The 72,089-nt window shown below is 33.3% G+C and overlaps 4 protein-coding genes across 7 annotated transcripts; all 4 read right to left on the reverse strand.

The window, feature by feature from the left end:
• Positions 1–13,382: 13,382 nt before the first annotated feature.
• LOC132035285 (uncharacterized) lies at positions 13,383–15,937 on the reverse strand. The gene is made up of 5 exons (XM_059425560.1): positions 15,280–15,937; positions 14,806–14,946; positions 14,055–14,174; positions 13,820–13,915; positions 13,383–13,712 (listed from the first exon to the last, which is right to left on the reverse strand). Exons 1-5 carry the CDS (start codon positions 15,496–15,498, stop codon positions 13,590–13,592), a joined length of 699 nt encoding a protein of 232 aa, XP_059281543.1. The 5' UTR covers positions 15,499–15,937; the 3' UTR covers positions 13,383–13,589.
• An 8,200-nt stretch (positions 15,938–24,137) lies between these two features.
• LOC132033185 (bZIP transcription factor 11-like) lies at positions 24,138–25,795 on the reverse strand. Its single transcript, XM_059423076.1, has one exon. The coding sequence runs from the start codon at positions 24,954–24,956 to the stop codon at positions 24,456–24,458; it is 501 nt and encodes a 166-aa protein (XP_059279059.1). The 5' UTR covers positions 24,957–25,795; the 3' UTR covers positions 24,138–24,455.
• Positions 25,796–47,803: 22,008 nt separating this feature from the next.
• LOC132034773 (secreted RxLR effector protein 161-like) lies at positions 47,804–48,250 on the reverse strand. Its single transcript, XM_059425134.1, has one exon. The coding sequence runs from the start codon at positions 48,248–48,250 to the stop codon at positions 47,804–47,806; it is 447 nt and encodes a 148-aa protein (XP_059281117.1).
• Positions 48,251–57,336: 9,086 nt separating this feature from the next.
• LOC132033186 (mitogen-activated protein kinase homolog NTF3) lies at positions 57,337–63,414 on the reverse strand. 4 transcript variants are annotated; one of them, XM_059423077.1, is made up of 5 exons: positions 63,133–63,414; positions 62,916–63,030; positions 61,959–62,181; positions 61,169–61,595; positions 57,337–58,276 (listed from the first exon to the last, which is right to left on the reverse strand). In XM_059423077.1, exons 4-5 carry the CDS (start codon positions 61,589–61,591, stop codon positions 57,581–57,583), a joined length of 1,119 nt encoding a protein of 372 aa, XP_059279060.1. In that variant the 5' UTR covers positions 61,592–61,595; positions 61,959–62,181; positions 62,916–63,030; positions 63,133–63,414; the 3' UTR covers positions 57,337–57,580. The 4 variants fall into 4 exon arrangements, with proteins under 4 accessions (XP_059279060.1, XP_059279063.1, XP_059279061.1 ...); XM_059423080.1 differs by lacking the exon at positions 61,959–62,181; XM_059423078.1 differs by having other exon boundaries at positions 62,916–63,414.
• Between the last annotated feature and the right edge of the window lie 8,675 nt (positions 63,415–72,089).

The raw sequence follows: 72,089 nt of genomic DNA on the forward strand, positions 1-72,089 counted from the left end.
GAAGAATCCACTGCCATACCCATCAGGCCCTGGGCTTATAGTTTTGTCAATCTTAAACATGGTTGTCTTAACATCTCCATGAGTAAAAGACAATAACAACTTCAGCTGCCGGTCTATGTCAACAATAACAACTTTAGCTGCTGGTCTATGTCAAGCACTGGACCATTCACCAGGGCAAACTCTTTTGCTTTCACTCTCGAACTAGCTTTCATAGCAAGTAGTTCCTTGTAATAATTGAAAAAAGAATAGCTCTCTTTTGGATCAGTCCAATTACCTTGCCCATCCTTGATCTGTGTTGTTGCTTGCCTCAATCTTCTATGCTTAATCACTGAGAAAAAGTATTTAGCATTGTCATCGCCCAGTCTCAACCAATCACCTTACTTTGTTGTTGGAGATACATTTCAGCTAGGTAGGAAGACTATTTGAAACTTAAGTAGCTCTCCTTTTCATAATTCTGAAATTCCCGATTCAATGGTTACGTCAGCAACTACGGTTGGGCCAACTATAGAGTTGCCTTATCCTCATCTGTCTCCTTAACTATGTTTTTGAAGTGTTGAGACCTAAAGATCAACTTGGTTCTTCATGTATACTTTATGCTTAAAAAAATTAATTCTTAGTTAACCAAACAAGAGACTTCAACCCTTAATTTTCATCAGTATATGGCACTATTCAACAAATTCTGCTTTTAGTATTCGTAATGAATGCATCAGATATTTTTAAGGCCCATAAAAAAATTATTCAGTTATGGAAAAATAAATTAGGAAAATAAATTTATTACATGAGAATTGATTAAGTGCCAACTACTTTTTTTTTATCCATGAGAAAAGATTTTAATTAAGTGAATCCAAATATTTTGTACCAACTATTCTTTCTATTAAACCCATAAAAAGAGTAGGTTTTGATTTTTCTTTTAAAAAAAAAACGTAAAGTAAGGTGCATCAAAAATGTTATATTAGGGGATGAGATAAATACTTCAAAAACACATAAACTCTCGTATACTAATTATAATTAGTACAATTTCAAATAAAGTATGTTTCCAAAGACTTTTACCATTGATGGATTTTTTTTTTTTTTTTTTTTTTTTTTTTTTTGGGGGTTTTCTTGGAACTCACTTACACTTGGTCATTTTTAACAAAAGCAGGCATATTAACAAATTAAGGACTAAAACTTGGGATCCTGCCACATAGGACGATAAAACTTGGGATCCTCCATTAGGGTTTTGTGGTTAGGGTTTCGAGACTAGGGTTTTCAAATAGTAGTTTTGCGTGGTTAGAGCAACAAATATGAGTGACTGGAATTATGTGATTACGCTCACAAGCCAACAGTCGTTACACATTAATGTTCTGGCAATTTCACGTCTTCTTCAGCGGTCAAACTTATCGTTCTGTATGCATTTGAATTGCTTTTCCCCCTATTTGCCATTTTGGTTACTTGTGTTATACTAGTGAACTAACCCTAACTGGGTCGGTTAGTTAACAAAGGAGAAGTAACTTTGCATTTTTCAAATATAACGATTTCATTTCTTAGTATTTGGGTCCTCTGAATCCAGTTATTCTTTTCTTTAGTTATTCATTTTTCTCTGAAAATTGGTCTCTAAATGTTAACCCTTTGGATATTTATTAGGAAATGTACGCAACTCGAGTTTCATTCCTTCAGTTCAGAAGGATGTTTAACGATGAACAACTTTTTTTTTTTTTTTGCATGGCATGCCTCCACTAATATCTTAACGTCATACTCGTGGTTGGTTTGTGTATTTCTTTGCAGCTTATGTTAGATACTCCTATATATGGGAGAATTACAACACTTGAGCTGTTCCGTCCTAAAGTGAATTGATTTGATTGAGTATCCTTTACTTTTAGCCGTATTTGAGTTCTTCATGTTCCCTATTTGATTGAGTATCCTTTACTTTTAGCCATATTTGAGTTCTTCATATTCCCTGGTTATCCTGACAGGGTGAAAAACAAGATTCTCTCTTCATCGCAATCGATCGACATGAATATTTTGTCCTTCAGTGGGACGCTGATGCATGTGAACTTATTACAAGGTCAGCCCATATCTTTTGTAGTCGCTCAACTTAATTTCCTTCCCAAACTTTTTCTTTGATTGATAATCTCTTCTCTAACTCAAAACTTCTCTTTTATATGTAGGGCAAAGGGATATATCTCAGATCAAACAGGACATCCCACTGATAAGGGTTAGGTATTCTTTTTTCCCAAATGCACTTAAATATTGTATTGTAATTTAGAGGAACAAACTCATTAATCTGAAGCCTACCACGCTTTGCAAGCCTGACTTTTCTAAATTAGATAGAATGAGTTTGAAATAAAAAAGAAAAATGAATACTTAGTCAACTTTATTGTAGTTGTTAAAGGTCGGGCTGGGCCAGTCAATCCCATTTTTTAACCCCTCCGATCTTGGGGTCGGATCGGTCACGAGTCATAGTTGGACTGCTTAATGACTAGGGTTTTGGGGGTTATTTTTTGCTCAGATCCGATCAAAATTAATGGGCCAAACATAATTTGCTACTCTCCAGAAGTACTTTGGGAAAAAAAAATATTTGATTATATTTGAAGCACTTGGAACAAAAAAGAATTTTTATCGCTAGGCAAAAACCTTATGATTAACTAAGGATGCAGTACTTATTGCTGCGGAACATAATCAATATCCAAAATATTCATTATGAACAAATTTGAGGATTCTAAAAAAAAAAATAGGAAGAAAACGTCTAAATTATATATCTATTTAAAGAATTTCGTGATCTTTTGTAGGTGTGATAGTATTTACTATGTCATAACTAGATCTATTATTTAAAATATTTTACTATCTTTGATATGCATAGTAAACAATAATACAATGTTAGATAAATAAAACATAAAATAAAGAACAAACGTGTAATGTATATTATTTGTACTAATTAGATATGTATGGAAATTCAAAGAGTAGATTATTTTGCATAAGCTCAAAATTTAAACACACAACAACAATACGTTTATAGTAAAGATCACTGATACACTCAAATTACACCTATTAAATGGCGTAAAGCGGACGATGTCAAATATAGTAAGTCAACTAGGTGGGGTCGAATCCCACAGAGATTATGGCGTGAAAAGGTTACTAACGTAGTGAATGACTTGACTTTCAGTCTTTGTTTGTATTCCGGTAAGGTTGTAAAAGAGTTTGTATTTTCTACTACCTATGCTGATTTGATTGTGATTAATTGGAATAAGAGAAACCAAGGTTATGTCCCCTTTAGATGAAGTGTAATGCTACGGGTGTGTATATGATATATTTCTAATGGATTATTGTACGAATGCACTTTACCTCTAATTTACTTCCTAATATTTCCCAATAGTTAGAAAATATTTCTCTTTATGATTTTCCTAGATATAAAATTGTTGATATGAAGAATGGTTAATATGTGCCAAGTATATTTCTTTTATTCCTAAGTGAATTTATCAAACGACGGTTAACGCCCCGAGTTCTTGTTACTTATTCCTAACAAACCCTACTCACCTTCTCAAGTAAAGTAAAGTTTATGGCTTAATTTAATGTTTGCAACCACCAACTAACATTGAAGAACAAAGAATGAATAAACCATAACAACCCATTGTACGCATATCAATGACAAATACCCATTCACATAACACCCATCATTGGGTTCACAACCTTAGTATTAAATTTAGCTACTCACGATATTGAATGCAAAACAAAATAATAAAGAAGTCATTAAAGCTTATTATCGAATAAAGAAGGAAAAGATGAATTCTTATCCTCAAAACCTTCAACAATCAATGAGTATTCAATGCTAAGGAAAATAAAGTCTTAAAACTGATGATAGATTACCCACAAAATCCTAAACAACTATTTATAATGGTCCAAAACACGAAAATTACATCTGACAAAATTTCCCCCGACGGACAAAGTATGTCCCGTACTTCAAAGTACAGGCCGTACAAATATTGTATGAGATGCTTCCTTCACTGGTAGGTCAAAATGTATGGGATAAGGTACGTCCCGCACAATAAAGTATGGGTCGTATAATCTGGTCTTCAGTCTCCCTTCAGTGATTTCTTTATCCAAGTACGGGTTAAAGTACCGTATCTCAATTCCTCAACTTCAGACATCATTGTTTCTTGCCAATCCAGATACGCCTTCAGGTACGTCCGGTACTTCAAAGTACGGTCCGTACTTCCTTAAAATCAGGGAAATCTGGTGAATTTTCCTTGTTCATTGCCTTTTAGTCATCAAACACCTCAAACACAACAAAGCACATAAAACTAACACAAACTTGCTTAAAAACAAGAAAAAATTATATTAAAAATACATCAAATGTGCTGTAATTCCACTGAAAATCGCAGGGTATTCTCTGATTGTGTCTTTCTTCGTACATCTTGCAATCTACGTTCCTCGACACTGTTTGTGTCTGGAGAGTGGCCAGGGGAGTTTGTATTCCATTCACTTTCTTTTTCAGATCCCTCAGCACTGGAGCTCTGTGCGGCAGAAGATTCCTCCTCTTCAGACTGGGAAGAATCATGTGACTAAGGTGTTCGGCGTTGTGTAGCAGTTCTGGTTCTTCTCAAGGGCCGAACCTCCTCATCTTCCACCTCTTGGTCGGAAGGGATATCTCGCAAACCTCTAGTTAGTACAGTTCCTCTGCCTCGACCCCTGCCCATCTCTGCTCTTTGGGACCCACCACATAACCGGATGGTATTCTTTGGTAGCATACCTGTTGAGGGACAATGTTGAAGAGCATAATATGAAAGTGTCTTTCAAAGCTTGCACAACATCGTACACACATATTTCATCTTTTTCATCCTTTGATCATGGGGTGTGGGACTCGGGTTACTTAGACTTCACCCGTTTTATTAATTTCTTCTCATTGGCATTTCATCGAACAGTTAGCGGGCATAATAATGTCGGACTTCACAATTAAAGTCGTCCATTGGAATGCCCTCCGACTCAATGGAGGTTTCGATATACTCGCCCTCACGAATCCTTTATACAGCACAACCTACCAATCCCTCCCCCCAACCAAATTAGAATTTGAAAATCGCAAACTATGCCAGCCCCAAAATTTAAAATCATTGGCCTATACCACTCATACACAAACCTACCATCATGTGTAAAACAAGAGTAAGTAGAGTATCAACATACCTGTGGTTTAAGACTTTACTCAAAAGGAAATTGGAACAATAGAGATGCTTGGCTGTGTGTTTTTTTTTCTTTTCTTTTGTACTCTTTACTTTTTTGTGCTAGGGTTTAGGGAATAAATATATGAGATGAATGGGGATTATGGAGAGTTATGGGAGTTGCGGGGAATATTGATAGTTATGGTCGGTTATGGAGTGAATTTAGGGAGGTTACGTTTTTGAGTTGAAATGGGAGAGGGAAAGTCAGGTGAGGGTTATAAACCTTCCTTGATTTTCCGTTAAAAGTACGACCTGTCCTTTAAAGTACGGGCGTACTTCTTGTGAACGTACCTAGGTTCATTAATGATGTGGCATGGAAATTATACGGGTCGTACAATTATGTACGTCCCTTACATTTATCTCGTACCTGGATATAGCAGAACAGTGACCTACTTTTTTTTTCCCTTGAGGTACAGAGTAAAAGCATGGCCTGTACAATTAAGTACGAGCCATACTTCCACCCCGTACTTGTATGGCAAAATCCAGTGAGCAAGTCTTTTCTTTCTCCCAAGATACGACATACAAGTACGGGCCGTACATTACTTTTACAGTCGAAAGTTGCACTTCCCTGCACATTGTAAGCCTACACACAAGCAAACATTAACCAACACAAAAACTACTAAAACAACAAAAAGAAACAAAAGAAGAACACAAAAATTTAAAACCTTGGGTTATGTTTATGTGATATTTTTCACTATTCGAAGTCAAACTTTTTAATTTTGACCGTACATGTGGACATAGAATCTTTTAGTTTTTCAAAATAAAAGTGGCCTTAATAAAAGAACCTCACAAAGATTACCTTACAAATATGTGAAAACCAGGTAAAAACATAAGTTACAACAATTAATAATTCAAAATATTTAAAAGATATATGAAAAATTACAGCCAAAGGATAATTCATTTGACTCTCGAAATCTAAACACCATCACATAAATTGTGACGGAGGGAATAATAAGAATAACGTGACAACCATGATGAAAAATGATAATAAAATATTAAAGTAATTATAGTTAGAATACGAATAATGAAGTAAAACAAACCCTTGTCAATAGAGCAGATTCGTATTATTGAGAAAGACAGAAAAAATAATTTTGGAAAAGGGAGGGACAAAATTGTACTTCCTCGGTCCCAATTTATGTGGCACAGTTGGAATTTCGAAATTTAAACTTCTAAATTTTGACCGTAAATTCGGACAAAGAAACTATAAGTACTTAAATAAAATTTATATATCTAAAAACTACGTAAAAAGTACTATAAATCACAATAATTAACAACTTTATATATTTAAAAGGCATATATAGAAATTTCGGTCAAAGAAAAACTTGGTTGACTCTTGAAATTCAACTATGCCACATACATTGGAACCGGGGGAGTATGTCGATACCCGATTTTGACGCTGTCATTTAACTTGTATCAGCTTTTGAATTATTCTTTTGTACGTGTACCCACTTTGGGAAAACTTCAAATACACAGTATCTGGAGTTAGTGTCGACAAAGTTTAAATTCAGGTATTATGTTTGAAATCTTATATTGCTGAAGTTCAGGTATATATATATATATGGTTGACGTTCAGTCATTTTTTGCCTCATGTCAACCATTTTTGCTTGAACGTTAGTCATATATGGCTGAAATTTCATCATCTTTTGCCTCACGTCAATCATTTTTGCTTGAACATTAGTCGTATATGGATGAGTTTAGTCATTTTGCATGAATTTCAGCTATGTAAGACTGATCTTTTGCTTGAATTTCTATCATATGTGCATGAACTTCAGATGGAAACGGACTGAACTTCAAAGAATATACTGAGATGGATATATGTGCCAAAAAAAAAAAAAAAACGAATACAGGTAAAGGTGTCAAATTAGGCCACCACGTGAAATGTTTATGTCTTTGAAGCAACTGTTAAATGTAGCAAATTGGCTCATAGAGGGGCAAAGGCACTAATCGGAGCCCATAACGCCGTCACTCCATCATCTCCATACTTGTCTCGCCAAATACACCAGTTATTGGGGGCCAACCCATCATGATTTTCCCTAAAACGCCTCACACCCTTAAGGAGTCGTTTGATTGGGGAACAAGTTATCCCGTATTTTGGGGGGGGGGGGGGGGGGTTGGGAGTGGGGGAGCGGGAATGTGGGAATAGTTGGGGTTTGGTGCGTGGGGGTGCGTTGAGTGGTGGTGGGGTGGTTGGTGGAATGCCACATGTGGACTTATTTTCTCTACTTTTATTAGGGAAGTCATTCCCCATTTTTGAGGAATTTATTTTCCAAATTTTTTGACCAAACGAACATGAGAAAATCGAAAAATATTTTTCAGAAAATGTTTTCCTCTATCCCAAGCACATCCGTAGTCCTAGTTCTAGTTGAACTCCAAAGCTAGTACTCTCTCTTTACTAATTTAAATTTTAAAGGCAGAATACTAAACACCACAACTATTAGTAATATTAATTACCCCTGAATTTCACTATGTGATAGTATTTACGGAAAAGGGCCAAATATACCCCTGTACTATGAGCAAAGGGCCAAATATACCCCTCGTTATGCTGCGGGCCAAATATACCCCTGTCGTTATCCTTTGAGGCCAAATATACCCCTCATCCGTTAAAGTTGTCCAAGTTGGACATCCGATCCTACGTGGCATCCATCTCAACACCCCTAATCCATTTTACCCTTTTCTCTATTTGTTCTTGCATACCCACCGAAAACTCGACCGGGGTGATCCTCAAAATAAAGGACAATACAACAAAGTGAACTACAGTGAAATTTACTAAAATCAAGAAAATGTAACCATACTAGCACACTGAATATAAGTTGCAGACTCCGGAGCAACAGTGAACCAAAAACTAAGAGGAACAACGACCAATTCATGAAGTGTGACCTAGAACTCCAACAAAAAAGATGTCCCAAATTGAAAGCTAAGGATCCAAATTATAAAGAAAGAAAGAAAAAAATATAAATAATATTAAATAATACCAAGAAACTTGCGTTGATCAGCAAAATCTTGATATTCTTGAGAGTGAGGAATTGTTGGAGTAACAATCATGAGCACTATGAAGCAGACGACTACAACTCAAATTATCGAAGTCAGTGCATAGCAATAACAATTACTACGGAGTACTTCATTTGAAATAGATAAATCTTCATTTGTGAACATAAACTAGATTGGATTGACATAATTTTGTGGAATCCTTGTAAGTTTGTTTCCAATTTTCTCGTGGGTAGTGACGATGAGGGGAAAATCAAGCATGGGAAGTAGTAAATTGGAGGAAGGAGTAATAATCCCAGTGGGCGTGGTCGTGGTGGCGGTAATGGTGTCAATGGTGACGGAGGAGAAGGAAATTTTTGTGGTGGATAACAAATAGAGGGAAGAAGTAAAATGGGTTAGGGGTGTTGAGGTGACATGCCACATGACATCCACCTCATCAAATGTGTGGCAGCCACGTAGGATCGGATGTCCACCTTGGACAACTTTAACGGATGAGGGGTATATTTGGCCCCAAAGTATAACGGCAGGGGTATATTTGGCCCCAAAGTATAACGAGGGGTATATTTAGCCTTTTTCTCATAGTACAGGGGTATATTTGGCCCTTTTCCGTAGTATTTATCCCCTGGAAATATACCCCAAAGTATAACGAGGGGTATATTTAGCCTTTTTCTCATAGTACAGGGGTATATTTGGCCCTTTTCCGTAGTATTTATCCCCTGGACGCGAAAGTAGCTACAGCCTACGAGTAGCCAAGTTTCATAACCTTAGACTTGAAACAAAACAGTAAAAGATGACTGCGCTGGCGGCCTAACTTGTTTGGTGGGAAAAATACGTTTCCATGCTGCAGCTAACCAGGGGAATTTACAGAAGCCCACTACGCCGAGGCGGCAATAGGCTAAGGCCCCAAACATGAAAAAGAGAGTAAGACAACAGGATATAAGAGGACTTGTCCTTTGGATGCCTCACACGCTCTTGTATAAATAGAACTGTAAAGCCAGCAGCTATTAAAATGAGAATTAATGATATACATATAAGGATCTCCGCACAGGGATCCCAATCCTCTTCTGGTTTGCAAACACAACATGATTCAACGTCTTCTAATTCCCTATGCTCCGCCATATATATTATGGAATCTCAACTATTGAGATTATATGTACGTACTAACTCCGTTCATATATATATATATATATATATACAAAGGAAAATTATCCTAGTTCTAGTTCAACTCGGAAGCAGAAAAGAAAAGGGACTCCTTGTCCTACTTGGACTCCAACTGCAAATTACCAGAACAGATATGAATGAGATTTCAGATATTAAATAAAAATAAAAAATAAAAACAAGAAATAGTCGGCTAGTAGTATTATTAATAACATAATAATAATTCAAGAGTTTCATTAAATGTGTATGAAAGTTGGGCAGGTAAAAGACGGTTGAAGTCTAAATATTAGCTTAGGCGTACGGCTTACTCGCTCCCCATTTTTATTTGGCAGGTTTGATTTGGCACAACCCTTAAAATATAATTAATAAAATGATAGGTTTACTATATTACCCTTTGAATATAATAAATTCAATGTTTTGAAAAATGATTATAGTTAATATTAAGGGTAAATTAGAAACTAAGTAACAAATCATGTCTTGGTTTTCCAAACTGGACAAATCGAAGTGAACATCTATTTTTAGTAAAATGGACAAGTAAAAATGGACGGAGGAAGTAGTAATTACTTTCGATTTTGGAGAAACTATTATTACTCCCTCCGTCTCAACTCTCAATTATCGTTGTGATTTTTAAAAATAGTTATTTCAAATTATTGTCATTTTAGAAATTCAAGACAAAATTAATTATTTTTTCTTATTTTGTTCCGAGTAGTAATTGTTTTTTAAGACTACAAACACCTTAATAGAGTAAATATTTTATGAAGAGAGATTAATGAGGGTAAAATATTCAATTAATGTTTTTTTCAAAGGTCCGTAAAAGAGAAACACGAATGGCAAATAAAGGGTGTCAAGTGGGCCGGGCCGGGCCATTTAAACGTGGGCCACAAGGGGCCGGGTCGGGGCCGAGCCGGGCCGTAAGTTAAGTGGGCCGGGCTTGGAGAGGGAAAGGGTGTCCGGCCCAGCCCACCTCGGATAGGAGCTACACCTCGGGCTAACCGGGCCCGATAGTGGGCCGGGCCGGGTTTTCGTTAGTGGGCCGGACCGGATTTTAATTATTTTAAAAAAAAATTCTAATACTAAAATTTATTAAGTTTAATACTTTAAAATCTAGTTGTTGTCAACTTTATTTTAACCATCAAGTTCCTTAAATTATACTTTGGCCCTATTTTCATTCTATAAATACCATTCATTCTTCTCCATATTATCTCACAATTCCCTACTCTCCTCTTTCTCTAAATTTCTTACTCATCTAAATGGGAACTAAATAGGAACAATGCACATGAGTTTTGATACTAAACCAAAGTTCTTAATTTAATTATTTCATCTGATCCTAAGTCCTAATGTCATGTGCAGATTGTCACCTCTCCATCATCGGCGGAGACATTTCAATACGCTAAAAAATATTTAATTATTATTATATATAAAATATTTGAAACTAATAAGATTTTATTAATATATTATTATATATATAACTAATAGTTTATATTATTATATCTCGTATAACCTATTGAAATATTTTTGAACTTGTGTAAGCCAACAACAAGATAGTAACTTAAAAGGGCTATTTGATTTATTTCACGTATCAGCAATTTCAGAGGCTTGTCGTTTCACTGATTTTGTCAGCCTATTATAATGTCTTGTTGCTTTTGGGCACCGATCAATGTTTGTCCCTCCTTGCGTAAATTTATCTTGGAGTTCTTGCTTGTGTAGGATTAGTTTTACACAATTACATTTATAGTTCTATTTTATTTACGATTATTATTCTTGTAAAAAAAATTATAACACAAATTTGAAAAGAAATTCAAAGGCTCAGTGAGCCTTTAGTTTTCATTTAGTAGCAATTAAATATTAACGGATCCGACTCCTCTCTATTTTCATTGTCTCCATTTTCCCCAAGTTCTTACTTGAATAAGAGACACATTACATGAGTTAAAATTAATGGTTAAGTTTTAATTAACTAAAGTAAGATTCTAACTATGGTTTGAATAATTAATAAATATTTCATATATTTGCTTTCAAAATTTTAAGAATCCCACAATTATAACTACAGCTATTTTATTGGGATACAATATTTTTAAAATACTTATTATTAGTAATAAATGTAGTACTTATCTTTTTCTTTTTTTTTTTAATTTGAAGTGGGCGACCACGGTGCCGTGGGCCTCAACCATTTCCGGTTGGTGGTGGGGTCGGTGGTACATTGGTCCAATTGCTTAAAATTTTAATAAAACACTGCTGAATGTCCTTCTACACCATTTAGTGGGCTTGGGCTGGGCCGGTGGTGGGCCGGGTTCGGGCTGGCCCGGCCCACTTGACACCCTTTGCCAATATGAGACGGAGGGAGTAGTAACCTATTTATTGAATTCGAATTTGAAGATAATCCTCTCAGTTATTCAATGTGTTTGCTGGAATATTTCCTTGTACTTTCTAGTCTCAGCTTATGGGCAAACGAATTTTATTTACTTTTATAGTAACACTAACAACATATCTGTAAAATTAGGCATTTGCCTTTTGTTGTGTTGCTTAATTTGACGAAATTGTAATGTGGGTTGTCGAAAATTGGTTCTAATTTCGAATATCCACGAGAATATTCTTGTTTGGGCTAACGTTGTTTGCAGGTTCGGCTCGATCATAAGGCCAGTAAAACATTTTTTTTAAAATGTTATACTGGGATTATAATGGGTATGTTATTGTTCTTGTATGCATTAAATTCTAATACCCCACTTTTACTATTCTTATTAGTAAATATTCTAATTCTGTACTGTTTTAATATGTTTTTTCTTGCACTGAGGGTCTATGGGAAACAACCTCTCTACCTCCCAAGATAGGGTAAGGTCTGCGTACACACTATCCTCCCCAAACCCAACTTGTGGAATTACACTGGGTATGTTGTTGTAAATATTCTAATTCCAAAAAGAGATTTTTCTTTTCTTTTCAGAAGGATGAATTAAATCCCAAAAAGGAGCCTTTGATAGCTATATTATCAATTGAAAAGGATGTGTTAGAACAAACGGATTATAAAACAGCAGTTCATGACTTCACACAAAAAAAAAAAAGAGCTAGAAAAGTAGACTTTAAATAAAAATATACAAGACGACCTTTCATTTCTTTAAAAAAGATTTAGGACTTCTCTGTGAAGTTTGGCTTTAGGCCCCCGATCTTGTTAAGCTGCCCCTGGTTGTTTGCCACACAATTGGAAAAAAGAACCAAACAAGTTTTATAGGACGAACGATAAAGCCATAAAGGGAAAGTATCTAAATGTGCCTATGTAATATCATAAATTACCCAAGTGATAAGTTAAATTAAGATACACATTTATCAACTAACTGCGATTAAGTAACAAAGTTAATCCATATGATACGACACATGCCAGCGATGGTTTAGTGAGGGCACAAGTGTGCCGATCGAGAAATTTAACGAACGCCTTCTCAATCAGCAAACTATATGGGTTTTAATCAGCAAGGCGAGGTATTTATTATCTTGATTATACTTGTTGGGTTTGTGTAGTGTGAATGAGAAATTCAGTGACTTTCCCGAAGAGGCACTAAGAGCAAAGGATGTGACTTTTCTGTAAAGTCACCACACCTTTTCATAACACCCATTCGTTGGCTATATAAGTTGAAATTCTGCTTCAGATTTTTAATTCATTGAAGCATAAAAAAACTACTGAAAAATAACAGATTTTTATATCTCCTCTCACTCTTGCATTCTGCATTTTTTTTCAAAAGCAAAACGTAAGTGTTCAATGTGATTTGCTGCCGCCATTTGAGTTCGCTGAAGTTCTGCAATTTGCATTGCATTCTATCCTGGGAGAAATTAATCCATTAACCTTGGCAACTGTGAGGGGATTAGATTCCTTAAGGACACACAAGAAACTTGTGGGCTCGGAAATTTTTGTTTCATTTACCTTTTGTTCTTAACATTGTTTCTGGTTCCTTTTGTTGTTTAAACAGAAACTAGTTCTGCTAAAATATTGGTTTGAACACTTAGAGATAACAATACTGTATTCCAGAAAATGACTTTTTCATTCACTTGATTATTATCTCTCATGATTTTTGCTTACATTATTGACCGCAAGGTCAATACCCTTGTATACAAGCTGCAAATCTTCCTCGTCTTTATTTTATCTACACATTCTTAGGAATGTAATGGACCTTTTAATTAATTTCTCCTCAATACTATGAATGTTTGATACAGAAAAATTTGATTTGATACATAATACTTAAGAATTATGAGCCAACTACATATTTGAAGGAGCACTTATAGCTTTATATTTGAAGGAGCACTTATAGCTTTAGTTCTCCTAGAGAATTTGTACATGATCATCCTAGCAATCTTATAGAACCAGAAAGTACTAACAAGTTGCAGTCCGAAAGACATGGCCTGTAAAATCATGTATAAACATTAAGTCACCAATTTGTTGTTTTCAAATAAGATTTTTCAAAGTAAAACAATTGTGTATTGGCACATAATTAAATATTTGAAGTTACCTTAATGAGGATAGGATTATCAGTAGAAAGAGTGACATAGGTTACGTATGGGCCTCCTATCATCCTAGCACTGCTGAAAATTATAGCAAATAAAACCTGCAAAAGAGATCAACCCTAAATTAACAACTTAAAACTCTGTGTCCACTAAACTGATACATCAGATAAAATGTAACCGAAGAAATATAGTAAAAAACTTTAAATTTGAAAGAAATAAATTAGAATATGAGAAACTAACATCAGCTGCAAGATTAATGTCAGTATTTATGTATCCAAGCTCTTTAAGAATCTCCCTGAAGTGTAGGAATGGACTGGAAATCTCTGTCAACCACAATGCTGCTATCAGTATTGAACCACACTGCATATCACAAACATTTCTTAGGTACATGTAAGGATTTAATTTATATATACTGTCAGTCTAAAATTTACTTTTTACACTATCAATTTATTTAACATGTTATGATATGGTAATTGGATATTTTCATATTGTTAATTCCACTTTTTATAAATAAGTTTACCTGTAACTAACTATCCTAACATGTTAATGTATGTGACCCTATTTCTTTTTCAGTTTGCTCTAAAGAGAATGATTCTCTAAATTTAACTTAAACTTCTTATTCTATTCTCGATGATAAGCTTTTGGGGCAGCACAAATATTATTTATATGACAAGTTTAAGAACATAAGTTTCAACAGTCTTATAACCAGACATACATTATGACATATTTAAGTAGAATAGCATTCACTGACCACTTTTCAGTCCTGTAATTGAAAAATAGTCATTGTCATGAAATTTCAAATTCCACTGATGAAACTCCATGACAATATTGTAAAGTTTCAACTGTAGAATTGAAAATGATAAGCTAAAAAGTGATTGTTTTTTATACGATAAATTTTAAAAGTCTTCATTTTTTATTTTATGTATAGTTAAACAGGGTCACATAAACTTATAGCGCATAGCGCATACATAAACAAGATGATTTTACTTACCCGTTCATAGGCAAGCCCAGCTCCAAGTCCAACACCACTCACCAAATGATGAATCGAGTTATCAATCTTCACTTGCTTGTCAAAAAGACAACATACAATATCATATATAAGATATGCCATTGTTATTGCCATTGCCCTCATCTGTAATTAATTTTTTCAAGCATCACCTTTAGAACAGAACTTGACCTGTTGACCATATTCTTGACATAAAAAACAAAAAATAAACAATAATAAAAAGTAGTCTCTCGGTCTCAATTAGAGTGAATGTGTTTGATTCAGCACAGAGTTTAAGAGGAAAATGAAGAGTTTTGAAACTTGTTATCTAAAATAAGTCATATAAATCTTTGTGGCTATAAATAATCTCATTAAGGTTAAAATGAGAAGTTTGAATTTACTTGTTACTGTATATAGAAAGATGTCATTCTTTTTTAAACTTACTAAAGAGTATCACATAGATTAGGACAGAGATAGTACCTGTTCGTGAGAAGATCTTGAAGCCAAAGGACAAAGTGGGCAACGCCAATCTTGAACAGAAATAGAAGCTAAAGTTACTGCTAAAATTGCATGAACTGTTGACACCAAACGGTTACAAAAATCAAAAGAACGATTTGGAAACAACTTTCTTGTTAATAGAAACAATGTTGTCCATGATACAACTCCAAATACAATTAAATCTATGATTGTATCATCCATCTAGCAGCAATTCCCAGAACAAAGCAAGCAGTTCTCTTAGAATAAAAATAGATAATACAAGAAATATAAATGGATGAGATTCTGGATGAGAAAAGTACAAGAAAAAGTCAGCCAGTAATATTAATAACAAAATTCAAGAGTTTCACATATCAAAGTTGGGCAGGTAGTAGACGGTTGAAGTCATTGCATTAATTTTCTTTAAAAATTAGCTTAGCGTACGTTGTTTGCGACAAAATATGTAGATTCCAAAAATCTGCTTCGCTGTTTGACTTTCCTTATTAAACAAGCATAATCCATGTTCCTGGCACATATCTCCATGTATATATGTGGAATGCATTAATCTACATTGGGGTCCAAAACAAATTATAGTCGATTTAGAGGAGGGTTAATTAGTTAGGGTTTCACATTCATAAACACTTTGAACGATTGATTGAGTACAAATTTGTGTCAATATTTTAAGAGTACCCAAAGAGCTAGAATGAAAAACAGAGTTTACTCAAGTTAAGCTTCATGGTTATAAAACATTAGGTGGTTATTTTTATTCTATTAAAATTAATAAGCCAAACTTGAAAGTCCCAAAATAAAAAGTAATATGAAGTACTGATCCCTCATCTAATTTATACTAATTTTCCATTTTGGGGAAATTATTGGTAACCTACTATTATATTTATTGAATTTCGATTTGAAGATAACCTTTTTAATTATTCAACGAATTTTTCCTTGTACTGTCTTGTCTCAGCACTCAGCTTATGGCCAATGGGCAAAACGACTTCAATTTTGTTTACTCTTGACAATTAGGGCATTTATCTTCTGTAATGTTGCTTTAGCCTATGCAATTAACTAATCTCTCCGTCCCATTTTAACTGACGCTTTAACACCTTTTTCAAATTAAATAAATTATAAAAAAAATTATAACTTGTTAGAAGTTTGACAGGTTGGGCTATGACCATTGTATAGTTAATCTTGAATCACCTCATTTCAGTCCAAGTTAACATTGAGCGGCCTATTGACCAACTTATGACTTTTAAATTTTAAGATCTTTTAATGTTTACCAAATTTATAATCATTAAAAAGTACTTATAAGATGATTTAACATAAAGAGCTTGATGGATTGAAAGCTTTGAATGAAAATATCATACTATTCCAAGTCTCGCTCTCGATCTCCATATAAAAAGTATCAAGTACAACAAGACTTACTCGAGTAGAAAAGAAAGTTGTGGCTACTAACCTCACAAAGCACACAACTAAGGCCCCGTTTGTCCATAAATATCTAAAAAAAAAAAAAAAAAAAAATTGAAATTTTGGAGTTGGAATTGAAGTTGGAGTTGTGTTTGGCCATAGTTTTTGAAATTGTAGTTTTTGGTGAAATGTAACTGTAAAAAAGTGAAAAAAGTGAAATTTTTTTGAAAAACAAGTTTTTTGAGTTTTTGGAATTCTCATGGCCAAACGTTGATTCCGGGAAAAATTGAAAAAAAACTTCGGAATAAAGTGAATAATTCTTATGGCCAAACGGGGGCTAAAGATCTGATTAAAAAGTGAAATTGGAAATTAAAGTGAAAAGGGGAGCAATGTGTGCTTTGGGTTTGGTTTTAGCAAATAAGAAGATATTTTGAGGTCACTGCCTAAATCACATTCCATTAGCTGCACAGTAATTACAAGAAAGGCATAAAGGGTTTTGCGTATCGGGTCATGATTTGAACATTTCACCATCACACACAGAGTACCAAATTGTACTCATGAAGATTGGACTCTTTTAATTTACATATATCACATAATTATATCATTCGAATATGCCCTTCTACGTGTCATGCTGCAATTTGTCCTCAATAATAATGATATGACAGTATTAACAGGGGTGGATGGAGCATTATAATTTGGGGTTCAAATGCGGTATACAAATTTATATGTAAAAAATTACTAAATTTACAATAAATAGTAGATATGAACCCATAACTTTAAAAATATAATGGTTCAATGCTAAAAAATTTAAAGGATGAACCCCCAAGAGTTTAAATCCTAGATCCGCCTCTGATAGTATATAAAATTGAAGCATCATTTGTGTCCACAAAGATATGATTAGACTGAGAAGTATATTTATGATAATTTTTACATTTGTATTTCATTGTTAATTTTATTCTTAGAAAAAGTAAGAGAACAGTACGGAGAAGAAAAAACTTTGAAGCGTTAATAAATTTTTTTGTGCTTAAAAAGATATTGTCAGTATATTCTTTAGGAGATATATATAAGTTTCTGTAAGATTCCTCGATCAAAAATCGTTACTGCAGAATGTAGTAAACACTTCCAGGACAAAGCGAAATATATGGAGAAGACAAAAAACTATTTGAAAAAAAGTTTGCATTTTCCGAACAGGTGTTCCAGTTTTAATTTCAAAACTTAAAATTTTAAATAATTAAGGACAATGCTTCACTTGACAAATTTCAACAAATTGTATCCCAAATCTCTTCTGAAATGTTTCTGTCCCATCCTCATCAGTAGTAATTTTTTTAGGGAAAATTTAAAACTAGTGAGGTCATTAATGATGTTTTGCGTTTAGTCCATCCCTCTCTATTGTCCATTTCGGACCACTTTTCTTTTTAAAAAAAAAATAATTAATATTATAGCTGCATGTCATTATCATGCTTTACAGCCGATAAATATGCTTGAACATCAGTTAAATTAAAGAGAAAGAAAAACAAGAAGCATTGCTAGCTAAATAAATGTTTGTTGATTTTATATATGATATTTTTGTTTGATCAAAGTATCCCTCTTGTTCTTTTATGAACATTTAATATTTGATTAATAATCTCCACAGCTATTATAAGCTTTTGTAAAGTCAGTCATATCAATTTAGTTAGGGTTTCACTGATGATGTTGCCTGAGACCAAGAAAATGACAACGAAAGTTTTTCTAATCAACTTCCTTTTCCGCCTGACCACACTCTTCATCATTGCATTTGCATAATATATATACACAAAAAAGAAAACAATTGTTTAATATCAACATTTTTTTATGCATCCAATAATTTCCTTAAAATAGAAATTAAAGGTCGATTGCTGCTTTCATCGCATTGAGCAGGTATGAGCCTTTGCCTCTCGTTATAGCCTTATAGTTTTATTAATCAATATCCACATAATATAATAAAACTCACAATAATATATTGTGATTTGGCTTTTTAGTTTTCCCCTTTTTATAGTGTGATAAAATTTCCACAATTATAGAGGATAATTTCTCTTCTTTTTATAGCTTTCATCGAACATTTTTTTTTCTTTCTTAAAAGTGCTTAGGTCATAGTCAATTTAGCCTAAACATGTATGGGCCAAAGTGCCATAATTAGGAAGTGCCATTAGCGAACCCTGTAATAATTTAAAGTCTGTTCCCAACTTTAATTTTGATCAAATTGTTGCTGTCAATGAGGTAGTTCCAACTTACTCCTACATTTATTGGAGCTGATGCAATCATAATTTAATTAATAACTCTTCAATTTGCATTTCAATTTTTTTTTTTCTGAACCAAAAAAATTTGTGTTTCACTTGATCCAATCGGATTGACAAAACTCCATTTTGTTTCAACTTTATAACCACGTCCTAGCTTCTAAATAAGAAATAATCTAACAAAGAAAGACTTCAAAAAATCAAATTTTAAAGATTTAATGCTACTTTAACAAAGTTCATCCACTTAAATCCGTAACAAGTACCACATTCTTCACCAAACTTACTTATACCCATAATTTCTAAAAACTATCAAGAATACCAACCATACATACTTGTTAATCCTAAATTATGCAGAACATGATATTTTAATAACACATTCACTAGCTACTACAATTCAAATTACAATACAAAGATCAATCCATGCAAGAAAAAAGAAAAAAACCAACGGTAATAGCTAACTATTTTTTATTATAATCTTCCCACATTGTACGAACAATCTTCACTTTATAGACGAGACTGTTTTAATTGTGGAAACATAGTAAATACGACTTTAGTGGAGGAACATGGTAGATAAAATTAGTTAGGTCATAAATAGATAGGTTTTTCTAGAGAAATATAAAATTTTGGGTAGTTTTTAAAAGTTTTGAAAAGGCCAAAACATGGATCTTGGCTCAAAAATAGGTTTGAGCCCGAATTTGGGAATTTGAAGATTTATTTTCAAAATCTATCAAAATTTTATGACCAAACAAAAATATGCTCCCAAAATTTATGGCCAAACGGGAGCTTAAACAAATCTTCTGTTTTTCAAAATAATAATGTGTCAAAACACTAACTACAGTCAAACCTGTATATAACAGTATCTCCGGATATTTTTTTGATACTATAGTAATGTTGTCATAAAGACATGAAAGATTGGTTCCAAAAATATATACTTGATCGTTATAGAGAAATGTAATAGAGAATGACTGTTATAAAGAAGTATAACTGTCACAAAATTAGTCACATTGAAGCACAAGAAGATTGACCCAGGCTAATAACTTAAAAACATATTTTAAAAACAATTATCCTCTTGAAACAATACAATTTTCTAATTTTAAAAGACAACTACTGGATTAGGAAGTAAATCGGAATTTAAAGTGGAAAAACGGAATATCCTTGAGTTTGGTTTTGGCAGTTAAAAGATTTTCTTTTAGATCGTTGCCCCAACACATGCATCCCAGCAACTTCAGAAAATTAAGCATGGAAGGCACCAACCATTTTCATTATATATTTTCAGATCATAGGTTAAGCATTTCACTATCACATATTACCTAACTCTTGACTATTGTCTTTTCATGTACATCACATAATAATATCTTGTTGAATATTCCCATTTACATGGCATAATGCAATTTGTTATCAATATAGAATTGAGTTATTTGTGTCTTAGGAGATAGATTAAACTAAGAAGAATTTAAGATGACAATATGTTACACTGTGTGTTCAAGTTATTTCATCACGACACTGAAGAAGAAAAGATTAATTGAAATCAACGGTGATAAAGTCCTCTACTTTTTACACAAATTAAAACATCACAAGTAAATAAGAAGTGGCGGAACCAAAAATTTGAGTAAGAAAATTTAAACAAATAAAAACATCACACCTAAAATATAAACTTATGTCAAGGAAATTCAACGATCTCACAACAATTGTACGTTCTGACACTTCTCTTGAAAATCTATAGTTTTATTTTGTTACCATGTCTTCCAACTAGACAACTTTTCTTGAACATAATTTGAAATTTAAAAAAGACGATTAAGTTCAGCTTAATTAAATGTTGCATTCAAGTATGATCGCTCTTGTTATTGGACAAGAATCTCCATAGCTTTTTGCTGGTTTATAAAGTCATTCAGAACAAGTTAGGGATCCACCCATAATATCTTAACTAATTTGATGTGAGCCCTCTTTTTATTAATAGTGTCCACATGCTTCATCATTTTAGCATATTAACAAAGAAACATTATTTAAAATCAACATTTTCTTTCTTTACATGCATGCAATCATTTCCCTAAAATAGAAAGAATAGTTGCTGCTTTCATCAGAACGAGCTATAAGCTTTTTCCTCTTGTTACAAGTTTTAGGAAAACTTGCATTTTTTCCCCTTAATAATTTATAAATTCTAATTTTGGTTCTTGTGATATATAATTCAACACATTTAACCTTCAATTAACTAAAATATGTAACTTTGCTCCCCATATATAAGAAATATATTATATTTTGACTATTTTTACAATTATATTACCCTAAAAATGGAGTAACAATTCAAGTTTTACATAATACCTGAGTAACTAAATGGTGGAACAATTAATAACTATGGTGTATTTGTTAAATTACAAGCAAAAAGATCAAAAGTGGACATTTCATTAATTGAAGGTTAAATGTGCTTATTCGAATCTTACAAGTGCTGGAACTAGAAATTATCAACAACTATGGGACCAAAGTGCTATTAAGCCTTTCCTTAACTTCTGATTGATAGTACGTAACCTAAATTAAGAGTAATTCTTTACGCAATGTTATGCAGGTTAAGTGCATCTTTAAGGCATTAATCATCCTTATTACTTTTCCATCAGTGAAACGCAATATATCTGTTGAAAAGGGATTGATTAGCTTTTGCTTTACTTTGGGCACTTAATGATGGTAATTAGAAGCTGGCAGCAGCAAAATTTCTCAAATGATCAAGAAAGGACATTACATTTAATATCATAACTTGTACATTAAGCTTGCGCCCTCTATGACTACTCAATTAAGATTAAAAAGAAGTAAATTAATTCGAAGGCAAAAGTAATTAATTAGAAATATAACTAATTATTTAACTTTAGAGCACAAACATTGTACTCAATGACTGGAAACAACTAAGGAATCGTTATAACTCAGCTAGGAAAATGTTTTATCTTTTTTAACATATATTGATTATAACATATATTGATTACTCAATAAGTTGTTTTACAATCCAGGTGAAAACAATAGAAAACCGATAAGGGCTGTAGTTGAATGGTAAGTGTTCCTTCATTTCTAACCATAACAGATTCGAGCTTTAGGAATGGAGTCGTCTTTGTTAGGAAATACTTTTACACCTCCCCCAACCCCAACCCCAACCCCAACCCCAACCCCACAATTAGGCTATCAAACACCGTCTGTAAAATCATAAAACAAAATTTTCGTACTGGTGAATACCCAGCTAGGTAGTTAGCTGCGTTATTTATTCTCACACATTCCTGCTAATTAAGTAACTTTGAATTAATTGGTTTGGTAAATATGACAAGTCGATATTTGATTTGAGAAGATAGTCCTCTGGTGATTTCAGAAGGCAATCGATACTGAGGAGCCATTTGGACATGATTTCATCTCATGAGATGAAATCATGAGATGAAATCACGAGATGAAATAATGTTTGGACATGTAATTTGCATTTCTTAAGTTACAGTTTTTTTTATAAACATAAAAACCGCACAAGTTGTGAAAACTATAAAAAAAAAAAAATCAATTCTCATACAATCTTACCAAATGAGTAAATCATAGTTCATAATAAAATTAATACGCTACTAGAAGGCCTTTCTAAAAAATACAACATCAAGTGATCAAACTTTAGTTCAATAAAAAGGAAAATTTAGCATAAATAGTAATGTAACTACTCTTTAATATAATCCTCCTACATGGTAAACATGATTGGTAAATATATCTACTAACTTATGATCTTTTTTTACAAAATATAAACGTATGGGTCAAATTTTACATTTATATTTTTTGAAATCACGATTTCAAATCCCAAATATATGATTTGGGATTTCATCTTGGAGATGAAATCGAGAGATGAAAATCGCTGATTTCATCTCATGATTTCATCTCAATAAAATCCATGTCCAAACGCCTACTGAGTACAAGAAGTACTTTCTGACTCTTAGTGAAGGACAAGGGACTACTTGTTGCAAGATTTTGAATTTACCATACCATGTGGTACCAGTATCTTTCATTGATTATACCACGCGGTTTTGGTACATGATGCCTGTTCAGAGTACTAAATGAACTTAATTTATTGAATAAGAAAGTACTACTAAAACCTTCAAATTAATAATCTATTAACTTGTATCTTTGGCATTCTAGATCCAAATATTATTTGCACGTTCAGTGTTTATACCAAAGTTACCACAATCAAATGATAAATTAAGGTTAAATACGTACTCCATCAACTAACCATTCTTAAGTGATGAAAGGGTGTATTCAAAAGGGTTATAAATGGTTAGAATTGGAAAGCGATTCGAAGCTACTAGTACAATGGATTAAGAATATTTCAAATCCTCCATGGAGTATCAACGATTCCATTACGAAGATCAAGTGATCTTCTAAAACGAGATCGAACATTGTTATAGAGAGGATCCAAATATCAAGCGGGGACTTGCCTGCAGCACCATAACTTGGATTACTGAATTTCAGGACTTACCAAAAGAGGTAAGGGGTGAACTGAAAATGGACAGATTTCAGATGCCGACAATGAGGAGAAATCTCATCAAGGGTCCTAATATGATCATAGATAGAAATTATGCCTTTGATGTTCCTTGATGTATATTTTGTACTCTTCATTTCATATTTTTGAAAGCTTAAAAGAAATCCTATCGTGCTTAGTATGGAACCTGTCCATACAAGATAGGTACAAAGGTGTAACACCTATGTTTTGATGCTTCTGTGCAGTCAATAAAAAAAGCCTCTCGGTGGAGAGGAGATTGATGAAAAAAAAAAGTGATGAAAGTATAAACACATATCAAGTTTCATAACCAACCTCTCTTATTAGAGAGAGAAAAGACAATTTCGATATGATCTTTCTAAAAGAATCTATTACTAATACTGGAATGCACCATTCTAGTATTGAGTAGCGTGATCAAGTCAAAGTCCTTCTTTCTTATTTTTGAATTTTGATTAGATTAATGTGTGCTCATATATATATATGGAAATAAATATCAGGTGCATGTAAGTTTTGTCGATGGAAAAGGGGCTTTAACCATATTTGTTTGGATCTCAAAGTATTGAGGAATTTGGTAAATTCCTAGCAACATAATACAGACTCTGATGAAATATATCGTGATCATCAGAACCATTTGGGAGGGCCAAGAGAGAATGGAGAAAAGATAGAGATCCACATCTAAAATAAAACACAAAAACAAGGAATAGCTATAGTACATTGAAACAACTTGCATTTATTAAAAATAGAAACACAATGCATTCACAACCATTCATTCCAATATATCAATACATGACCCCTTTTTTACACATGCCCAAAGATCAGTCAGCTCATCCTCTTTGACTGCTCACATTTTACATTAATCTTATTCTAATAGTCCTAATAACTCATAACATTACTCAACTCTTACTAATAATAATAAAACAAAATAATAAACAAAGATACCACTGATAAAATAACCCTTCCACTCATCATCATCACAACAACCACCATTAATTGAACATTACACCACCATGAAAAAGTTAAAAACAAAATCAATACTGATAGAGCATATCAGCATTAGCCATAATTGGCTGGTTGACATACATCATGTTCCATGAATTGTTCATCAAAGTCTCAGAACAAATCTGAAAATCATCGAACACTCCATTAATATTATTATTAACGTTGTTGTTGGTGTTGTTGGAATTGATGTAACTGAGGATTTCATTAAGAGATTGCAACCTTTGACTTAACTCCATCATTTGAGCCCTTAAAACAGAATTATCTGCCTCAACATTAGCGTACTGTGCTGTTGTCATGTTGATGCTGTTAAGGATGTTGTTGTTTTCCTTCTTGAGTTGTGTCACTTGGGCTAATAAATCATCAAGATGTTTCTGTTTTCTCATTCTTGATCTCCTTGCTGATTCTCGATTCGATTGCATTCTCTTTCTTTTCCTTTCATCAACCACCATTAAAACCTGCAAATCTTCTTCAGAACCCGAGTTCTGAATCTGTGTTGAACCTGATGAATTTCCACTAGAAGTAGCCATCATAAAATAAGTAGTAGTAGTATTGTATATGTACAGCTATTAAAATTTTAGGCCCTGGAAAAAAAAGTACTAATTATATGGTATACTAGATTAAGTAATTTAACTATGGATCAAGATATATTTTATGGGGAAGTGATGAACTCTGAGAACATATAAAACCAGTATAGGAAACAAACTGAGAAAGATTGAACAAGATGGGTTCTACGTCTAAGTGATGAACTGATAATAAAACCGGAACGAAGGATTTCACTAAGAACTGGAGACATGAATCTTGAACATGAATAAATTTCTATGCAGCATTAATTTTTTGCACAACAAAGTAACAGAGAGTCCTTAACAAATTGGTATAAAAAGTTTGGATCTTTAATGGTTTTCACCCTCAAAGATTAAAAACATAGATGATAAAAGCTTAGATCTTTAATGGGTTTCAGCCAAATAGACTAAAATCCTAGAAATTGGAGAAAAGATTGGATCTTTAATGGAATTCAGCCACAAAAGAAGGAAAAAACTTGGATCTTTAATGGGTTTTAACCACAAGGATTAAAAACCAAAAAAATCAAAGCCTAAAAGGAGCAGATTTGGAAAAAAAGATGGGATTTTTAATGAGTTTTAGCCACAAAGACTAAAAACCAAGAAATCAAAGCCTAACAAAGAGCAGAAACTGGTGGAGAAAACAAGAAAAAGAGCCAAAGAAGAAAATATCAGAAAACTCAAAAGAGTAAGCAAAGGAGAAGAAGAAGAAGAGGAAGGAATGATACTTGAGATTGTGGGTTAATTTAAAGGCCCAAAAAGGTAGGCAAGAGAGAAAAAAAAAATCATCAAGAAAATAATAAACAAGTGGGCGGTGCAGGGGATAGGTGGGCGTGGGTGGGTGGGGAAAAAAGTGAAGGGCAAAGGAATCTTCAAAGGAGAGTTGATGGTTTTTTTTTTTTTTGGAATTTGAAGGGTGGAGATTAAAGATCATAACACAAATGTACAATTCCAGCTGTGTCTGTTGTCTATTTATGAAATCAATGAGTGTTAAAAGTACTGACGAATTTTACGAATCTGACGTATTTTTAATTTTATTAGCCTTGTTTTCACCACCTACATACCTTGTCTCCTTGTGATTTTTACTGTTATGGGATATTTTTTAGGAAACGGGGCAGAATTCTCCGTTACAAATTTGGATCAAAACTACCCCTCCCGTCGTTAAGGTTTTTAAATACTCCTGTCTTAATGAAAATTTTTAATATAATCCGATTCAACTAAATAAAAAACCCACATGGGTTACCCGCTCCTGTGCCTAGTGGCTACAGATGTAGGACTCGAGAACAAGTTGGTCGCACATGAATTTTTTAAATAGTTGGGTCAGGTTTGAAAATGAAATCGAATTATATTTGGGATTTTCGTTAAGATAGGAGTATATTTGAAAACTTTAATGACGGAAGGGATATTTTTCACCCAAATTTGTAACAGAAAATATTTTTAGCCCTTTTTTCAAAATAAAGAGGCATTTTTTACCCTTTTCCCTTCTTTTTCTTTTTACTTTAACTGACTTGATGGGTTAGTTGAATGTCGCTAAGGTAACCGTAAATTTTCTTTTCTTGGTGGAATTTGCCATAGAAATTAACGAGGAAAAGGAAGATATAATAAAGGAAAAGTTTTCTGATTATTTAAGAATGGAATTTCTGTACACACACATGAATTTACTTTAGAACATATGGACTTCAATAAGTTACGATTGTCGTATAAGAAGCATATTATTAAATATAAAACGGAAAATTTGGCCATAAAGTGTTTTCGAAGTCATATGAAAATGTGAGTTTTTTCCAAAAAAAAAAATTAAACTAAAATGGAAAAACTTATATATAAAATGGAACTTAAAGAGTAATATTTAATTTGGAAGATATTACTGAAAGAAAATTGGAAGGTATTTACACAAATAAAAATTCCTTGACGGTGGTACCATTACAATTCTTTCTTCATTATAGGGGAAGTATATGAACTAAATTTTTCTCTTAATAATGGTTGACGCGTTTAAAGAATCAACATATATAACATATAGAGAATTCAGAATGAAATTTAAGAAGTAAAATTGGGTTCATACTGAATCATGTTGTCATGTGATAAGGTTCCAGCCCCTTCCACTTAGTAATATAAAAAATTAATTTCAAGTACACTCCCCTTAATTACTTGGCTTGAAGATTTGTTTTTTGTTTCCAACCTTTAACTAAAAAATATGATCAATGAATGAGTTAATGGAGTGGATGAGTAGTAATTACCACTTCAATTTTCTGGACAAAATACCCAATGGTTCCACTTTGAATTAGTGCATTATTTATTCATTTTTTGGGTATAATTTTAAGTTTAATATTTTTAAAAGTTAATGACACATGTCATGGCTAGAGTGGGCCGTGACATTATTTGAAATTATGTCATAAAAATATATACGAGCTGGGAAGAAAAATACATATTAATTCTAAGACATTAGTCTAAAAAGTCACGTAACTTAAGCACTTACCCTCGTGTTAACAAACTGCAGACTGTAAGTACTGATAGAAAATATACTGTCGTTAATAAGCAACTCAATTATAGTCACTAATACAGTTTGACAAACGAGGACCACCGAATAAATAGACCCTATTTGTTTAGTTATTTTTAAACAGTAGTGCCAAAACAATGCGACTAAGAGAATCATGTGATTTTAATATGTAAAAAGAGATGCATTGAGGCATAATCCAACCCTTTTTAGAGTTTAGACCACTATCAGTTGGATTCCTGCAACAATAATATTTTATTTACATGCAGTTTTAAAGGTAAATCAGCGGCATTCGGGTCTTCTTAATACGTAACTATTATGAATTTAATTATATATATCGTTAGTGTAAAAAAATTCGCACTATAAAATGTTATTAGCTCAATATTAGTCCACTAAATGTAGAAAGATACATAAGCATTCAAGGAAAAATTAGCATCCAGAATAATGTTTTTTGTTTGATTTGCCGATCGTGAGTAGTACAATAATTTTTGGTTTAATAATATTAAGTCAAAATCATGCTAAACGTTTGTCAACTACATTTTTTTAGTCTAAATTGTTTACCCCGAATTCGGATAATCAATTAAATTTGTGAGTAGGTATAGGATATGTGGTTAGCGCTCAATCTATTCGATGGAAAATATATATATAGGTATGATACGAAGAAAGTAATAATAATGCGAGATCCGCATGTAGATTCGTGTATCTAATAACATATGAATATTGCTTGATTGGATAGATTTAGGATATGAACACAATGAATCCGGACAAAATCCGATATTGAGGAGAGAGATTTGTATATATTTGCTAATACAAAGTGTTCTTTATCTCCCGGAGCCGGCCACCCCACAAAGGAGGGGATGCCCCATATTTATAAGTGTTGCGCGTGGGCCGTACGACGTGGTAATAAAATAATAATAACAAGGACGAACGGCTCGAACGGATTTGGTGGGATTAGGCGCGGCGCCGTCGACACACGCATGGTTGGTGGTTGACCATGGCGAGGACGCTGCGACGCGTGGCTCACGTGCGGCGGCTATCTTTGGACCAATGGCCACACGGACCAACGGCCACACGGACCAACGGCGTGCGGACCACCACTGCCGGACCAACGGCCCCGACGGTCTCGGCGATAAAGGTGGTGGACCAAATGGTGTCCTTGCTCGGCCCTCCGGTCGAAAGCTCCTCGGTTTAGGCTCGAATGTCATCGGCACGTTACTCTCTTCCTTCCCTCGGTCCTCGTTTCGTCGGTTTACGTTATATCCGGTTTTTACCGTATACATAAATATCGTTGATTTTTGTTAGATAAGCTATTAGTTCAATTCAATCCGCTATATGTTTCGACACGGCATATGAATATTTTAACGAATATTAAATTTTGAATTAATAATTTTAGAAGTCCAGTAAATTGGGTGCTAAAAACTTTAAGATCGCATCCATCAAATTTAAATATTACATTCTCACCTATTCAAGTTGATTGCAAATAAAAGTCTCCTTTTCTTCCTTACCTTTTTCTTTTCTTTTATTTATTTTATTTTATTTTTTGGTTCTCCATCTTTAAGGATACAAATAAGAAACAACAATGGATCGAGGTCAGTATTATTTGTGCCGAGAAAAAAAAAAAAAAAAAACATAGTTGTAGTTGTAGAATATAATCAGGATAAGAATTTAGAAAGTTCAACAAACACATTAACGAAAATAGTATAAGAGAAACCCCATGAGTGGGTTCTTCTAGAGACCGTAACTGTTCAAAGATCTATGAAGATCAATGAAATAAAAATTAGAGTCCCACCATTTTGATATGATGGTGAAAGGTCTTGTTTATGATGAGAAAGCCACGTTATATTAGTCGTTGCTTGATATTCGTTATGTTTTAATTTAAATTTCTTAATTTGATTAGATAGTAAATTTAAAAAATTAAGAATGATAAATCTTATGATCTTAAAAATGTCACATAATATGTCGGAATTAAAAAAAAATATCAAATATAAAAAAATATTTTTTAATTAAACAAATTAAAAAGGAGAATATAACACTTGAATTAAAACGGAGGAAATATATAACTTTCCAAATAAAATCTGCCTTTTTGTTTGGGGGTAGGGGACCTCCATTTTGCCCTTAGCCCTAAGTCTCTATTGAAATTTTATCGCTTTTATTGCTAGTGATACTATGACCTAAAAGTTTGTGGTTGGCTATCAATGTTTGTTGTCCTTTTTCCTATCCTTCTTCATTTTCTTTTCTTTTTATTTTTTCCATTAATTTTGGAAGTATTGATGCCTTATGATTGCACTTCGTTTTCTAAGATAGTTGGTGTTTCTTTGTCACCATTATATTTCAAGTTTACGACCTCAAATATATTAACAAGAATTTAATTTGTATATTTACAAGGTCTTAAAGTTGAATCGTAGTTAGTTCATTTTGTAATCCACTATTTCTTTCACCAATATAGTCCATCACCTGATCAAATAATCAAACTGCTAGTTAATGTGGTCTACCAGTTATACCAAGTTTTCTTAAAACTAATTAACGGGACTTTTATTTTCAAAAAGTATTCAAAAACCTTCTAACTGAAACTACTCTAAAAAAATTACATAATTAATTAACTGTAGCACATATTCATATATCATAATCGAGGTTTGATTGCTACTCTCGTGAAAGCGTCATGCATGTGTTGCACGAGATGGACCACGAGTCCGGAACCAAAATGACTCAATAAAAATCCAAGTGAACCAAAGTACTCCCAAAAAAAAATTTGGTACAAAAGTACCTACTGCGCTAAACAATATTTCTCTCTCTCCCCTATACCGCAGTAAAATGCTGCGCTATATCACCCACCATAAAACCCGATCGGGTTCCACCACTGATCCCTCCAGTGGCAAAAAACAATTTCAAAAACGTCATTGGAGGCGATTTCAAGGTGGTCCCCACATCAAAATACATCGTTTTCTATTCATTTTTAGTCGGAAAAGTTTAGATTCTCAGTATATTCGAAGTCGAAGCGATTTACAAAAATTTCGAATTTTGAAAAAAGCGGCGTACAACTTGATTAACACAACCCTACAAAAATCTTCGATTAAGGTTTTCTACTATGAACTTTTGTTATTACTTTGTCATATACATTATATTCTAAGCATGTTTAACATTTAATCGTCGTTAATTTCCAAAAAAAAAAAAAATCAAATTTCATTTTTTTTTTGTTTGATCGGGCTGGGCAGTGGCTTTTGCCACTGTTCCAATTTTTTTTTTTTTTTTGGCTAATTCATTATTTGTTAAATGTTTATGAATTGTTAATTTGTTAAATCTTTATGAATTGTTAATTTGTTATATGTTTATGAGTTGTTAATTTGTTAATTGTTTATGAATTGTTTAATATAGTAATGTACTATTATTTGTAAAATATCCAATTATTAATTAATTAGTTGTTAAATATTGATTATGAATTGATATTTTGTTAATTATTAATGAATTATTATTTTGTTAATTGATTATGAATTGTTAAATCTATATTATTTTAAAAGCATAAATGCATATGTTAAATAAAAAAAATTATCTAAAAAAGAATAGTTAAAGTTCTTCTTTTAATATTTATGTTCATGGAAATAAAAATTATTATGAATGTCATAAATACACACGTTAACGATAAAATGCAAAGTTTGTAGGAAAATATGTGGTCGACGAATATACTCTTTTAGTCTAATTTTATCATCTTTGTGTTGGCTATTTGGTCAGCTAAAAATATATCACATATTCAAAATAGAGTTCTAAACAAATATTACTGCTGAATTTCGATTCCCAAACTAATCAAATTAAAAGTTTTTGCCATCACATAATTGAAAATCCCATGTCCTTACTATCACATATTAAATTACTGCACATTTAATATGACGAAAGTTATGTTGAAAATAATTATTTTCTTCCAATATTTGGTTGGAGAGTGAAAATAATTTTTGGAAAAGACTATCTAATAAAGATTGATAACAAAATTACCAAATCAAATATTCAGAATCGTGCGAGGAAGTAAATATTTGATTTTTATACATTTAAAATAAATATTTTATTCAAGATAATAAGTAGATATTATTTTTTTCAAGTTGCTTATCAATAGAATATAAATAATATTATAAAAATTGACAAGAAATATTCGTGCAACGCACGTACATAAAGACTACCCCCAAAATATAGTAATCTCCTATTATGTTAATTATGCCATTGTTACTTTATTTATTTTTGAAATTGTTTATCCCATGTTAATTATTCACAAGATATAATACAACATAATTCACATATTCCCTACAAATTATTAATTAGTTAATATAATTTCTCTTTAATTTCAATAATGACTAATTTAGTTTGTACGGACCTCGACTCTTTCATGGATCGAATGTTGCCCTCGGGGCCGATGATCACCGGGAGCCGATGATAGATCGATATTGTCTTTGCAAGGCAATCATAGGTCGAGAGTTATTATGGCTGGTACTTATAGGGATATAGGGATATCGACTAGGCTCGGTCCCGTGGGGACGGGGAGAGCGTGGACTGCTTTTACGCGGCGCCCCCCACGCCCACGTCTTAGAGATATTGTTTCGAGGGCGGCATCTATCGTTGCGTGTCCGTTGGTCGGGTACAGCATGATTGAACGCTCATTACGGCCATGGTTGAGCAGTGGAGGCCGGAGACACATACCTTCCATCTTCGCACCGGTGAGGCCACGATTACACTTTAGGATGTGGAGGTTCTCTTTGGATTGCGGGTAGATGGAGAGCCATTATACACTCGGTACGATCCTCCTCCTGGTAGTACATGGGTGACAAAGTTGATTAGGCTCACCCACTTCGTGCCTGGTGCCGAGGGCTAGATGTCGGGACAGAGTCGGGTTCAGATTAGTGCACTCTGCACTTATTTGGAGGGTCTGGATCCTGTTGAGGACGGCACCCAGCAGGACGTTGTTGATCGTCATACCTATTTATTATATTCGGGGGAATCTTGTTCCCGAACTGATCGGGTGCCTTTGTCAGTTTACGATATTTGGTCTTCTTGGAGCATACGGGTAGCAGGAGACTACGGTTTGGGGCGGTGTTGTTTTGGCGTACCTTTACAGATGCTTATGTCGAGCGTCTATTGGTGCTGTCAGCGATGTGTGTGGATTTTTTGCTCTTCTCCTAGTAATATTTTAAGTGTGCGTTCCTTTAATGTAAATAAACCTCTTGAAACGACGACTAAAAAATCGTATTTTCTAATATCGCTTACAGTTATGGGCGTGAGAAAGGATGCTGCCTTTTCAGCCCGTACCTAGGCATCACCTCGGTATTGACATGCCTTATGCGAGGAGCTGGACTGCGGGTTTTAACCGGGATGTGGATATGCACCACAGTATTCTTTCATTCCGGGACTAGCTTGATCATATGACGGACGATGCGGTAAAACTATTTAACTTTACATTATTAATTTAATTAAATGTCTTTTCTACTTGGTGATCACTGATTTGTATTTATATGTTATGCAGCTATTTATATGGACGTCGTACGCTGCTATATTAGATGGGTTGCCAGCCTTTTACAGGGCAGGTCAGGGGGTTTGGAGGTCGTGGTGTCCATTGATACACCTGGACATCGTTGAGGACCATATGCCCTAGCGCGTCTTACGAGAGTTTGGACATACACAGAGTATACCCCCTGACATTCGTCATGAGCTCCGACACTACTAGCGGGTCGATTGGGCCGCCGTTGATGATGAATTTTTGGCTTTCATGCTTGTCCATCTCCACCGTTGGGAGAACAGGTTGGGCACTTTAGCGGTGATCGGCCATTTGACTCCCATTCAGGATCACATGCGCTGGTATCATCAGATCACATGCCGATTGATCGGCAACCCAGCTTTGCGTTCCGCAAGGAATGTAGGATACTCAGCACTCACGGGGCAGTACGAGGCATTGGTAAGTTTATTGTATTTAAATTTATTTAATTTTATTAATTGTTACGTTTTAATTTTTATTTATTTTTTTGTTTTTTACTGTTGAACACAAATGCAGCTGGTGGCCGTACAACGATTACGCATGTTGGGGCTAGAGCATATGCCTTACCCCGGGCTTGTAGGGCTTGCGGCGGAGATGGTATGGATATCCGAGGATGGTATCCGTGACGAAGGTTTAGGCGCGTAAAGGAGCTTGTTCAGGGGCGATTATGAGCCGGCGCCGGAGGAGGACACAGTGTTGCCGGAAGGAAAGGCCGTGTTGCCGAAGGATGCGATGCGCGTAGAGGACGACGGTCTTTGTTGCTAGAGGACACGGTGGTGGAGGACACCATCGGTAGATTGGCGGTGAGGCCACTCCCGTTCCGGATGACGTTCCCGTTCTAGTCCATCCATGACCTTTCCGGCCGGTGGCGGCTCGGCAGGACGATCGTCTACGTTTACACGGCGCTCTGTTTCTTTGAGATACACCGGGTCTTTATCGCGGCCAGAGCTAGAATGCATACATGGAGGAGCGTGATAACGTCGATTAGGGCGGTGTTACGCGCTTTCATTGGTGATGACCACCACAGCGAAATTTAGAGGACCCGGGTTCTTCAACCGATGAGTTTCTAATCCCGGTTAGTATTTAAAATACTTATTTGTTCATTTAAATTACTTATTTTAAATATATATATATATATATATATATATATATATATATATATATATATATATATATATATATATATATATAATAATAATAATATTTTATATTTTAGGATTCGGTGCTAGCGGGTCCACCAGAGCGACCCACTCAGGCATTTTCTCATGGGCCTGCTGAGCCAGCAGTGTCTTTCCATATGACTGTCGAGCCACAGGTAAGCTTTTTATTAAAATTAATTTTTTTCAATATAAGGTCAATATTTAAAATACATATTTGATTATTTAAAGTACTTATTTTAAACATATATGTTACTTATTATTTCATTTTTTTATATTTTTAGGATTCGGAGCAGTGGGTCCTGACAAGGCACCCATTCAGATCCTACTCATTGGTCTGCTGCTTGCAGTGTCTTCTCATGAGACTATCGGCAATGCAAGCTTTTACTTAAAATCAATTTTATTCAATATAAGGTGAATATTTATTTAATTTTTATAACCTTTATTTGGACTTCGAACAGCATCTCGTCCAGGAGACTACCTCATATTCTGCCCCAGACCCATCTAAGAAGCCTACTCAGGCACCTGTTGATACACAGGTTTGATTATTCAATAACCGTTAATGTATTTAATATAAATAAGAAATGGTACTAATTATTATATATTTTTCAGGTTCATCCTTCGGCACTCGCAGTGTCAACTCCTGACGCGGAAGAGGTCGAGTTTCGAGACCCCGCTCAGCCTGAGGTTCTGAGCATGCCAGCGGGACTAGATCCCAAGAAAAAGTACGTTCTAGTCAAGGGCGCAAGGGCTAGGGGGAGAGGAGATGATCATGACTTGGAGCACCCGGTTATTAAGAGGAAGAAGGGCGATGGAGATGACGGCGAGGGCTGTGGGGATGGTACGAGCCTTAGGCCTAAGGATAGTCTCAGGACTCATGGACCACCTTCATTCAAAGGATGCATAATTGGTGGTCTTAATTCTTTAAGCGATTATCTCTAATGGACCATATAATAAGAATAATTAGGATGGAGTTCAAGGACCATTTAAGTAGAAAAATAACTTTCTGTGAAATAGAATTATATGACAATCATCTTAGGTAAAAAAATGAACTCCGTTAATTTATATACATGTCCTAGTTTATTGGGATTAGGCCATTAGGGTAATGATAAAGTACTAAAAAAGACAGACATGGAAAAAAGTTACTCCGTATTATATAGTGGGAGTACATACATATAGCTAAGACAAGCAAATATGGGCAAACATATCATTTTACACATGACTTGATTAAATAATTGCACGATAGAATAACTTTGTAAAAACAAAATTCTATGTCGATTTTGACGAAGAAAAGAAACTTAACGTGTTGGAATCAAGATTCATGCAAGTTAAAGTAGAATGACAATAGCAGTAATTTAGACTCGAAACACTAAAGCCTAGATACCTATGTTTTTAAAGGAATATGCTTCAATGCCTAAACTTTCTTTTTTCTTAGCTTTAATTCAGTTAAATTCAGTTTAATATTCCATAATGCCAACAAGCCCCTAATATAATAAAAACAAAATTTAGTTTTTACACACTACAGTGTAATTTTAAAAAGTAAAACCATTTCCTGATTTTAGCTTATCGCATCAGATATTATACTCCATGTTTTGTGCACTTATAGTAGCAAATGACATGTCATATGAAAAATCTAAAAATAACATATAAAATATCTTAAATGATCATTTTCTTATAAGTTATAACCATTGAAGATCGTTCCTGCGTTTTTTGACTTTTTTCCTCTCTCTTCGAGCATGATTAAATATTCTTTTTTTTTTTTCAACAATATTTTTAAAACTGAAAAGAACAGGAGAAGGGGGAGAAATAAAAATGCTTTTTCTAGACTAAGTACAAATGGTCGGTTTGTGGGACCATAAAGGTCCTACCTGAAAAGAGAAAAAGAGAAAAATGGTGACTTTGATTTCGAAGTAGTACTTTTTTGCAAATGGGACCCTAACAGTAACAGAAGTATAGATGTAGAACTTATACATATCAGGCAGAAATTTCACATGGGCCTAAAAAGCAATACTTGTAAATAGGGGTCCCCAAAAGATTATGAGACCTTTTACAAACGTTCACTTTCTTTTCACTACTTATATAAGGAAGGTTTTGGTTTTCTTCCTTCTTGCAAGTTGAAGCATCTATTAGCTTTATTTATGTCTTTTCCCTTGTTTTCGCATAATCGTGAACAGTGAATTTGATTACAATTCTTTTTTTGGATTTCAGATATATTTTTTGGAGTCCAGAGCCTAAAAGGCACTAAAATGCACAAAATAAACCAAAAGGGGTTTCCATTCCACAATATACCAAAAGGGGTATAACGTGGAGAATTGACGTTATATCCCCAAAATTTTTCACGTCGTACAAAAAAAAAAATTAATTTAAAAGTGTAACGTGGATCGATCCACGTTATACAAAATTTATAATTTTTATAACGTGGATCACCCAAAATTATACAATGTTTTCATCTTCCCATTTCATTCATTAATACACGACAAAGATGACTATTCCCATTTCATTCTAATAGTCATATATATTGTATAACACATCAATCCACGTTCTACAATATATATATATATATATATATATATATATATTTTACCCCCTCCCACCCCCCAACGTTTTACAAAAATAGTTTGTAAGACATTGGCGGATTTAAATTACATCTAGTTGTTTTTTTAATAAAAAGTATTTAGGTGATTTTTTAATTTTAACTCAAACATACGCCACAAGTCATATAATAATTAACTCAAACAAATATTTTTAACTCATACAATAATTAAATATGTGTTATATATATGTGAACATTAAAAAAATATTAAAATATAAGTTAAATAAATGTCACACATTATTTTTAAATGTTAAATTACATACGTTATTAAACGCAGAAGACATATTATATATTCTTGAAAGATTAGATTTAGGAAACAACGATCGTACAACTTAGGAAAAAAAAAAAAAGTTACAACAATCTGAAAATATTTCAGAATGCCGATTCTTGTTATGACATGTTTAATTTGAGTTAAATCTACTACACTTCCTAGCCATGCAAAAACAGATTAATTCTTTTGTATTGTAATTCGTTTTGTTGTTGCTTGTTGTTCTTATGTTTTTTCCTAAGTTGTAAAATCGTTGTCTCTATATAATCTTTCAATATATATAATATGTCTTACATGCTTTGATAACATATGTAATTTAACATTTACTACTCGAAATGTGTGACATTTATTTAACTTATATTTTAATATTTTTTTTAAGTTAAGATATATATAACACATATTTAATTATTGTATGAGTTAAAATATTTGTGTACTTTATTATTATATTGTTATGTTAGTTAAAAGTTTCATAAATCACCGAAATTTTTTTTTTAAAAAACAACGAGTTAATTTAAATCGCGAACGTCTTACACACTATTTTTGTAAAACTGCCTCTGAGCACATGGGCTATATATATATATATATATATATATATATATATATGACTATTAACAATGAAACAATAATACGTCTTTGTGTATTAATGAATGAAATGGGAAGATGAAAACATTGTATAACGTGGATAAGATGAAAACATTGTATAACGTGGAATGATCCACGTTATACTTTTAAATTAATTTTTTTTTTTGTCCAAAAAAAAATATAACGCCTCCACGTTATATTTTAAGACGTAGAAGTTAAATAAATTTTGGTTTATTTTGATTTTAGTTTTCTCGATGATGATGAACAATGATGACAATTAGCGTGTAGGCACGGGCGGATTTAGAGGGTGAACACCCCCACAAAAAATTACAGCATATATATAGGGTAGATTTTCTGTGTTTATGTATGTATATTAACTTTTGGATACCCTGAAAAAATGCAAAAGTTTAATCCAAATTTAAAATTGTCTCTAGATCCTGGATTGGATATTTTAACATTATTTTTTATAGGCGAGATTATTCTTGGAACCCCCGAACTTGTCGATTTTTACTCTTGAGACACCTAAACTATGAGTTGCAAAATTATCCCCCCGAACGAAATATGATAGTTACCCCCACCAGATCTAACCCATGGTCGTGTGACACAGAAAAATTTTTTGTCCATGTGGCATTTTTTAAGGATAAAATATATAGTTTTTACCTTTTTAAGTTCACCAATTATTTAGATCATCTTTTTTGGGCCAAATCTGTAAAAAAAGAACTTGAAACAACAATATTTTGACTATACTTTTTTTTTATTTGGCTAAAGATAATGATATTCTAATCAAGTTATTTTTATATATTTGGCCGGAAAAAGAAGAAATACACGATGGAAAGCAAATAATCATTATATCTAAAAAGAAATAAATCAAATATCAACCAAATATTTTAAGAATTTGACCCAAAAAAAATAATGTAGAGTTGAAATAAATAGTAATTGCATGAAAAGTAAAATACACAATTTTTTTTTTTGTAGAAAATACACCGTCTAAATTTCATTACTTTTGCTAAACCTTCTTTTTATTTGGCTAAAATAAATAGAGTTTCAAAAGTTATTTAGGATTTGGATCCAAAAAAAGGAAAAAAAAACACATAGTTGAAATAAAAATCATTATATCTAAAAAGAAAAAAATACAATTGGGATAAAATATGCAATGAATATTAAGAAAACCAAAAAGAAACACAATTGGAAAAAATAAATCATTATATTGATTATGTGGCGATTAATAGTTGAAAAATACTCCACTTGGATCTTTTTTTTTTGACCCTTCCACTCCTTTGAGAGTGTTCACGCTTCTTCATTTTCTTAACTATATCATATTACCAAGTTTTTAAGCCAACGCAATTCTCTCACTAAATAAAAATCGACAAGTTCATCCTCATAATTTCTCCTATTAATTACTTCATAACTCACATTAGATCACCTTAATTATAAAAAAGCTTACTTCCTTTCCTCATTTTTTAGACCATTTAATTTGTATGGAATGAGCATTAGAAAAAAAAAAAAAAAAAAAAAAAAAGACAGGCTATGCCAACAATACGGAAGAGGGGAAATGTGCTTTTTCCTGAATAATTAGTCTTATTAATTTCATTTCTTAATTTAGTCTTTCCACAACCATAATCATTTTTATTCTCTAATTAAACTAAGCAATTAATACATATTAATACCTATGTTTTTCACCTTCTTATTGATTTTTGGTCATTTGCCGTTCAAGGGTCAACAACCACTTTAATCTCCAATTTAATTGAATAATTAATACATACTAATGTCTATTCATGTGCTATTGTCATTCCTCAATTCTGTAGTTTTTATTTTGTGCCTGAAAACCTGAAGTATTACAATTTTTGGTTTGAATCGACTAAAGAGTTATTTTGGCTTCCTAATTAAACGTGAGAATTAATGGATGTAAATGCATATCACCATAATTATATGATATATAACATAGGTTGCTCCTAATTTTTCCCATAATTGCAGCTTTTCATTCTTGTGCCTCTTTTCATTTTTCTTTGTTTAATAATTTTTTTTTCCAATTTTTCAGGCCTTATGCAGGGGAGTTTCTTTGCTTGCAGTTGTGCTTTCAGTTGAACACTTTTTTCCTTCATAATTTTCTCATTCGTGAGGTATACAATTCATATCATTATTCCTTTCGATCTAGTTTTTAAGTTGTATATGTGCATGCTTTATTTGAATTTTTTCCTCGATCATATGAGTTGAATAACTGTTAAGTTCTTCACTTTCTTATCTTTTCACAGTTTAAGTCGTGGCACTCTCTATGACTACAATATATATGTCTCTTTTTTTTTTCTTTTTTTTTTTTTTTCAATTCTTGATGTTCTTTCTCCGATCTCTTCCCTAACTATTACAATAGTTACCAAAGTCTTAAATTTTTATTGACATCAGTGTTTCTCTCATTTTAACTTCTAAGAAGACGACAACATTGATAAATGGAAGAATGAAGGCCACTTCTATGTTACTAAAGGGAAATAAGATCGACAAGAGATTGGAAAAACCAAGCCATAGTTGTGGTAATGTTTCCTATTAATATTTTCTTGGGGACTTACAAAAGTTAAAATTCGGAGCAATAAAATCAGATAATAAGAAATCTCAAGTCCCCAAGGAAAAATGATCAACAAGTCTTACTTTTTTGATGGCTTCTAAATGTGAGATGAAGAGATTAATATATAGAAAGAAGTGTTGTTTGGTTTGATAATATTCATGGTAACTCCTTCAAATTCTCCCAATATGTGCACTAACTGATTTGATCATTAATAGTTTAATTAGATTTTAAGTTTTGACGTTTAGCACTAATACACATATATCTTTCTTTCAAAGACTTGATGTTTAAACTAAACAGAGATTATTTTGCACTTAGCATTTTAGAGTTACATTATTCTCTTTGTTTCTCCTTTGATTTTCTTCTATTTACAGTATTGCACCAATAATTTTGGGGTAAAACGGTTTGCCTTATTTTTCACTTGATATTCAATAATTATCGTTATATAAACTTTTCTACTTGTATGAATATTTAAATTTTCGTGTTAACTTAATGCTAGAAGCAAAATTAAGATTTTAGTTAAGTTTAGACTTTAGTGTAATTAATTTGTACATTCCCTTTTTACCAGACAAATCCCATACAAAAAGACAGTTTTTTTTTTTTTTAAAAAAAACAAATTATACTCTAATAGGCATATTTAGAGGTGCAATTTGAGCCCATATTTAGAAAATTAGACCATTTTACCCACATGTTAGTGAGTTGGGTCACTCATATTTCAGGTGGGTAAATATGAGCTTCAAGTCTCTCTTTAACCCATAAAAATATGGGAAAAAAACATATATGTACATACTTAGAGGTTATATTTACGGAATATGACGATACTTTTCAGTTTACAAAATATATGAATAGATTTGTTACAAAATCTATACAAATCAGGTAAATTAAAAAGAATTAAATAAAACACATTAAATAAGGTAAGGAGATTGCTTTCATTATGTTATCCAATTTTCTATCTTTTTGCCTCCAATCAAAATTAAAATATATTGTGACTGATTTTCTCCATGCTCCCTTATTTCATCCACTTTTATCTCTCCATTCAAAATTAAGAGATATTGTTCTCTAATTTTCTTCAACTTTTATTCAAAAAGTCAATACTAATAGGTAGTTTTTATATACATCGAAAAACATATATGTATAATTTTTATATGCAATATGTATAATATAAATTTGTTATAATTTTTGTATATGAAATATGTATTAAAATTATGTGTATTTTGATTATGATAAAGTGCATATAAATTGTATAAAATATAATCAAAGTATGTATAAATTTTGAGAAAATATGTATAATAAATTTGTAATTGATGCAAACCAGATTCCATACAAAGTTCATACACCAGAAAATAAATTAGTGTAAATTTTTGTATGCAATATGTATAAATGTATAAATTAAATATAATTTTTATATATGAAAGATGTATAAAAATTGTCTGTATATTTTGATTATGATAAAGTACATATAAATTGTATAAAATCTAATCAAAGTACATATAGATTATGAGAAAGTATATATGTATATTAAGTTTTTTGATTGATACAAACCACATTCCATACCCGTATAATTTTCAACATTTTTTAGATTAATTTATATCGAATTTTTTTTGCATTCCATACACACTATGCCACATATATCTAAAAAATGATAGTATATAGCTGATTTCATACACATTTCATACATATACTAGTTTTCAACATTTATACAGATTTCAAACACACAATGATCACACATATCTCAAAACAATACAAATCAATTTTTATATACAATTAATACACATGTCAGTAATAAAAAAATATTTTGTAATATTGGTTTGAAAATTCATATTATGAGAGAAGATGAATTTTAGGTCTAGAAGTGTGTCTATCATAGAGGGGAGAGAGAGAGAAGAATCTTTTGAAAAAGGAGAAGAAGTTGATTGGTAACTATCCTATAATTAAGTCCACATTTAAAATCAGATTCTTTTCCTTAAAAAATGCCCAAAATCGTGGGTATCTCATTAAGTCCAAATCTGGTATTCTATTTGGTATTACTTGTAATTTTGTTGGTATGTTTTGTAAATAAGAAAAAAATATTTTTATGTTTTGTAATATAGAGTCTTAAGTAGTATTATTAAGTCGTTTTTCCCTAAAAATATGGGCAAATATGGGTAAAATATGGGTATCCATATAAGAACACACTAGACCCAATAACAACTCATTTTGAAAATAAGAAATTTCTTTCTTACTTACCCCCAACCCTTACCCCACCACCCACCCCGCCATGCTCCCCACTCCACACATTTTTTTTTATTTCATATATTTTATTTTCTTTTATAAAAAGCTTATAAAAAAGAAAGAAATTTTTTTCTTACCTCCCACTCCGATCCCTACCCCCACCCCCACCATACCCTCCCCCCAAAAAAAAATTCAATTTCATATATTTTACCTTTATAAAATTTTATAAAAAATGGAAAAAAAAATTCTTACCCCCACCACACCCCTCCATGACCGCCCCACCCCACAAATTTCAATTTAAAATATTTTACTTTTAAAAAAATTAATAAAAATTTAAAAAAAAATTTCTTACCCCCACCCCCCCCCCCCCCCCTCCCAAAATCAATTTCAAATATTTTACTTTTATAAAAGTTTTATAAAAAATGGAAAAAAAAATTCTTACCCCCGCCCCCACCCCTCCTCCACGACCCCCTCCCAAATTTCAATTTTCATAAATATTACTTATAAAAAATTTATAAATAATAGAAAAATTTCGGTCCCCCCACCCCCACGCCCTCCCCTATCTACCCCCCCCCCCCCCCACCCCCCCAACAAAAAAAAATCAATTTCATATATTTTACTTTTATTAAAAAATTATAAAAAATGAAAAAAAAACCCCACCCCCAATTTAACAAAATTTTAAAAAGTAACTTGCTATCACTAGTTAAAATTCATTAATAATATGAAAAAAATTATACTACCGATATATATGACTTAAATTATTATTTTCCCGTTATCTCCAGAGAATAATGCAAAACGATGGCCGGAATATATATAAGTGCTGAGTCTATGAATTAATGGAAAACATGGTTAAAGCAAGCAAATAACAAAATAAAAACAAGAAACAAGTGGAGTACCTATCACAACTTCATTTAAATAGATTATTTTGTCTGTGCCCTCAATTAGTGGCGGAGCCAGAATTTTCACTAGGGGGTTCAAAATATGAAGAATTGAACACATGAATAAGCCAAAGAGGGTTCAACATCTACTATATATACATAAAAATAATTTTAACCATACATAAATAATGTAACTTCCGAACTCCCTCGACCCTTACTGATTCCGCCCCTACCCCCAATATATAGCTTCGAAGATTTCTTAACTAATTATGTTGTTATTTAATTAATAATCATATAAAGCATTTTAGCAGTTTGTATCAAACTCAAAACTTTCTTTCTTGCATAACCCCCACGCCCCCCCCCCTCCCCAAGCACACACTTATCTTCATTTAGAAGGCATCTCTTTTTCCCTTTTTATGTACCTCAATTAATGTATACTTCAGTGTTTTAATTGTAGTTAGCTTATTTAATTCATCATCAAGACAAACTGAACTTTGCCTCTTGTGATATCTCTTGTTTTGTAATTGTAGTTATAAATTATAGGCATAGCTAGCTACTTGTATACATTTGACGCATATGTTAATGGCAAGACTCCATGTTGAAAATAATAATTATTCATGCATTAGCTCCACTTTTGTCAAAAGAATGGATAGATGCGAATTAAAATAATGAAGAGAACTCATGCTGCGTTTCCTCTTCAAAATCCAAATAATATTATTATCCTTCAGTTATTCTCATTCGATTATATCCATGCTGATTTAATAATATAATTAAGTTCTACACATTAAAAGTGCAAAAATTATTTACACAATCAAATTACTTATAAGACAATTACATGAAAATCTCTATAATAAGCATCAATTAATAATCTGATAAAAATATTGACTAGATTGCTATCACACACATTAAGCACGGATAATGTAAAATACATGTATTGTCCGTACATATAACTTAAATTTATAATAATATTGCTTTTACAAGAGTCACAAAGGCTGACTAGTAAATGACTGCCAATTCTATTTATTTTCAGAAATTTCGTCAATATTGTACGACCCGTGAAAATGAGATTAACATTGACCATGTTGTCTAATTCATACCAATTAATCAGTTTGTCGACAAAGAATTAGGTTCATTCCCCTTACGTTCTTTATGTCATTGAAGAAAAAGTAGGTAGTCCACAAAAGATAACTTTCTCAAAGTGATTAAAGTCCGATTTTCACAGTTTCTTTTTTAAAATATTTCAATTTTTCATGGCTTAAACATCTAATCTATTCTAATAGTGCACAATTGGAGCACACACGTGATAATAGTAAAGAAGCCTCCAAACTAGAAGCTGACAAAGAATCCACATAAACTTCTTCATTTTTTTAATTTAATACTGTAGTAGCCTATATGGAAAAACATTTTCGACAAACTTTTCAATTTTAGGCATAGTACAGTACAATAAAATGGTGATCATGACTAAAAGGGAAAGACAGAGGATTAATATAGTGGGATCATTTGAATCGTTACAACCTCTAACAGATGGAGAATTGATTTTAAAAGATCAACCTATTTCACCAAGTAGTGATAATAGGTAAGTCTTGCACTTGCGTTCATAGAGTGTCTCAAAGGTTTAATATGCATGCCTATACTCTCCTGATAACTCTTGTTACAGGAGAATTAACCAAGAATAGATAGATGTCTTAACAACCTCGAAAAAGAATGAATTACCACTGCATAGTTTCCAAGAGAACCAAAATCGTACGTTCCCGCGCCTGAAGTTGCGCCCATTGCATGTGAGATCGATTGTCGTTGATCAATCAGTAATAAGTTGGCTTCACCAAGGATCAGTCCAGCCTTGTCAATGGAGGGGACTTTGTGGCAGAATCTGCTCTCTCCGTGACTTTCCACCACAAACCGATGGCTAAACCGATCGAGAGGGTAAATGCATGCCATATTTCTATTTTGTTGGATGTGCGTATAAAGTTTCATAAAAAAAAAATCTACATAATAGGCGTATGAAAACTCTTAATGGTATGAGGCCTTTCGAAAAAATCGTACAGATTTGGTCCAAAATTAACAATATCGCATCATGTTAAGGGTATCTTTAAACTGCTTTACCCAACATATTCAACCTCTCCAATAATTCAAACTCCTTGGAAGCTTTCTTCTCAATCAGTAGAGTTTGATTCTATAATTAATTCTATTAGATAATACAAAGTTACAAACAGCAAAGTTCAGATTCTTTATTACTTTTTTTTTTTTTTTTTTTTTTTACGGTAATTCTGATAATTAATCTAGCTAGTACTCTCTCTGCAGCCGTCATTGGTCGGGCACAGATTGATATTATAAGATATTAAGGTTATGACTTAATATGGCCTAATTCAATGAATATGCAGCAGACATGTACTGTTGGCTGTACATCTCACCTAACATGAGAATATACACCTTACCATCTTTCGAAATCTCACAAACATTACAATTTGGGTACCTGCTTTAAATTTTCATTTTTGTCCTTAAATTTAGAAAATAGTAGTTTTCCAAGATTAGAGAATAGTTGAAATATATTTTGTTAGTCGTGAGATAAATCAGGAGGATCGATTTAGAATGTACAGAAAAGTTTGAACAGACAAGTAACTTTATGATTCAATCGCTAAAGCCGGAGTGGTCTAGAATGAGATATATCAAGAGGAATTAAGGTCAAAATGCTATTTATGTTCAACAATGAACGGAACTAGAAATGCAGATAGATTGTCGACACTAATATAAGACACCATTGAATATTTGAATTCTTTCAAGCACTTGCAAAATATGTTTTGAAACACCAACATTTATACACGTGAATTGAAGAGAAGGGGACAAGTTAATTGTACGATCAGTCAACTCAAATTGTCAAAAAAAAAAGGTTACGAGCTGCCAATTCGTATTTAGTTCTTATCCCAATCACATAATTTTGCATATATAAGTTCCATACGAATTTTCATTTCTATTTAAATACTAGACGACCCACCAAAATAATTATTGGAGTAGATTGAACGCAAATATAAATGGAAAAATGAAACCAAATTAATGTGCTTTTCATAAGTACAGCCACTTATCTCCAAAACAATAATACCTTCAATGAAATAAAAAATACAAAATTAATTTTCTAATTTCTGACCAGAACAATATGCACATGGACTCATGAGGCAAAAGTTGGACTCATGAGGCAAAAGTAGGTTAAAGAAAAATGTTGAATATATTGACCGCAAATTCAGGAGAATGTTATTCCTCTACTACATGCTATAGGTGCGGTTTGATGGGGAACATGTGGGGCAGATTTGACCATATTAAAATGCTTTCAATCACTCAATTAATGAAAATCATGTAAATGGACCCAATAATTCTACACTTTTTTTTCTATGTGGGTATGGTATGGACCTTTGCTTAATCTCACATGGGCCTAAGACCAAGAAGAATAATCTCTTGGGGCATTGCTTTAGATTTGGGATAACCTTTTTTAAATATTGTACTTGGTTTCTGCACTTCATAATGTATGATCAAGTGGACACTTGGTGGGTCTTCAATTATTATTATTGTTTTATGAAAAATAATTTTATTGATGAATTTATGTATTTCCTTGATTCTTTTCTGCAAAATTTTATGTGATTCGAGGGTTGAAGTAACGTCTTTCTCGAACTAATTAGGATGATGTTGACCTTCTTGTGATATATTTGATCTCCAAGACGATCGGCCAACACAACATCATTTTGGGTTGATCTCCGGAAGAATTATGTTGATCACATTTTTCTTGTTTCTTCAATCGAGGGCCAAAGTGGCATATCTCGAGCGAATGATTGTTTGGATCTTTTTAAAGTATTTTATTGTCATGAAGTATCCAGCCGCATTTAGAGTTGATATTAATGAAGAATGTCTCTTGATCACTTCAGCACTTAGAGTTGATTCCTTCTCAAATTATTTGATGTCTTGATCTCTTTGTAACTTTTAAGAGTTTATGAAATTTTCAAGATAATGGTCTTCAATTATTTAAGAAGGAAAAAGGAATTAAGTTGTGTCAATGTAAAAAAGAAGAAGACACTATCTGAAAGCTCCATTAATGGAGGTTTGATTGGTCAAAAGAAGAAGAAACAAGGAAGTTAACTTGTAGGAGAAGGAAGTTAGTTATAGAGAGAGAATTTTACATTTGGATCAAAATATCTTTTTGTCAACTTAAAACTTATAATGACTTAGCTCTAGTATATATACAATGCTCAACTAACTAACTAACTCACTTAATCATACTTATCATTTTAACTCAACCATACTAACTTGCTAACTCTTAGTCTAGTTAACACTCCTCCTCAAGTTGATGGTTGAAACGGGTTCTTGACTCTAGTTTGCCTAGCGGATACGATGCCGAGCTTTTCCAAGACTCTTAGTGAACAGTGCGCTGGTTGCTCCTTGTGTGTATATGTTCGTCTTCAAAGACATTCCTCGAGTAATTTTTTCTCTCACAAAGTGACAATCAATGTCAATATGCTTTGTCCTTTCATGAAAGATGGGATTAGCCGCAATCGAATTGCGGCTTTCTTGTCACATATCATTGACACGGTAGATCAATTTGAACTCCTAGCTCTTTTAGTATTCAAACTAGCCAAGTTACTTCGCCGCACATGAGGCCATGCTTCGAATTCTGCTTCGCAGAAACTCTTTGATACAGTTTCTTGTTTTTTTGACTTCCAAGAAATCAAGGCTTCACCCAACTTTACTAGATATCCAGTTACTGATCTCCTAGATTCCAAGCATCCACCCCAATCAGAGTCACAATATGCAACTAGCTCATTTGTGGTTCCTGATGGCATCAACAGTCCAAGACCTGGTGCTTCTTTGATATACTTCACTACTCTGAGTGCTGCCTCCCAATGAGACTGTTTAGGTGTGTGCATATATTGGCTTAGGACTTGAACTGCAAATGCTAAATCTGGTCTGGTCATTGTAAGATACAACAGCCTTCCAACCAGCCTTTGATATGGTCTCGGATCTCCAAGAACTTTATCCTCCATTCTAGTTTTGTTCTCGTTGTATCTTTGTTAGTCTTGTTCTCGAGTTGCTTCTTTGTCTTGATTCCATTTGTCATCTTGTCAAGTAAGCTTTTGGTTGAACTCAAGTGGTGTTCCTACCGGTTTGACTCCTCCTAGCCCACCTCACTATCAACTCAAAGCATACTTTCTTTGGCACATCACTATTCCTTGCTAGACCTTGCAAATTCAATACCCAAGAAGAACTTAAGTTCTCCAAGATCCTTCATCTTGAATGTATGCTTTATAATGCTTTTCTTGTTGTACACGAAGTTGTTGATTGTTGCTTTTGTGATCAATAGATCATCTACATAGACTAGTACTATCACGGTATCAGCACGCTCCCTCCTTGTGAATAGGAGTAATCATAATGGCTTTGCTGAAATCCCATGTTGACTAAGGCCTCAGTGATTTTTAAGTTCCATTGCCTAGGAGCCTGTTTCAGTCCATAAAGGGACTTGTTGAGTTTGCAAACCTTATGAGACTCCCCCTGCCTTGCAAACCCATCAGGAATCCTCATATACACATCTTCAATCAGATCCCCATTCAGAAATGCATTATGCACATCCATTTGATAGATATACCACTGTCTAGAAGCAGCAATGGCCACTATGGTTCTAACAGTCACCATCTTGGCCACAGGAGAGAAGGTGTCACCATAGTCCAAGCCTTCTCTTTGACTATAGCCCTTGGCAACTAACCTGGCCTTAAATCTTTCAACCTCTCCATTAGACTTGTATTTGACCTTGTAAATCCACCTACACCCAATGGCCTTATGACCAGGAGGTAAATCCACCAAAGACCATGTCTGATTATCTTCTAAGGCAGCAATCTCCACTTTCATTGCTTCAATCCACCTAGGATCTGTTCGCATAATTCTTTAAAGGATGATGGCTGCGAGAGACTTGTATAGACGGACAAGGCAAGTCTGTAAGAAGGGTTCAAATGCTCATAAGAGACATCTTTTTGAGCCATAGGATGTTTGCACTGGACTTAGGTGCATGAACAATATAATCTTGCATCCAAGTAGGTTGCTTGCTTGGTCTGGCTGATTTTCTAGTATCAAGAGGAGCTAAAGTGTGACCTGTGATACCCCATTTAAACGGGCTAAATTATAGTACAACATATTGGAGATTCCTAAATTGCTTTGTTTTAAGGAGTCGCCACCTAATTAACTTTAAGGTGAATTAGGGCACCTAATTATTAACTAAGGTAAAGCTAACTAAACCTCGTTAAAGGTCTGCTCAAATCTTAATTCTAGGTAAGGGTTCTAATTATCCTAAAGGGAAGGGGTTAGGCATCCTTTAGAATCCTTTGACTACGGTTTACCGGCCGAATTTAGGTTAATTATTTAAGGCTAAATATGGTGCTTAAATCTTAAGAAAATAACTTGTAAATATTATTAAGATTTTAAAGGAAAATATTATAATGCTATTTAAGCTGACTTGTAGAAAAAAATATAGTAATTTGCGTAAACGTAGATTTTAAATGCTAAATAGAACTTAAGGACATTGCTAAGGTCTTAAATGAAAAATATAATAATGCTATCCGGAATAAGATTTGAAAAAATATATAATAATTTGCCTATAATAATAGCTTTCCAGCAAGTGTGAACTTTAGATAAAATTTACATCATATCAATGGGGTGATGTAGAAATGCCTAGGGTTATTTTCTTTAAAATGTGGTGAAAATGGCATGAATTTTCTTTATCTCTTTCTTTAACTTTATTTAACTATGTTCGGCTCAAAATATGTATAATCGAATTAATCTAAAACGTTTATAAAATATACTTGGATTAATATTTGTATGTTAGTGATGTTTTAATTTTCTAAGATAGTAATAAATAAAACGTAATTCCTTTGATTCAAAATATACTATTTTAAAAATCAATTGTTCTGAAAGTAAATATTAAGATACTATAAATAACTTTAATGTAAAAAGAAGAAAATGGAACTTATGGTATTAATTGAGTTTCTCTCTTAAATTTGCTACCCATTACACTAAAGCTAACCCACTAAATTCGCTAAGGTTCACCTAAATTAAGAAAATAAAACAAAATAAAAAGTTAGTCACATAACATAAGTTTAATGCACGACATAAAATAGAGATGTGAAAAAAATGCAATGAGGTGGGCTTAGCCCATTTTTGGGCTTTCTTGTGAACGATCTCATCGTTGAGAATGGCGCGGCCCCTATTTTGAGAGTTGATAATCGGTTCACGCTATTGGGCCTTGGCCCGGAATTTCCGTTCCTTTCTGTTTCTTTATACGACCGGGCCGAACGGAGGGAGAATTCACTGTTTCGTTGGGCCTTGGCCCAAGACCGAATGCGGAAGAAGAACGAGTCCCTCGGACTCGTATGCGATGGTCATGCAAGAGATGAAATGAAAAGGATTAGTATATAATCCAAAAGAATAAGATCGAACATGCAAAGATAAAATTTCAACATAGATCAAAGATTATGTATACGCTATGTATATTTAAGTCCATCTCATATATCCACCTTCATAATCACACAGTATACTTGCAATGGGCAGTCATATAAGAAAATAACATCACATTTATAAGGTTTCCTATAGCATAGTGAAGACGTTTCGATTCGAATCGCTTTTCCAAATTTATCAATATTTAATAGTTGAACTAACTCGTCTAGAATGATAGTGAATAGGCAAAAAACTTTATATGAAAAGAACTGGCCCTTACGAACACCCAAACCAGTGCCTTTTAACTCAACTCTTATATGCACATATAGGTCTCGTTTTGAACCTAAAAGTAGCCATACTATACCACCAATACACATATAAAGACAACTAGAAACCAAAGATAGGTACTACTAAGTTTCAAACAATATAAAGATATGACACTAACGCGGAAATATGAGTACATTTGACAGTAGACATGACAACAAGCTTAAAGACTACTCTTGGACCATTCTTTTATCTTAAGAACCAACTTCAATAAGCGTTACCATTTTAAAGGGAGAAATATCACATATCATGGGTTTGTAGATACTCGTACTAGTATATTGGTCAACCATGGACTAGAGGAAAATGCTCCAAATCAATCTTAAACAGTGTACGAGATATGATTATGATTTCACTCGGCTAATGCACAGATCCAAACAAGGGAACATGTCATTTACTTAATCCAAACAGTGAGCATACTAGACCTTAACTCAAAGGTAATATGCAGGATGAATGATATTCAGACAAAGAAGAAATTTGAAACAAAGCTAGCAAAGGCAAACTCAATTCATATACTTCGAACAAAACAAGCACATGGCCACCCCCTAACATGATGCTAATATAGGTCCAAAAATAAAACAAATTCTTACCCGCCTCTTTTATAGTACATCAGATTCAAATAAAGAACAGAATCTTATATTAACCTTTAGTGAGCTTATTATCCATTTAACTGAACATTTGCCACAAGTTAACCATGTATAAAGCAACTAATGCAGCAATATATACAACTGTCACATATCTAGATCGCATGAATCCTTAAAGCATGAATCTCAGCCTAACAGAACAGTACTACCTCAACAGGGATGAAATCAAAACCAAGGCATGCTTGGGACTGCCCTAAAATTATTAAATACTAACTATCAACTAAACCATACAAAGGAACTTAAACCGAGCTTAAAACCTACCAAGTAATATATGTGAACATGCTTGAAACTACTAAGCACAACTGAATAAAAATAGCACATAATATATCCTGAACCGGCAATTTACATGACTATATTCTAACACGTTGGACAAATGAATGAATGAATCTAACAGGTGTGATTTTTAAACTAACTATATCATTAATTGATGCGACGCTACACGAACGAAGATTAAACTCATCTAAATGAACACCAACACAGATGTTAGCTAGCACGCAAACACAAATTAGATTAAACACGTAAAATACTGCAGATACATAAAATGGGGAAAGTTCACTGGCCTTCTTCGGGTGCAGCGAAGTGGGGCTCTAGCTTCCGATATACCTCGAAACACTTCGAATTCTCCGAGTTAGTATCCCCTCGAACCCGAAGCAGCGAAAAGAGAATAAAACGTGTAGTATTTTCAAATCGATATTAAACTATATTGTGATTGCTAAATATTTTGCAGGGATTTTGGAACGGCTAGAAGAACTCTTTTTGGAGGAATTTTTGCTATTTCCGAACTCTTTTTTTTTTTTTTTTTAGAGGAATTTTGTGCGGCTAAAAAAAACCCCTCCTCAAATGACTCAAGAAAAAGATTATTTATAGGAATCAACTAGGGTTTTGCTGGGTTTTAAAATTTGGGCGGGATTCTCTCGGTCAACTCGTCAGATTTTGTATGTATCCTAACCTATTCGATCAGAAAAAGAAAGGAAATGGACAAAATTCATTAAGATCTGTACTCGAAATGAAATAAAGCACAGATTTGAGCTTACAAGCGGACAAAAGCTCATTAAAGCTTCAAATCGAAACAAAACAAGGCAGGAGATGAACGCCTCTTCAACGTTAAACTCATGACAGAGCATTAATTCCTTTTTCCCAAATCAACCATGCAAGGACTGTGGGAGTGAAAGGGGTTCACATTAATTTGCCATTTTTGGCCGAGGAGAGAGAGAGAGCCGAAAGAGGAGAAAGATGGAAAAGAGAGAGAAAAGGAGGCGGATGAAGGGGAAATGAAACCCTACTGGTTTCATTTCCTTTTTTTTTAAAACGAACCGGGTCAGGTGAGGGTGGTGGGCTGGGTAGGTTTAGATAATTGACTGGGTTGGTTCATCCGGGTATGGACTGAAATATGGGCTGGTCCAAAAATATTAAGCGTTAATTTCTAGATTTGAGGTTAATGAATGAAAGAAATAATTTGGGCTTCTTTAAGTGAAGACCTATTTTCAGTTAATTATATACTAGCGCGTGTTAAAACATTACCTAATAGAATTATATGACGTCATAATGGTCGTGCAATAATATTTTGAAAGTCGACAGTAAATAAACGCTATTATTAAATTACACGAAGATAAATGCGATGCGTGTTCATGAGCTGGTAAAAATGATGAATTGATGAAAAATGCGAATGATAATAATACTGGTAGTAATAATAATAACAACTAATAATAATAATAATAATAATAATAATAATAATAATAATAATAATAATAATAATAATAATAATAATAATAATAATAAAGTAGTAATAATAGTAACAAAATAAAAATGATGACCGTAGTGGCCATGACAGGATAATGACATGCCGGTATTAATAAGAGTTAATAATTATAGTAAATGTAAATAATAAATTTTGAAAAAAAATGCCAAAACACTAAAAAAAAAAAAAAATAAGTATCTAGGGAAAGCGGGACAAAATTGGGTGTCAACATGACCAGCAGGACTCTCTTGAGGAGAACCAACTGGAACCTCAGGTGTATTATTTGTAGTATCACCATGCATCTGTAATTCTACTTCCTCAGGACATGCTGCAATAGTAGGACCACCAACACCAGGTTGTATACCAACTTGTGGTGACTCAGCTGCTTCTTGATCAATAGATAGATTGAGACACTCAAGACTAGATGAAGGAGTAAGCACATCTAATACTGGAAATACAGGATTGTTGGAAGGAGACAAGTCCTTGAAGGGAAAAACGATGCTTCTTGAAATATAACATTTACGTTGACTAGAAATGTTTTAGAATGAATATCATACGAGAACATATCCCTTTTGAGTAGTGGAGTACCCATAAACAAACGAGGGTACAGCTCTTGAAGAGAACTTGTCCAAGTGAGTAGGACTTGCAGCATAACATAGGCAACCAAACACTTTAAGATGTGACAAGTCAGAAGGATGTAGGTACAACATTTCAAAGGGAGATTTGAACTTTATCACCTTGGAGGGCAGTCTATTTATGATATAGACTGCTGTGGAGACACATTCACCCCAAAATTTCAATAGAGCTGCAGACTTGAAATCGAGAGATCGGCAACTTGGAGTATGGTTCGTGTTTTCTCTCAACAATACCATTTCTTTGAGAGTATATACACATGTACTCGATGAAGAATGCCAAGGTTGGTGATTATAGCTGTAAACTCTGTGCTAAAGAATTCACTCCCATTATCTGTTCTTAAAACTTTTACTGGTGAAGAAAATAAATTTTGAACTTGGAGCAGAAAGTTCCTCATAACTACTATAGTTTCAGCTTTAGAAGCAATCAAGAATATCCAAGTGTATCTAGAGTAATCATCAACCACTGTTACAAAATACTTCTTACCATTATATGTAGGTACCCTGAAAGGTCCCTAAATGTCACAATGAACCACTAAAAGGACACTTAGACTCATGTTTACTCACCAAAAGGTAATTTTTCCCGCTTAGCTAGGCACACCTTGTACAATGGGGAAGATTAACTACTAAGTGACTCATCTTTGTTTTATTATATCTATAGGAGCATGACCTAATCTTCTATGCCATAGAGTACTATCTCCAGGTAGGATGACTGTGTTTACACACTTAGGTATGGTTGATGTTTGAGCTTGATGTTGACTTCCTTCCTTGATGATGTAGAGTCCATGATCCTCCTTACCAATCCCCATCACCGACCACCGTAAAGGTCCCGGAAAATACGAAGTCGAGAAGAAAGCTACTAAACATTGTAGTTCCTTTGTGAGTTTTGACAACGATAGCGATTGAACTTAAAATCGGGAAGATACAAAACATTAGATATATCTTGATTCTTAAGTACATGTGCACATCAGTGTGATACACGTTAATTACACCACCTGTTGGCAAGTGAACTTTATTCTTGTCCGTTCGTGCTAGTGTGATATTAGTTAACATTTCAGTGATGAGTATTATGATGTGTTGCACCGGTATCCACAATCCATTCTCTATTGACATACTTAGCTAGTAAGGCAATAAGAACACTACCCTGCCGGCGACCTCAAAGGACCTTCACTTTCAGTGCCTTCTTCCTTTCCTTGAGCTAGCATGTGGAGAATTTGCTGATACTGCTCCCTAGTGAAGAATGATGCTGGTCCAGCTGGTGACCTTTGTTGTTCATTATGCATTGCTGGTGCTTTCCCTTTGAGTTGCCTTGCCACTACTTGCTCAACTGCTTCACTAGACCCTGCATAGTTAGAGTATACCCCAGATCCTGCAACATTTCCACTTTTCTTCTTTGACTTGAAATTGGGTGGATATCCTACTATCTTATAGCATTCACTCTTGAGTGACCTTTTTACAACCACAATGTTCACACTTTAGCACATCTCTTCGTTGTTTAAATGAGTTCACACCACTGCTTGATGCCTTGTTGGAAAAATTGTTAGTGAAATTTTTGTTTCTGTACATGGCAACACTCTCCATTACATTATTGTTGGCATACATAGGAGTACAGTCCACTACACCCTTGTTGCTGTACATAGCTGCACTATCCATTCTTCCTGGCATGTATCCACAATTATTACTACTAGCTAGACTCTTTTGACTCTCCTCATCCACAATTAGAGAATAGGCTTTGTTCACACTAGGAGTTGGATCCATCATTAGAATCTGACTCCTAGACTGAGTATAAGATTCATTTAGACCCATAAGAAACTGTAATAACCTTTGATACTCAAAGTACTCATGGAATTGCCCGGACTCTGGACATGGACGACCAGACAAGGTATGATAGCATCAACTTCATCCACGTATCACTTAACCTTGAAAAGTAATCGAGATACCGAGTACCCCGAGTAAGTGTGTGGATTTCCTTGTGCGATTGAAACACATGTGATCCATTTATTTTGTCAAACCTTTCCTTCAATTCACAGCACACCTTGTGTGCACTAGAGGCATACACAACAGTACTTAGTAATCCTGGCCTAACAAAGACTCATTATCCATGATAACACTACAGCATTACATTTTTCCCACAAATCATGCAATTCAGGTGCAAACATGCTCATAGGATATCTTTCATCTACAAATCCCATTTTACTCTTGCCTAGTAATCCAATCTTCATAGATCGACTCCATAAGGCAGAATTTTCAGAGCCAGTTAGTTGTAATGTGATTAGAGTACTACCAGGAGTATCATTTGGTTGCAAATATAAAGGATGATTATGATATATAATTCGATTGTTACCAGAATTCATTGTATTTGCATTTGAAGCAGTTGCATTGTTTCCATGTGCAATCGTAGCTCCAGTTTCAGTCGTAGTTGCATTGTTTGTTGTATTTTCATTGTTTGTTGTATTTTCAACCGCCATTAGAGAGTATTTTGAAGCTCCAAACTCTAGCTTTCGATATCACAGTGTTTGAATTCAATCGTATTGATTGAATCCTATGTGCACCTGCTAGTATTGTGCTTTCTTCTACTCGATTTGCAGCGATTGAGCTTCGGTTATTAACCACTGCTCTGATATAATGAAAGCTCCATTAATGGAGGTTTGATTGATCAAAAGAAGAAGAAACTAGGAAGTTAACTTGGAGGAGAAGGAAGTTAGTTATAGAGAGAAGGAAGTTAGTTATAGAGAGAGAATTTTACATTTGGATCAAAATATCTTTTTGTCAACTTAAAACTTACAATGACTTAGCTCTAGTATATATACAATGCTCAACTAACTAACTAACTCACTTAATCATACTTATCATTTTAACTCAACCATACTAACTTGCTAACTCTTAGTCTAGTTAACACTATCAATATAAAATGTGACTTTGGGAGTAGATTAAATATCTTATTTTTTAGTTGTCGATCCATTTACTCTAGACGCTTCCTAATAGTGGTGTAACTCAATAAGCAACAAGCATTATGCCTAGACATCCATATAATGCTACCTCCAGTTCCTTGTGTTTGATAAAGTCAAAGATTAGTCTAATGATCGGAGCATGTCGATTATCCCCGTACCATACAAGATAATTACCACCTATCATACAGCTTTTTAACTTCTTTTTCAGGATGCTTAATGGCTTAATATATAGCATATGTTACCCCTGCAAATATCTGCACTTTGAAATTCTCTTCTATTTAGCATCTGGCATAATGCTCATCTGAATAGATTGTTACCACTAGATATGAACTAACAGCAGCATTAACCATCAACACAAGGATGTCCGTACAACAATTAAAACTGTCAGTACATTCATAAAGCTTAAAGGTCCTTAATTAGACGTACAAAACCACACCTATATACAGATTAAGAACTACATGCTCAAGAAGTTCAAGCTTATACAACTAAGCAGTTCTTTTTATGCATCACAGCTCAAACTGTCGATGAATCAAGACTCGATTTTTATTGAAAGCAGAAAAACTTTTTGAGACAAGTTACAAAAAGCTACATTATCTCTAACATGAGCTCACAGAACAACTTCCATAGCAGCTGTGGCAGCATCAGGATGGTATTGAAGTATTTCCGTCCACATCATTTCCCTTATCGTCTCTTCCCCTAAGTCCTCGTCTATGTCAAGATTGATCGGAACTTGTGCGGGAGGGTCCGTGTTCGGATCATACAAAGGAGACATGTAAGGGTGTTGAAGCGCTTCCAAAACGCTAATTCTTTTTGAAGGGTCAAACACGAGCATCCTCTGTAGGAGATCAATGGCCAAAGGATGAGCTTGCGGATAGAGGCGGGAAAATGGCGTTCCAGGAGAGTACGGCAGTGATTTGATGTATTTCCTCGCCTTTGGATTGTCAATAAATTCTAGATCTTCTTCCCTCTGGCTGCCAAGGATGTTGATAATCAATTTCAGTTGGTTAAGGCATTCAGTACCTGGAAATACAGGTTTCCTCCCTAAGAGCTCCGCAAAAATGCAACCAACAGACCATACATCAATAGATGTTCCATAGTTGTCACAGCAAAGGAGGAGTTCTGGAGCCCTATACCAGCGTGTAACAACATATTCAGTCATAAACTGGTCCTTGCCGCTGCTCGTGCGTGCAAGCCCGAAATCGCATATTTTCAGATCGCAGTTAGCATTGATGAGCAGGTTCCCGGGCTTCAAGTCACGATGAAGAATATTTGCAGAATGGAGATACTTCAGACCTCGAAGCAACTGCATATAAATCAAATTAGTTTCAGCAGTGAAATCAGCAAATCTGACCAGTGGCATGCATGCAAAGGAGATATCTCATTCCTGTTTAGTTTTGTAATCTTTTTAGCTCCTTTCTTTCAGTTGTTATTTGTTGCAGCTTGAGGATTCCTGCTCTATGAGATTTTTCTCCAGTTTATCCACACAAAACGAAGATAGAGAACTAATAGGAAAAAGGAATAGCCAAGCATCCTTAGTCTAGAAATCGCATCAGATGACGATGTCCATTACATGGCATGTTTAGGGGTGGGGACAAAATATGAAGAGTGCATAGAATAAAGCCATTTTCCATCTTGATGTGTCACACTCCTGGATCTATTTAATTGTGTTCTACAAACAGAAACCAAATCAGGTATCAAAAAAACCATATCCAGCTAAACCAAAGTCCCAAGCTTGCCAATGATGGATTCTGGAAAGGGGCAAAGAGAAAACTATGGAGAATGGATTAGATAAATTTGCATGAGTTGGGAAATCATGATTAACATAGGAGTATATTTTTCAATTGTTGAGCTTCTGTCTTAATTTCATCCCATTTTGAAAGAAAAAGGAAATATCAGGATTATCAAATAAACAGACAGATACTATAGGTTGAATTGTTCCAAGCAGTCACAGATTTCAAACATATTTTGACCTAAAGCAAGAAAAGGAAAAGTATGTCTATTTGTTCATCATTTTACGAAATTTTTCACCATAGGCATGTTATTAAGGAACTAATGGTTTCTGGTACTGGGAAAAAAATCCTGCTAGATGCATAACACTTGGAATAAAATGTAGAATAGATTTTTTTGTTACTCTTTTTATCACCCACAACAAGTGAAATAATCTTCCAGCCATACAAAATGAGAGAGAAAACTAAATTCCCAAAATAAAATGTGCATCAACATACTCTTATAAGAACAAGTTGTGCAATGGATTGGTTTGCATAAGAATGGAAAAAGTAATTTCCAAATATACAACTTCTACACTTCCTCAAAAGAAAATATACAACTTCTAGTGAACCTAGCATCAAGATTCATAAGTGTGGGTTGTTTCATAATACTTAACTTACTGTCCGATGGAGAAAAGTGACATGTTGAGGAAGGACAGGATGACATGCGAGGGGTAGAATGGAGTAGAAGCTAAGTATTGGAAGAATTTCATGAGCTTTCAGAGAGCAGAAAACATCCCGTAGCCTCCAAATGAAGGGACCTTACCACTTACTAGATAGTAACAATCTGATACAGAACCACTGGCAAGTATCAAGGCTTTTGTTGATATAAGTGGTGTCTCAATGCAACCATTTATAAGATTTGACTAAGATACTGAGAAATACACATATGATGAAGTCAATTTGGTGCAAGCACTAGTTTCTCATTTTTATTTTATTATAATATTTCTTTAATGACATAAACCACCATAGCATCCGGTGAACTTTTTGAGCACCAGTTCTTAAAAGTGTCTCATCCAAATGGCAAGGATTCGATCTAGAAAGAACCTTTTTTTTTTTTTTTTTTTTTTTTTTACTTATCAAACAAAAATATAACATTGTCAACCCAACTAATTTGGGTAGAGGTCTAGTTCATGCTACATTATTATTCTTTAATAAGAGACGAGAAGCGCAAGTTTAGCAACTACAACCAACTTTATGTGATTGAAGTCATAAGACTCATAACTCACAGCAGCTAGATATGTGTGGCCAGAACAAGATTAAACGTGAGACCCATGTTCCAAGCATAAGTTTAATCGGTTCATAGTCTGCAAAAAATAAGTATTCTCTATGGCTAATTTTTACAAGTGCCATAACTATATATTTCAAAAGGCATCGCTGTTATTAGCCTGTATTATGTAGGTCTTAGTGAAAATAAAACATGTTGTTAAGTGTTTCATTTTGCCGTTCTGAATGTGGAAAGAAGGGCGGTAAGTCATAGAAGGTACCGCAGAATAATGATCTATATCGTATTCATTATACTTCATTTTCGTTCAAGCTTTATCCCCCCTTCACTGGTATGTATCGCTATATATCATACTATGGCTGAATCTATTGAGGAAGTTAGTCTACTTTTTATACTTTTCCAATTTTTTCACTTTACCACTTGAACAAAGTTTTCTTTAATAATTTATATTATAAACAGAAAAGAGAATAATACAGAAAATCATTTTTCACAGTAGCTTCAGTGTTGATTGAGAACAGTTGTAAATTTCAGTGTTGATTGAGAACAGTTGGAAATTTACATACTTAGGAAATAAATAGATGCTATGTAAATCTAGAGTTTCTATGTGCTTAAAGACGGATAATGAAACAAAACAATCAGACAGTAGCACGCATATCAACAACAACAACATACCCAGTGAAATCAGACAGTAGCACACATATCATGCAATTTTTAATTCTTATTTTATAAGGAGCACACAGATCAGATACATAGATGCATATTATGGACCTAGACAACAACCATCTTAATTAAAAACAAGATAGATGCATATTTATGGACGTAGAGAATGACTTAAAAACCAGGATGACCAAAATCCAACAAAATATACTAGCAGTGGATGGTGGTTAAAACTAAGAGAAAGTGCAAATTACAACGATATTGACATTGGATTTTCAGGCAGAGAAGATCGCGCCTCTATGATTTTCATCCATTTGGACAACATTCAGCGACATGACTGTTAAATGATTTAGAGCATTAAAATGCACAATATTCACTTGATAAACAGAAAATATGATGTCACTCTCTTCTACTAATCCAAAAGGCCACTTGGTAATTGGTGTAACTGTTCAGTACCAGTTTCTCAAAAAAAAAAAAAATGGTGTAACTGATTTAATGGTAGTGCTATAAAGTAAAGAAGATCATAAAGATAAACCATTGGAAGCACCTGGAATAGGAAATACTGGCAATGATCATTTGTGAGTGTTTGAGAGGATTTGACTATCTGATGTAAATCTGTATCCATCAGTTCATACACCAGATAAACATCTTTGAAACTTCGCCTGTGGATTGGCATCATCACATCTTTCAGAGCAATCACATTCTCATGTCTAAGGTGGCGAAGCAGCTTTAGTTCACGCAACGTTCTCAGAGCATCAACACGATTCTCAAAAGCATTGTTTATTTTCTTGATTGCAACCTTCTCATTGGTTTCCCTGTTAACCGAAGAACAAACAATTCCATACGCCCCTCGACCAATAGGCTTAATAGGTACATATTTCGTATCAATTTCAAAAAGGGATTGCCACATAGAATAGTAATGCTTCCCTGGTGTCCTAACCCCATTTGGTGGCTCAACTGGAGTTGCCATATTCCTGAAATTGTGGAAAAACAACGCATAATAAGTTACGAAACTATTCTGTGCATAATAAATTTAGGAAACACGTGATATAAATTATTCCTTTACAAAAAATTTACACCCTTTGTCCCAATTTATGTGAAGGTTTTTGACTGGGCACAGAGTTTAAGAATGAAAGGAAGACTTTTTAAACATGTGGTCTAAAATCATCTCATTAAGGGTAAAATGGGAAGTTTAAGGTTAAAGTTTGACTAAACTAGAAAAGTGTCATTATTTTTGGAACCGACTAAAGGAAAGAGTGTCACATAAGTTGGGACAGAGGGAGTAATAATTTATAAACTCGAAAACCAGAAAGGAAAAAAAGGAATGTGAATATAACCTGATCACAAAAATTTGGGAGCAAAATGAAGATCCAGATCAACAACCCAAAAACACAAAGAACTAAATTAAACTGGTTGGTTGGAAACTTTGCACGGCAACCTCCTTAATTCTGAAGCCTACCATGCTTCGCAAAGCCTGACTTTTGCTCGCAATAGTTTGAAATGCAGCCCAAACATTGCATATCATTTAAATGGTTATCCAAATGAGCAACTGTGTTTGAACTGGAATAAACAATTTGCAATAACAAGTCTGAGCACAACCTATTGCAGACCTAAACAAATAAATAAATAAAATTGTCTCCTCTTTAACAACTTTAGCTTGTAGATAAGATAGTTCACACAATTCAATACCAGCAAAAGAATAAAGATCATTTCTATTCCAAGGTGGGGAGTTTGATTTTCCCCATCGACCTATTTGCAGAATTCAATTAAAAAAGAAAAAAAATCTATATTTCCATATCTTTTGCCCTTAACCCAATAGATAAAATTGCTTAATGAAATTCTGTATCACTAATTGTCAATTTTGAGTGATGCAAAATAGGTTCTTTTCTTTCTATTTTGTCAAGTTCATTAAAGTTCTTTCGACAAAGACCCCTTATTGATTAATGCCATATCTCCTATGTCTGTATGAAAATATGGAAACTAAAAGAGGAACCACTGTTACTACTTAGAGACTTCCATTAACTCATGGAATAACTTCCAATTTCAACAATTAATTCTGTAAAAGTAGTTATTTTTCTGCTCAATCAAATTGGATCAATCATGGCAAAGATACAAGCTTTTTTAATAAAGATATACAAGAAAGTACATGTAATTGTCCTACTTAAAGAGTAGTCAAAAGAACAAAGAAAGAACTTAGCTTTGTACAGTGAATAATTGGAAATTCAAGATGCATAATTTCACTGATCTCACAATACAAAAAAAAAAACAAAGAAACTATAAAAAGAAGCTCTCACCTTTAATTTGTACACTCTTCACAGCAAAAAGCCCATATTCAACAACCCCATCTCATCAAAATTCCAACTTGTACCAAAATTTGTGTTCAATTTAGCTTCAAGAAACCAATAAAACCTGTTTTCAAGAAAACCCCATTTACATGCAAACACAGTAGTGTGGCTCAATTATTTTCCATATCTTGAAAACCCCAAAATAAATAAACCCTAGTTAGCTCACCTAGAAAGCAGATTTGTCCTCAATAACAAAAACAAGACTTAGATCGAGAAAGATCCAGAATAATTAGGCTCACATTTCTTTGTTTTCTTCAAAATACAAAAAGGGGATAACATATTATAAATATCTGTGTCAACTAAAATGATTTGGGATATTCTTTTTCTTTCTTTTTTTCCCTTTCTCTCTCACATAGACACACACTAACTGTTGATCCGTTATGTTGTCGCTACCAGTGTGTAAATTGTCTGAAAGTGGATCACGTAGTGATGAAGTAAGAAAGAAGATACATTCACACAACTAGTTCTCAAATAGGATATATTTCACATTATTATTATTATTATTATTATTATTATTATTATTATTATTATTATTATTTATATCTCATTAACTTTATCCTTATTAGCACACTTTTTCTTCAATTTTTTTTTCCATTTTGTTTTCTATCTATTTTTAGTTGTATCAGACTATCATTATCAGCTAAATCAAATAGAAATCTTTTACATGAGATATTGTTCACTTTTCAATTTAGTAGGCGTTTGGCCATAGAAATTAAATATTTTTCACTTTCTCTGGAATTTTTGAAGTTGTCGTTGGGTTTGGTTATGGTTTTTGCAAAGAATATTTAGTTGTTTCAATATATTAAAAGTGAATTAAAAAAAAGTGAAAACGGAGTTTTAGGTACTTTTCAAATTTCAAATACAATTTGAAATTGTATTTGAAATTTTCACGTTTAAGCGCTTATTTTCAAATCAGGTGAAAAAAACATTCCAGAAAAAATGTATAATTCTCATGGCCAAACGGGTCCTTAAATCGTTTTTTTACGAGTCAACACATTTCGATTGTCAAAAAATGTGGCCCTCTGCATACTTTTGGGGCTATGAGTGCTTCAATTGTAATATAAGAGATTATTTTTAAATGTGCTTCAAATATGGACTATTTTGAACTTTTTTCTTAAAATAATTATAAGTGAACCATGTGACAAGTAAGTGACCAACTCCCGTTAGAAATGAAATAATTTCGTGAGAATGGAGTGGAAGTGCTCTACTTTGCTGAAGTTGAAGAACTAATAGCTTCATATTATACAGAATAAATCCATATTTAAACTTGTTGAAAAAAAAATCTTCCTTAATAATAGGCAAATAGGTATGAAAAACTGGGGAAATAAGAATTTTTTTATTTACATCTCTGAATTTTGGAAGGTACGTCTTTGATGTTGGAAAAGCACTTGATACACCTTTTATATATTTACATAGTGACAACACTAACATATTAATATTATCGTATAGAAATTGAAATAAGACGAGTAATTCACCATGGACATGTTTCTCTTCCTAGTAATGGTAGCTCTAATTATCATAACATTTTCAAGTATCAAAAAGATTTAAGTATAATTATCCTCCCTTCTAAAATTTACCGGACTCTTTATTGAAATCAAATGACTACCTCTTCACTTATTGGGGTGTAACAGCCCCTTTAGAAATCTCAATGGTCTAATTGTCAATTTTTCCCAAACTTAAAGTGAAAAAAGCTCTGCCAAAAATATGGAAAGGTCCCAAACTCCTCTTATCGGGTTTCATCCATATTATTTTGGGCTTTTGGGTCCTTGTCCACAGGTCTTACAAGTAATTGCACGGTTTGTTCTTCAAATGGACCGGTCTTTAATTTTTGTCAAATGGGCTGGTCTTTAATTACTTCCTTTCAAAATTAAACTTATGCCTATGAGGACATAATCTTAAAAGGTGTTGGCATAACTTATGGATATTATGATGCATAATTTATGCCCTTATAGGCATAAGTTTGATTTTGAAGGATAAAAATTAAAGACCAGTACAAAATAGGGTCAAAAGTGCAAACACAAATCAATTTGCCAAGGGTCATTAGCACAAATGCCCTTATTTTGGGCTGGTCTTTAATTTTTGTCCCTCCTATCTCATTGTTTTAGTTTTTATCCTTCAACCCTTCAAGTTAATAACAAGTAGACGAAATTACCCCTTCCACCCCACATAGCTTAGGTTTCTTCTCCAACGCATCTTCTTCCCAACTTCATCCTTCTCTCCTCCTTCAGATTTCAAACTCAGGAGCTCCAAGTATCCTCAATGGTGGATTTCAAATTTGGCCATCAACTTTTCTATAACGGTTTGAAGCTTACATCGGCATGCTAATTTATCTAGCAATAATAAGTAATAACCTTATAAAATGCTAATTTGTGCCTTCAATTGATAAAAAAGGATTAGAACATCTCGGAAATATTTAGCAAATAAGTAATCTAATTATGAAAAGCTGATCAGCTAATTCAATCGATTGCTGAACACTAATTTTCGTGAATTCAATTGATAGAGAAAATTCGAATTTAGCAAATAATCTACTCATAAAACGCTAATCAGTGAATTCAATTCATTAAGAAATCAAAACACCTTTTAAGCTACAAATAAGTCAAAACGCTACGCTCATTCAATTGACTGGAAAAGATTGAACTTCAATCGGCTATTCCTAAAGTTATACCTTAAGGCCTAACTTGACTAACTTTGGAATGTAAAGATAGGCCTTAAGGCCTAACTTGACTAACTTTGGAATCTAAAGTTTTAACTTAAACTTGACTAACTTTGGAATCTAAAGCTTTAACTTAAGGCCTAGCTTGACTAACGTTGGAATCTAAAGTACTAACTTTGGAATATAAAGATAGATCTTAAGGCCTAACTTGATTAATTTTGGAATCTAAAGTTATGTCTTAAGGCCTAACTTAACCAGCTTTGGAATCTAAAGTTATGTCTTAACACCTAAATTGACTAACTTTGGAATATAAAGATAAGCCTTAAGGCCTAACTTGACTAACTTTGAAATATAAAATTTTACCTTAAGGCCTAACTTGACTAACTTTGGAATCTAAAGTTAGGCCTTAAGGCCTAACTTGGCTAACATTGAAATATAAAAATAGGCCTTAAGACTTAACTTGACTAACTTTGGAATATAAAGATAGGTTTTAAGGCCTAACTTGACTAACTTTGAAATCTAACATTATGCCTTAAGGCCTAACTTGACTAACTTTGAAATATAAAGATAGGCCTAACTTGACTAACTTTGAAATTTAAAATCATGCCTTAAGGCCTAACTTGACTAAATTCAGCTATGTTTAGTAGTATATGTCAGGGCATGAGCATACGAAATGGATCGAAATAACTTCTGTCAATTGAAAATACAAGAACAAGGCATTTCTGTAACATTTCTAACATCGAATTTACATTCATTTTCCTTCTACTAAGTATCTTTTCAAAACTTTGATGAGAAACACCTAATTAAGTGTTATCCTTGCTTAATTAAAGTGTTCATCGTGCAGTTGCTTGACTAAATTTTAAATTTGATATATTTATGTATATATTAGGGATCAATTTTTTTATCAGCAACATACTTGTAGTTCTGAATTTCCTCCTCCTAGTTTCGGTCATATATATTCAGCCTCTTCTCCCTTGCTGCTTGTACTGCTTTAGTTGAATTAGGATTGTGGTGATTAATATTTTTTTAAAATCCCTAAACAAGGAAATCCTTCTAAATGAGATCGGATCAAACTAAAATCACACTCAAAGCCTCACCAAAAATGTATAATTCGATCGGCGTCCGGGAAAGTTAAGTCATCACTCATCAGTAACAAAACATGACATGTGAACTTACTCCTACTTCTAAAGTCTTTTTATGGTTTTATTTGACATTAATTCCACCTGCAAAGTTCCGCAAAACAAGACTTTTAGATCAAATTACGTACAAAACCTAAAAGTTAGACAAGTTCTTCATTTGACTGTCCTTCAAAAGATGCTATGAAGAGAAGAGAGCTCTTCCACCATTGATAGAATAAAAAGGAGGATGAAGTTGCAGAGGAAGAGAAGAAAAGGAGTTGAAGAAGAAAGGTAGGCTATTTGGGATGGAAGGGTACTTGCGTCACAAAAGTTTCATTAAATGAAGGTAAGAGCAGAAGTTAAATATTTTAAAAATAAAGGGTAAAAATTAAAGACCACTCCTTTTGAAGGACACTCAGCGCAAAAACTTGATTTGCCAATATGCGTTTGGTCCTCTAAGCCCACTAGTTAAATTACTAACGGGCGTCCCCATAAATAGCAAAATTCTATAGTTGGATTTTGTCAGTTGGCCATAAGCAAGTCTCACATCTCTTCCGTCAAATATAACAAAACTTTGTTACTATCCTAAAGTAAATTTATTGATATAATAAGTAGGTGTCGGTGTTTGGTGTGTATGAATAAAGCCTCACGTGAAAAATAAAAAAGAAAAAAATTACTTATAATGTATTGGATAATCTTAATGATGTCAGGTCTTTTGGGTGAAAATCGTAGGAGTTGGCTCAAAACAGATAATATCACACCATGTTAAGAGTATAATACCATTATATAATGGGTCTTTGACATATATATACATCTTAAGGAGAAATATTTACGAAACGTGACGATAGTTTTATATTTACAAAACATAACATTACAAATCCTATACAAAACATGCTTTATATTTAAAAAAAAAAATTATTTTAAATTTTTTTTTTTTTTTAAAATCATTTTTTTTTAAAATATTTTTTTAAAATTTATTTTTATTTTTTTAAAAAATTAATTTTTTTTTTTTGCTCAAAAACTTATGTATGAAAGTTGTATGAAATGTGTATATCTCGCTCAAGACTTAAAAAGTTTGCTCAAAATTTAGTGTATGAAAAATGTATGAAATGTGTATATCTCGTTCAAGGCTTAAAAAATCCGCTCAAAATTGTGTGTATGAAAACAATATGAAATTTGTATCTTGCTCATGTCTTAAAATTTCGCTCACATTTTCATGTATAAAGTTCATGTTAGATTTCTGTAAAATTAATACAACTACAATAACATTGTAATAACTTTGATACAACATTCAAGACTTAAAATAATCACTCAAATTTTTGTGTATGAAATGTGTATATCTTGCTTAAGGCTTAAAAAGTTCGCTCAAATTTTATGTATGAAGAACGTATGAAATGTGTATGTCTTGATCAAGGCTTAAACATTATGCTTAAAATTTTATGCATGAGAATGGTATGAAATGTGTATATCTTCCTCAAGACTTAGAATTTCATTCACATTGTTTGTATGTAAATTTCATATTAGGTTTACAAAAATTAATACAACTATAACAACATTGTAACAATTTTCATACAATATTCAAGGCTTAAAGTTTTCGCTCAAAATTTTGTATATGAAAATTATATTAAAAATTTTGCTCACACATACACATTTCATACAACTTTCATACACGAAATATGAGGTAATTTTTTAAGCCATTGAGCAAAAAAAAAAAAAAAAATTTAAAAAATTATATATAAAAATTATTTTTTAAAAAAATATTTTTATTTTAAAAAAAAAAAAATATTTTTTTTATAAAAAATATATATATTTTCTGGAAAAAAAATAAAAAAACGAAAAATATATGAAAATCCGTCATGTTTTGTAATATATCGTTATGTTTTGTAAATAAGGAAAACTATCGTTACGTTTCGTAAATATTTCTCCTTAACATGTATATATACGTAGTTTTCCCTTATATAATTAGGATACAAACTTGTAAGGTTGGAATTTGAACTTGAGACCTTTGATTTTCAAGAATATAAATTAGGAAATATGGGCCTGCGGAGGGCTAATTAACACTAGTTGAGCCCTCACCCAAAGCCCAATTATCTTGCATTTTTTTGTGCGGATTGTCCTTCTTTTGGGGCGGTCTTTAATTTTTGGCCCTCAAATTGCTGGTCTTTAAGTTTTTCCCTTCGCTTGAAAAAGTGGCCGAAAATACCCTGAGATTCTGGGTTCGAACACCCGCTTAGTCAAAAAAAAAAAAAAAATCGCAAGGCAAGGCTTTGCAAAAAGTTCTGCCCTCTCCGGCGGACTTTTAGTTATGCCTTAAGCAAAGTTTTGCCCTCTCCGGTGGACTTTTAGTTATGTCTTAAGACAAAGTCTGCTGCATAAGATAGAATTTTTTGCAAAGCCTTGCCTTGCGATTTTTTATTTTTATTTTTATGACTAAGCCAAGGTTCGAACCCAGAACCTCGAGGTATTTTAGGCGAAGGGCAAGAATTAAAGACCAGCAATTTGAGGGACAAAAACTAAAGACCACCCTCAACGAAGGGCAATCGTGCAAATTGCCATATATCTTGGCTGATTCAAACCTTGGGCTAATAGGTCGGTTATATACGGGCAATTTGCAGGATTTTTCTTCGCTAGGGGTGGTCTTTAATTTTTGCCCCTCAAATTGGTGGTCTTTAACTTTTGCCCTTCGCTAAAAATCTCTTGGTTTCGGGTTCGAACCCTCGCTCAATTAAAAATTTTAAAAAAATCGCAAGGTAGAGTTTGGAAAACTCTGCCTTCAAAATTTTGCCTTAAGGCATATTTTGCAAATTCTGCCTTAAATGCAAAATTCTGTGTTGCGAATCCAAACATCTGCATTGTGATTTTTTTTTTTTTACTAAACTGGGATTTGAACCCACAACCTCGGGGTATTAGGCGAAGGGCAAAACTTAAAGACCACCAATTTGAAGGACAAAAATTAAACACCACCCCCAATGAAGGGCAATCCGCGAAAATGGTTATATACTATGGTGGCAGTACACGAGGAATGAGCATAAAAATAAGGGAAAAGGGTCAAAAATATCCCTCTACTTTGGGAAAAGGGCTAAAAATATCCTCCGAATTAATTTTGGGTCAAAAATACCCTTCTCGTCATTAAAGTTTTCAAATAGACCCACACGTCTTAACGGAAATTCCCAAATCCCCCAAATTAACCCGATTTCATTTTTTTAAACCTGCTCCACTTTTTAAACCCGACTCAACTAAATAAAAACCTACGATCCTACAATCACATTTTTTCACCCTGGTCTACATGTTTAAAGGGGATCGTAGGATTGTAGGTTTTTTATTTAGTTGGATCGGGTTTAAATAATGGAGCGGGTTTAAAAAATGAAACCGGATTAATTTGGGGGATTTGAGAATTTCCTTTAAGACAGGGGTATATTTGAAAATTTTAATGACACGAGGGGTATTTTTGACCCAAAATTAGTTCGGAGGATATTTTTAGCCATTTTCTCAAAGTAGAGGGGTATTTTTGACCCTTTTCCCCAAAAAAAATGTATTGTTCAGATATCAAAAAGGGACATTAATTGATTTGGTGCTAGATACTCTTTTAAGCTATAGTTTAAATTTTAAAACAGTTGAAGAGACATATTGATCCTCTCTTTATAGTTAGAATATTGTGGAGAAAGAGGAGCGAACCAATTCAGAAGATATCAAATTCCTAATGGAAGTTTAGTCAAAATCATATCTTACTCCAATATTCGCTAACTTTGAAATAGAAAAAGAGGTTATTCTTTTTACTATTGTTACCTTCTTTCTCTAAGTTCATTAGAAGTAAAACATTGCTTTTTGGAAGGGTTAATTTCTTGTCAAAGAAGTGGTAGATGTTTGACAATTCCATTTCTTTTGAGCTAATATACTGGCATATTCTACAGTACGTACTATTTGTCATCATTTTCTTTTTCGTGGACCTGGTGGCTGCTAATTTCTTAACATTTTTAGCAGATCCGACTCAAAATATTTCCACCTGATTAGCCTTAGAATTATTGTTTGTTGTGGGCTTTGTAAGCTGACGTATAATGTAAACATTTTTATAAGTATAAATCGGATAAAAGATTATTTATATTATCAATGTGGTTTCACAATGTTTTGTAGGCAAATAATCGGTGCTTGGTATAAAAAAGTTAACTGTAATTGGCTTTGAATAATTACTAGCATAAATATTCTTTCACAATCGGTGTATAGAAATTAAACTCGTGTTTTTTAAAGAGTTAGTTAGGAAATAGGTGATCAACGTCAAAAGAAAGCCATTAAGCTTCATATTAATAACACTGTGATTAAAATTATGATGTCTTGATTGTTCTTATCAAGAACCATATCTTAATTCTAATTAAGGAGTATTTCTTTTTTTCTTTTTTTGAATGCATTACTTTGGTATCACACTATAGTCAAACGTTTTTTTTTTTTAAATTATGTCTTTTCATTTTGATATGGTTTCTATTTCCTTCTTGCATCTAATTAACACAATAAACTTATCAAATTATATTGTTTATGAAAGAAACAGAATAGCATATCAAGTGAGGTCAATATCATTATAGATTTGCGCCTGTGTTTGCGCCAGGGGATTTTTCTTCTTTGTTCTTATTTGGAATTAACTTTCACGTTTGTATTTTTCGCTGTGGACATTAAAATAAGAATAATACCCGGGACACCATCACAGAATTTTACAGAAAAACATTAGAATAAAAACTTTAGTCTACTCATCTTTTTTATAGATGCTGCTAGAATTCATAAACTACATGTTTTAATTACTACTGGATCATCTTTATTTCTTCACGCAGGTTCTCGTATCATTTTACTCAAAAGATATGATATATTTCAGTTTATAAGAGTTTAAAAATAAATAATATTAATAATTTCATTATTCTCACGAACCCTTCAATAATTTATCGGCTGCTTTTCCTGAAAAATAGTTTCAAACATGTGAAAATAGGCTGCAGAGGCAGAGGCAAGAAGGTTGCTACATATTTGGGAGAACCTAGTAATTTTGATTCAAATCATATATTTGTGTTAACAAAATTCATTAATTATGTACAGTCCAATCTCTCTATAACAACATCGTGGGTCCAAAAAAATTTGGCTGTTATAGAGAATTGTTGTTATACACCTATAACAACATTTGTCATTTAAATAATAGTTGGCTGTTATAAGCAAAAAAAAAAGGCATAAAATCTTTTTTTTTTTTAAAGTTTTAAAAAAATAACAAATTATTTAACTTTTAAATCTCAATGATATGAATGCTTCACTAATTGAACATTAAATAAAGTTAATACAATTTTAATAAATTCATAACTAAATGTATAAAGTTTTAAGCTC

The sequence above is a fragment of the Lycium ferocissimum genome, chromosome 10, assembly GCF_029784015.1.
Source record: "Lycium ferocissimum isolate CSIRO_LF1 chromosome 10, AGI_CSIRO_Lferr_CH_V1, whole genome shotgun sequence".
In the NCBI taxonomy this organism is placed as follows: Eukaryota; Viridiplantae; Streptophyta; class Magnoliopsida; order Solanales; family Solanaceae; genus Lycium; species Lycium ferocissimum.

What these genes read in the sequence shown, in the direction of transcription:
- LOC132035285 (XM_059425560.1), bottom strand. Translation starts at nt 15,498, where the DNA reads ATGGATGATACAATCATAGATTTAATTGTATTTGGAGTTGTATCATGG. An exon ending in CAAGATCTTCTCACGAACAG is followed by an intron (nt 14,947 to 15,279) that starts GTACTATCTCTG and finishes AATTAATTACAG; the next exon opens with ATGAGGGCAATGGCAATAAC. An exon ending in CTGGGCTTGCCTATGAACGG is followed by an intron (nt 14,175 to 14,805) that starts GTAAGTAAAATC and finishes TGTGATATGCAG; the next exon opens with TGTGGTTCAATACTGATAGC.
- LOC132033185 (XM_059423076.1), bottom strand. Translation starts at nt 24,956, where the DNA reads ATGATGGCTACTTCTAGTGGAAATTCATCAGGTTCAACACAGATTCAG.
- LOC132034773 (XM_059425134.1), bottom strand. Translation starts at nt 48,250, where the DNA reads ATGGAGGATAAAGTTCTTGGAGATCCGAGACCATATCAAAGGCTGGTT.
- LOC132033186 (XM_059423080.1), bottom strand. Translation starts at nt 61,591, where the DNA reads ATGGCAACTCCAGTTGAGCCACCAAATGGGGTTAGGACACCAGGGAAG. An exon ending in GCCAGTATTTCCTATTCCAG is followed by an intron (nt 58,277 to 61,168) that starts GTGCTTCCAATG and finishes ATTTATATGCAG; the next exon opens with TTGCTTCGAGGTCTGAAGTA.